This window comes from Narcine bancroftii, chromosome 2 (assembly GCF_036971445.1).
Source record: "Narcine bancroftii isolate sNarBan1 chromosome 2, sNarBan1.hap1, whole genome shotgun sequence".
Lineage (NCBI taxonomy): Eukaryota > Metazoa > Chordata > Chondrichthyes > Torpediniformes > Narcinidae > Narcine > Narcine bancroftii.
In genome coordinates this window covers 241579546-241651634 of record NC_091470.1, presented here as the reverse complement: position 1 = coordinate 241651634, position 72089 = coordinate 241579546, and the positions used below count along the sequence as shown (strand labels likewise).

The 72089-nt window shown below is 42.4% G+C and overlaps 1 protein-coding gene across 2 annotated transcripts; it reads left to right on the top strand.

The window, feature by feature from the left end:
* The first annotated feature begins 12739 nt into the window (after positions 1-12739).
* Positions 12740-69830, top strand: dscc1 (DNA replication and sister chromatid cohesion 1). Of its 2 annotated transcripts, XM_069920595.1 has the most exons (10): positions 12740-13038; positions 21825-21993; positions 22693-22791; positions 35947-36072; positions 37645-37735; positions 42299-42437; positions 47993-48045; positions 50182-50336; positions 64378-64526; positions 69362-69830. In XM_069920595.1, the coding sequence occupies exons 1-10, from the start codon at positions 12869-12871 to the stop codon at positions 69465-69467; spliced, it is 1257 nt and encodes a 418-aa protein (XP_069776696.1). In that variant the 5' UTR covers positions 12740-12868; the 3' UTR covers positions 69468-69830. The 2 variants fall into 2 exon arrangements, with proteins under 2 accessions (XP_069776696.1, XP_069776697.1); XM_069920596.1 differs by lacking the exon at positions 22693-22791 and having other exon boundaries at positions 12743-13038.
* Positions 69831-72089: the final 2259 nt, after the last annotated feature.

The following is a 72089-nucleotide window of genomic DNA, read 5'->3' as shown; positions in this document are numbered from 1 at the left end:
TGACTTCTTACAGGGCTCCAAACCCAGTCTTTGAAAGATCTTATCAGCCTGGACTCTGTTCCTTCCAAAGCAGTTCCATTGTCTCTGCAAAATCAACTGGAGCCTTAACGTTTTGCTTCAGCAAAGCTCTCGCATTTTAAATGAGATGTCTTTTTGAAGTGTTACTCTGCTTGTGAAGTGACCTACACTAAACCCCCACAATCTATCTCTTTTAAAGACATATTTATCCTTCACCATTCCAACTTCTCCTGTAACAGATGTTTGTCACTGATACTGGCTACATCATAAACAGGATACTGTTTATCAGTCTCACAGACTGTGGGAAGAAGCGATTCCCCAGCCTAGGTGTTTCTGTACCATCTTTTTGATGGTAATGGAAAGGGTCTTCTGTGATTCCTTGAGCCCTCTTTAGACAGTACTCCAGTAAACATCATCTTAGAAGAAAGCATTCTTGTCAGTTCAGCGCAATTGCTCTGCAAAAGGAGCTGGAAGGAACTCCTTCTATCCAATAGCCTTCAGGTCACCCTTGGGCAAGATTTAGTATCTGTTTCGCCTCCCAATCAGGGTCACGTGAAGTCATGGATTGCAGATGGTGGATGGTTTTTACAAGCAGATTCCACAAATTGGAATTTATGGTTGCAAAACTAAAAACACTGGGCAGATGAATCTGCTGATCAATGGCCAGGGTTACCCATCCAGTATGGAGATTGCAAATGAAGAAGGCAACGGGAAACCACTTCAGAACTTTTCCCTTGTTTTATCATGAACTCAACAATAACTATAATCTCAGCTCAAAGATTCATAGAGCCTTCACTGAAGGAGAATGGGGGAGGCAACAATTACAATTTGGAAGGTCAGAGATCGTGATGGATGGAGAGACATGATCCACCCTGACTAAATGGCAGAGGAAAGGGAGACCCCGGTGATCCTGTCGGCTGTTTATAAGATCCTCTGTATAGACTTCCAGTCTGATGCTTTGTAGTTATCATACCACACAATGATGTAGCCAGGCAAGACATTCTCAACTGTGCTCCTGTTAAAGATTGTCAAAATGAGGGTCGATAGCCTTGCCCTCCTCACCATCCTTAGGAAGTGTTGGGACTGCTGCGCCTTCCTGACTAATGAGGAGGTGATGCGAGTGATTGGTTGTCCCTTAAATACAAGGAACTTTGTGCTCTCCAGTCTTTCCATAATGGAATAGTTGATGTGTAGTGGAGAATAGTCGACCTTCTTCCTCCTGAAGTCAACAATTATTTCCTTTGTCCTCTCCACACCATTTTACGATACTGTCATCACCATTTTATGAGCCTTTCAACCTCTTCTCTGTAATGTGATTCATCATTATTGCTGACAAAGACAACCTCGATTGTATCATCCACAAATTTGATGATTCATTTGGAGCTGAACCGAGCAGTGCAGAAGTGAGTGGGCAGCATGTATAGTAGTGGGCTGAGAACATAGCCCCGAAGTGTGCCAGTGCTCAGCTTGATAGGGCTTGAGGTTTTTCTGCCAACCTGGACAAACTGTGGACTTTCTGTCAGGAAGCCCAGAATCTATTTGTAGAGGGATGTGTTGAGTCCCAGTGTGGACAGTTTATCCACCAACCTCTAAGGTATTGTCATTTTAAACACTGAGCTGAAGTCAATATAAAACACCTGGTGTACGAGACATAATTCTCTCGGTGGATAAGGACGGTGTGGAGGGTCAAGTCTATTGCATCTTCCGTGGTCCAGATTGGATAATAGGTAAACTGGAATGGATCCAATGTTACTGGAAGGTGCTCTTTGATGCATTCCATCACCAGCTGCTCAAAGTACTTTATGATCATAGACGCCAGTGCCTCTGGGCGGCAGTCATTTCGTCTGGTTACCATCACTTTCTTGGGTACCAGGTGGCTGCTTTGAAACATGGGGAGACAGCGAATTGCTGCAACATGATGTTGAAAATGTCCATTTGGAGCTTGGTCAGCTGGGCTGAACCGACCTTCAGCACCCGGTCATTTGAACCTGTGTGGGTTCACCCATGAGAGATTCTTCCTCACCTCAGCCGCTGCTATACAGAGTGCCTGTTCTTCGAGGTACAATGAGGCTTTCTTCCATGCCACCCTGCTTTCCTCATCAAACCATGCGAAGAAGGTTTACTAACTTATTGAAACACAAAACACACAACACCATTCATCATTTTACGCCCACGCCCTTTCTGATGCCCTACAAGTTAGTAAGGCACAGTTGATAAAGCTGTAAAACAAACAGAACAAAATGAAACCATCTTAGTTGCATGTTCCAACACATTACACAGAAAGCCTCAGGCACACCAGTGGAAAGTGTGCATTCTGCTTACCAGACCACTTTGTCTCCGACAAGGCCATGGAAGAGACACAGGTGGGAGTGGCAGCAGATGTCATCTGGTTGACATTTCAGTTCACTGTTTCTTGCTAACTAATCCAGATCTACTCTTTGTACCAGCCAACCATGTATTTAACAGTAACAATGAATCTATCAACTCAAACATTGGTCCAAAACATCCTGCCAGCCACGAGCCACCCACACCCAACAATGACCTTGGCAGTACGAACAAGCTTATCTTTTGTAGGTTGGTGAGGTTATGGTGCTTGGAGGTCAATCATCTCAGTCACAGGACATCAGCTGCTTCAATGACCTTCCTTCAACTGTAAGGTCAGAAGCAAGGATGTTCACTGATGATTGAAAAATGTTCATCCAGATACGTGACTTCTCAGATGATGGAGTCCACAACCAAATACAGCAAGACCCAAGCAGTATCCAGGGCTCAACTATTACAAGGTAAATAGCATTCATGCTGCACAAGTGCCAGAAAATAATGATAGTTGTTAAGAGAAAATCCAAAATTCACCCCCTTATATAAAACAGCATTGCCATAACGAAATCCCCCTGTGTGGGTAACCATTAAACAGAAACTGAAGTGGAGTGGCCACATTTCAAGAGCAAGTCTGGAGGCCAGGAATATGTGAAAAGTAACTTATTTTCAAAAGCCTGTCCACCATCACTAATGCTCAAGTTAGGATAGTGAAGGAATACTTTCCACTTGCCTCGGTCAAGAAGCTTGACACCTTGCAGGATACAACAACCCACTTGATAAGTACCCTATGCAGAACCATTCACTCACTCCACCATTGGCACACAACAGCAACTGGCCCTTTGGCCCTCTATGCTGTGCTGACCCATATATTCCTTAAAAAAAAACAAAACCCTCCCTACCCCATAACCCTCTAGTTTTCTTTCAACCACGTGCCTAAGAGTCTCTCAAATACCCCTCATGTTTCATCCTCCACTGTGACCCCTGCCAAGACATTCCAGACACTCACAACTCCCTGTGTTAAAAAAACTTATCCGATATCTCCCCTAAACTTCCCTTCTTTCACATTGTATACCTGCCCTCTGCTGTTTACTCTTCTGGCCCTGGGGAAAAAGGCATTGGTTGCCCACCCTACCTATGCCTCTCATAATCTTGTAGAGCTCTATCAAGTCTTCTCTCATCCTTCTACACTCCAAAGAAAAAAGTCACAGCCCAACTAACCTGGCCTCATAAGATGTATTTTCCAATCCAGGCAACACATTGGTAAATCTCCTCTGCAGCTTCTCCATCGCTTCCACATCCTTTCTATAAAGAGATGACCAGAAATGAACACAATACTGTAAGTGCGGTCTCACTAGAGATTTGTCGAGATGCAACATTACCTCTCGACTCCTGAACTCAATCCCCCTATTAAAGAAGCCCAGCATCCCATCGGCCTTTTAAAAAAAAAAATTATTTTCAAGACTCATGTAAATACAAACAATCAATATAGTACATTTTTCTTCTGTGCAATGTACAGTCCAGCATTTTCCCCTCTCCTTTCCCTTATTCACTCACCTCTCTTTTCCTTGAACTTATAGATATACAATTACCTAATAAAAATAAACAATAAAGGCTAGGGGATAAACAATAAAAATAAAAATTAAAAATTAAAACACGTTGTCTACACCCCCCCCCTCCATTCACTCTCTCCTTTATTTATCTGATGGAACGACTTATTTCTTTTTCTTATTATTCAAGGCTCAAGGGGGTGGGGAGGGAGGCGTGGACATAAATCATATCTGTGCACCTATGTGCTTTAGATATGCTGCCACACTTCAAAGAATGTGTCATAATTCTTCCTTAAGTTATACATGATCTTCTCCAGGGAATGCAACCTTGCAATTCCACATGCCATCCTGCAATACGAAGCTGAGAGTTGGACTTCCATGCAACGCTAAACACTTCCTGGCTATTGACGAGGCCACCTTCACAAACTTAATTTGGTGCTTGGACAGTCTAAACTGCATTTCCCGAAAATCTCCAAGAAGGTACAATCCTGTGGAAAATCAACTTATGTAATTTTTTTCAGAATGTCCCCCAGATCCCCCAGAAGGATCTCACCTTCAGACAGAGTCATGAAGAGTGGACAAAGGTTCCAACCTCTACACCACATCTAAAGAACATTTCCAAAATTACTGGCTTTGAGTTATGTAATTTTGGTGGTGTGAGATACAACTGTTACAGGAAATTATACTGCACCCACACGTATCTGGCATTGACAATTCGCGTGATGCTATTCAGACACAGGTCTTCCCACCACCGTTCATCAATTGTTGTGCCCAAATTTGACTCCCATCTCTCCCTTGATTGGTGTAACCTCAGCTTCGGGCCTTCACTTTGGAATAAGAAGTACATCTAAGAAATAAACTTACACATTCCCCTGTCAAATTAGAACCGCCATGGCACCACATTCCAGTAGAATCATTATTGGTCCTAATATTTCGAATGACATCAACTGTTCCTGATCATAACAATCCTTGATACACCTGATCCCTTTCTGGCACCAGGTGTCTAGGATTTTATTGCCCAGAGTTATGGATATTAAATTGTTCTGGGTCAAGGGCATATGGAGACCACCCCACCTTCAATTCAATACATGAATGTATTTTTTGACATGTTTGGCATACATGTTTTAGTATGGGGTTGTCTGTCTTTTTGGATATTAATGTAGTGTCCCATTTGAATATAAATTCTCCTGCTATCTTTTCCCCTATTGCGTGTAGTCCAATTTGTGCCCAGGAAGGCAGACCCCTCCCTCAAAAACTGAGGTGATAAACCTTGCTAGGGACGCCCAATAATATTTCTTAAAATCTGGATGTTTTAGGCCCCCTAGTTTGTATTCCAATGTCAACTTTTCCATGGAGACCCTAGCCATCTTGCTATTCCACAAAAAGTTTCTGAGAACACTCATTGAGGATCTTAAAGAAGCACTTGGGAAATGGGATGGACAATGTTTGAAAAGATATTGTAATCTTGGCGTCATCTTTATTCTTCTACGGTTAACTCTGCCCATTATGGGCAGTGTTCTCCAATTAACCAAGTCCTCCTCAATCTTCCGGAGCTAGGGGAGATATTTTATATGCATTGCATCTTTATCCCCAAGTATTTAATGCCTTCCAGTGGCCACTTAATCCCTGTTGGAGGGCCAATAATCCCCTTTCATCAGAAGCATGATCTCGCTTTTGTCCAAATTTACTTTATACCTCAAGACTTACTCATAATCCTCCAATGTGGTCCTCAGTCTGTCCAACGACTCCCCAGGGCCCATCAAACACACTATGACATCATCAGCAAATAAATTAATTTTGTGTTCTGCTTGGTCCACCTTGAACCCCTTTATGTCTGGATCTCACCTGATAGCTTCCACTAGTTGCTCAATGGCCAGTATGGACAGTGCTGGGGACAATGGGTAACCCTGTTTACTGGGTCTACTCAACAGGAACACTGGAGACATTTGTGAAAATTTTGCCCTGGGATTTATGACACAGTATCCTCACCCAATTTATAAATGTTTGTCCAGTACTTTGAACAGGAAGTCCCACTCCAATCTGTTGAAGGCCTTTTCCGCATCCAGAGATATGACCACTCCTGGGTCCACCCGTGATTGCACCAGATGTTTTATATTAAGTAATCTAGCTACGTTGTCTGCAGATTGCCTTTTTTTTAAACGAATCCAGCCTGATCTGGGTATGCTAATTTTGCCAAATGTTTTGCCAATGCTTTTGCTATCATTTTATAATCTGCATTCAGCAGTGATATAGGCCTATAGAGGCAGGCTTCAATGGATCCCTATCTTTTTTCTGGATCACCATAATGATTGCTGTTGAAAAGACTCCAGAAGGGTAGGCATTTCCGCACCCTGATCCACCACCTTCATAAGTAGGGGCATTAAAAGGTCTTTAATTGTCTATAAAATTTGCCAGGAACCATCCTTTCCCGTGGATTTACCTGCCTGTAGAGTGGTCAGTGGGTGTTTAATCTCTTCTCTTGAGAAGCGGGCATCAGTCCCTCTCTCTCTTTCTGATCCAAATTTGGTAGTTCCAATGGAAGCAAGAAATTGACTATTTTAGCAAGGCCCCCTCCCCCAACCCACCCTGATTCTGATTTATATAGTTCTTCATAGAACTTACTAAATGTATAATTTATTTCTTTTGGTTTATACGAAACCTTGCCTTCCCCTGTTTGAATTCCATTAGTTGTCCTCGAGACCTCTTTCGCCCTCAACTGCCACGACAAGATTTCGGTTGCCTCGACCTTAGAGTCAACCTTTCTATTTTATATCTTTGCAACATATTTGTATTTATCTTCAGACCCTGATCTCTGGTCGTCTTTTTCCAGTTGAGCTATGGCTGTCCAAATTGTGAATTTCCCTCATATACCCCTTTTAAAAAAAATCCCTGTAGTATATCCAATTATCTGACCCCTTAAATAAGCTTTCCGTGTGTCCCAAATTGAAAAAAAAATTATTGTCAGTCGAGGGGCAGTTCATCTCACAGAACAGTTCTATCTGAGTTCTAACAAAGCTACTAAATTCTGGTTTTACTAACAGCGGTGAATTTAGGTGCCATCTGTACCCCATACCTTGCATATCTGGCATTATGATAGACAAGGTCAGGGCAAATGATCCTTTTTTGAATATTTTATTTACATTTTCCATGCATGTATTCATGCCAAAATACAAAATATAATGTAATATCAAATCCATTATACATGATGGTTTTGTAAAACTCCCAAGATATAAACTCCCAACCCCCTCCCCCCCAAATAATAACCCCAAAAGGGATAGAAAAGAAAAAAAGGAATAAAGAGAGAAGGAAAAAAATACAAGTGTGAAGAAAGAAAAAAAAAGTAGACCTAATCGTCTTTCACTCAATTCTAACCTTTTTATCAATTCTATTCATTTATTTATTCCAAGGAATTAATGAGTTTCACAAGGTTTAGGGCATCCATCAATCCCTCACCACCCCATCCGCCCTCAAAGCTCCATGCACACCTTCCTCCTTCATAACACTGATCAGAAACAAGTATAACTATCCCCTCCCACACACACACGCACACACACGCCCACAGGTCCCTTCCTGTCAGTGGCCTTCCTCCCCACCATCTTTCTTGGGGAGCATTTTGGGCTGCGGCTAACGCATTGGCGTACCTCACTGCCTCCTTAGGTTCCTGGAAAAGCTTCCTCTCCCTGCCCCCCGGAAGAAACACTCAAAGTTGCCAGATATAATAATGTAGAACCAACACCCCTGTTTTTAAATTGCTTCTTTGCTTTGTCTAATTCCCTTCTCCTTCATACCAGTTCTGCACTTATATCCAGAAAGAACAAGATTTTTCCCCCCTTCTACTTCTAGGGGACCATCCCTTTGTCTCGCGTCCCCCTGTCACCGCGCGCAGGATCCATTCCTGATCCTGATAACGCTTCAGCTCAACAAGGATCGAACGGGGCTTCTGTCACAGCCTTAGTTTAGGGAAGAGGGACTGATAAACGCCTTCTATTTTCAGTTCCTCTCCCCATTTCCAATACCTCAGGGATCCACCCCAATAAACATAATGGGGTCTCTCCCATCCGTGAGCACTACTATTTTTATGTTTTTATAATTCTGTAACATGTGTAACTTATCCCAAATCCATTTCCTATCTTTCACCGCTATGTCCCTATCGCCCTCTAACTGTTCTATAATTTCCTTCACCTGATTAACCCTTTCCTCTACCCTAGGTACCCTTCCAGACTCATCCCCCATGTCCCTCCTCAGTTCCCCTATATCTCCACTGACAGATCCTTGATGACATTTTTTCAAAGTGCTTTCCAGCCTCTTCTCAGAGGCTTCAACCACCACCTCCAACATTGCTCTGATACTGTCCATGGGGGGCTCCCAGTCCCCTCCTTCTCTCCTACCCATGATGATTGGCTCTCTCCCTCTTCTTGTGCATCGCTTCCCGACGCTCTTCTCCTGCTTCTGCCGTCTTCCTCACTGCCGTCATCGCTGACTCCCGCACCGCCATCTTCATTCTCGCTGCCCCTGCCTCCTCGCCACTTCCTGTGAGTTGCAGGCACTGTGCTGCCTGATTTCCTCCACCCCTGGGGTCAAAATCTCTCACCTCCTTCTCAGCCTCCCAACCCCCTCGAGCCTCTGCCTGCTTATCAGCTCCTCAGTGTCCCGAGGGCTATTTGGGTGCCTATAGTGATTACTTCATTCCTATTTCTAACTTCCACCCACACTGTCTCAGTGGGCACTCCCTCAGCAGTGTCCTTCCTGTTTATAGCCATGATACTATCCCTGACCAGTAATGCTACTCCCCATCCTATTCTTTTTAAAACACCCAAACCCCGTACCTGCATCAGCCAATCCTGCCCTTCCTCCAGCCAAGTCTCTGTAATGGCCACAACATCGTAGTTCCACACACTGATCCATGCTCCAAGTTCATCCCCTTTATTCCTAATACTCCTAGCATTGATATAGACACATTTCAACCTCTCTAACTGACTACCTTTTGTTTTGTCCCCTGTCTGTCCTTCCTCACAAACTCAGAGCACATAGCATCATGCTTTCGACCTTCTACCCTGTTCTCTCTCAGCGCTCTCATTCTGGTACCCACTCCTCTGCCAAACTAGATTAAATCCTCTCCCCCCCCAGCTCACCAACAGCTCTAGCAAATCTACCTGCCAGGATATTGGTCCCTCTCCAGTTCAGGTGGAGCCCGTCCTTTTTGTACAGGTCAGACCTTCCCCAGAAGAGATCCCAATGATTCACAAATCTGAACCCCTGCCTCTGGCACCAACTCTTCAGCCATGCATTCATCTGCCACAACTTCCTATTCCTACCCTCTCTGGTGCGTGGCACAGACAGCAATCCTGAGATTACTACCCATGAGATCCTGCTTTTTAATTTCTTTCCTAACTCCCTTAATTCCCTTGTCAGGACCTCATCCCTACTCCTATCTATGTCATTGGTCCCCCTCCAGAATACTGTGAGCTCAATCAGAGACATCCCTGTCCCTGGCAATCTGGGAGTCTCGATTTCATTTGCAGAACATCTGATCTATTTGCCTAACCAACAAGTCCCCAATACCATTGCTCTCCTCTTCTCCCCCTTCCCTTCTGAGCCGAGGGATCAATCTCAGTGCCAGAGACATGACCACAGAGATATGTCCACAGATTCATGTCCCTGGTAGATCATCCCCCACAACAGTATCGAAAACAGTTAAGGAGAACGGCCACAGGTGTACTCTTCTCTGACTGCCTATTCCTCTTCCCTTTCCAAATAGTCACCCATCTACCTGCCTGCTGACTTTTAGGAGTGACTGTCTCCCTGAAGCTCCCCTCTATCAGTGCCTCTACCTCCTGAATAATCCTGAGTTCATCCAGCTCAAGCTCCCTAACTTGGTATCCCAGAAACTGCAGCCAGATGCACCTCTTGCAGGTGTCGTCATCAGGGACAATTGTGCTATCCCAGATTTCCCATATGCTGCAATCGAAGCATTCCACTGCCCTAGTTACTGTCTCCATTATCTATTCTTAGTTTAAATACAAAGTTCTTACCTTGCTGGAATCAAGCTCATCTGAAGCCTCACGAGGCAAAGCCTCCAAGTCCCACTCCTACACTGAGCCACTCATGCACTGGCTGCTCCGCTTGACCTTCCCCTCTTTTGATTTGTCACTGCCCCTTATCTTAGCAGTATTACTCACACCCTCCAATCACTGTTCTGTTTAACCCTTAAATTCCCCTCCGCTCCCTTTTTAAACACATTCGCCAAAGTTGGTTCCCGACACTCACAGCTCTCGCGAGACCGAATATTTTGGATCACCTGAAGGGTGCACAACAACAACTTATCAAGATTACATAGACAGCACGTTCCAAATCCATGACCTTTTCGAGATTGAAGTACAAGACAGCAAAAGCAGGGGTACACCACTCTCCAAAGAACATGCTATTCTAACTTGGAAATATTGTACATTGTAGTGGCCCATGCCTTGGGCCCACGCAGGAAATGGCCATTGAACGCGGCGACTGGCAAAGCATCGTGTGGGCTGAAACGCCCATTTCTATAGGCCGCTGGCAGAGTGGTGAAACTGGGTAATCACCGCTGGTGGATCACAGGGGGCCCGGGCATCCAAGGTAATCCCTCACTAATCACAGGGCACCGTTAGCATAGGGATTACTTAAGGTGGTATGTGAGTGGAAAGGAAAAGGTTGAAAACCATGGCCCAATAGGATTGGAGGCTCAGGGATGAATTATAAAATCATGAGAGGCATGAATAAAGTCAATCCTCACAGTCTCATTTCCAGGGTAGTTGATTCCAGATCTGGAGGGCAAATGTTTAGGATGAAAGGGGAGAGATTTTAAAGGGAACTAAGAGGCAACTTTTTCACTCAGAGGGTAGTCTGTATTTAAAACAAGCTGACGGAAGCTGGAGAAGCAGGCACAATTCTAACATTGAAAAGACATTTGGATAGACTGATGAATAAGAATGGGTTGGAAGAATATGAACTGAATGCAGGCAAACAGAACTCGACCAGAATGCCAATTTCTTCAGCTTGGATGAAGTGGGCTTTACAAGGTTGTGGCTAATATAACTGAAAAGCAATAAAAATATGTAATTAAAACACACACTTCCCCTTCATCAATGCATTTATTTACCTGGCTGTACTTGTTTTCACATCTCCTTCCACTTCCACTCAATTCCTCCAGATCAAAGATGCAGCTTTGGGTACTCACATGGGTGACTTTTTTTTTAATGGGATCCAGGCCTACTACTTTAATTTTATCTCTGGTACATCATGGACAGTATTGGTGTCATCTCCTGAACACAAGCAAAACTCAACAATTTCATTATTTTTGCTGCCAATTTCCACCCTGACCTCATCTTCACACATTATTAGTCTGACTCTGTTTTCTGGATCTCTCTGTTTCCACCACAGGAGATAGACTGGCTACTTACATCTAGTATAAGCCTGCTGACTCCAACAGCTGTTTCAATTCCACCCTCCCTCCTGCAAAGTCTTCTCTGCACTGGAGAAAGCAAAGACAGATTGAATAATCACTTTGCAGAATACCTGCATTCAGTTCACAGGGGTGATCCTGAGTTGCTTGTGGCCTGTCATTCCACTTCGTCTGTGAACAGTATTACAATGATGACCAATAGAATATACAACAACATGCCAACATCAAAATTATTGGGAGATGGCTGGGCAATGGGGCTAAATGAGAAAATGGATCAGCTCATGATTGAATGGCAGGCAGACTCGATGGGCTGAATAACCTATTTCTGCCCTATGTCTTATCTCCTCAGACTTCTGATGAAGTAGAGGTGTTTATGTGGCTTTTTCACAATTGTCTCAAAGGTCTGGCTCCAGATGTCTTGTGATAATATGGACTTGGGAGTCCATCTATCACAAAACCTCTCATGGAGCTAGCCTATCAAGGCAACCATGAATAAGCTAAATCAACACTTCTACTTTGTTAGAAATCTGAGAAGATTTGGTATGTTGTTGAATAATCTCTCAACCCTCTACAGGAGCATTGGTTGCATCACAGCCTGGTTTGGTTATTTGAATGCCCAGGAATGCAGACTGCTGCAGCAGAACCAAGTTCATCACAGGCCCCAACCTCCCATTGAAGACATCTATGTAGCATGTAGCATTACTTTTTTTCTTGCATGAGGGGAACTGTGAATATTTATGAACTATATTTTGTATTCAATATCTCTTTTTAATTTACCCCCATTTCCTTCTGCAAAGCACTTGTTCAGCTGCAGTAAAATATTACATTGTGTCTGACAATAAACTCATCATATGATTATCACGTTGAAAGTACAGCACCTGGGCACTTTACAGTCAACATGGAACGCGATAATTTCAGGAAACTTGATTTCTGTCATGTCTTTCGGCTCAGCTTGTTTGTTTTTATCCCCCTATTTTTTTCTCTGTAAGTGGGCACTTCCAGCCTGATCTGACAGGCACATCTTCCCAAGTTGTATTTCACAGCTCTCACACTTTTGTCCGGGAACTCACTCTCAAATCGCTCCCATTCACTCACTGACCAGATCACCTTGTCTCCAGCTTAAAACGATCTGCTGAAGAAATTCAGTGGCTCGGAAGGGTTCCGGCATGAAACGTCGACCATTCTTTTGTACCATTGATACTGTTCGACCCGCGGAGTCCTCCTGATTGTGCAAGGTAGCTTTTAAAAAAAAAGTTCATTTTAATTTAATTTTCGTTTCCCAAATCCAGCTCCATTGATCAGAATTACGTTATTTCTTACGATTTTAATACATTCAACATGCACAACTTTTTACATCATAATTATGAACAAAACCAACTGCAATTTGGCGCGCTTTGGAAACCTCAGCTGCTCCGCCTCTGCTCTGATTGGATGTAGTCTGTAAGTCCTGCCCATTTTTGGGGCTGACCCTTGTTCTTACTGGCTCTGTTGTATGTCACTCTCCCGCACAGGGTTGATGACGCGTTGGCTTTTGTAACAGTTTGTAGCAATGAGGACTTTGAAGGAAATTGAGGCCACTTTACAAGTGGCGAAATTGGACGCGGCTGATCTCCGGTCGACGGTGCAATGTATATCGTTCAGTGAAAATGTCAGTTCGGGGGATTACTGCCTAATGGAGCTAGATGAAACGCTTTGTAAATCCCTTGAATCTGGGCAAAGGTAGGTTTCCTGCTGTAGAATCTAGTTTGGCTACTTCCTCTTTGGCTGTGATTAAACCATTTTGCTTCGACAAGTGAAAAGCAAACATTGCAGTTACTGGGCATCTGAAACAAAAAAATACCAAGGGGCTGGGAATACTGGTCCATGGAGATTGATGCAGTTAGCACTTCAGCTTTGATGAAGGATCGTTGATCTGATCAGTAAAAAGGTTCTCTTGACACAAATGTGAATTGGGACAAAAGTGAAATTATGCCTTTGCCTTCAGGTGACTATACTCAGTGCAGACAAAACACGAAATTCAAATGGCTGGGTAGTGGGATAAAATATTTTGGAATTTGAATTGATATTAAATCTTTTTAAATTTAATTATGGGCTTTGTTTAAGAAAATTGAAGTTTTTTAAAATGGGTGATTTGCCAATTACATAAATTGATTGAGTAAATTGTATTAAAATGAATATTTTTCCACGATTTTTCAAGGATCTAAATAAAATTTTAAGGACATTTTTATAGAAAGGTAAAATGTTGAGGATTTTTATGGAAAAATTAGCCTGGAGATTTTAATTGGGAGGTTTATACAACTTCCAAATTTTGAATGTTATTACAGAGCTGCCCAGTTAAGATTTCTTTCTTTCTTGAGGAAGGAGAAAAAGTGGCTATAGAAATGAATAACATGGGTGAAAAATAATCTGAGGAATTTTTATATAAATAGAACAAGACATTATTAATGAGAGAAATAGGTACACCAATATTAAGACATTTGGTTAGAGTGTGGCATATGTTGATGGGTTTTAAAGGGTATGGATTAGGGAGGATGCCACTGGGGCAAAATAAATAGATCCCATTTACATTGAATAATATAAATTTTATTAATTGGTCACAAAAAGGAATAAAGTCTATTAAAGATTAGATATTTAATGACACTTGACCAATTGAAAATTAAATATGGAATGCAAAATAATACACTATTTGGATATTATCAACTAAAAGCTTGTTTATGAGAAAGTTTACCTGCCTCTTGTTAGAAGATGATGAAATGGAAACAATAATGTCAAATCCAAATATAAAAAAGTTTATATGTGATGTATTTATGCTTTTGTGGGGGTGGGGTGGGGTTAAAGAAGTAAGATTTGTATAAATCAAAGGTGGGAAAAAGATTTGGGAGAACTGATAGAAATTGGACACAAATATGTTATAGTATGAAAAGTACATTAAATGTCAGAAATAGAATGGTACAATATAATTTTATACATTAGTTATATTTTACACCGGAAAAGCTTAGATGGAATTCAGACATTTCTGATAAGTGTTTCTGATGTAAACAGGATATTGGGTACTTTTTTGCATTCTACTTGGACATGTCCCAAATTGAACCTTTTTTTTTAAGACTAATTTAATGGACTTTCATCAACAGGTAATGGGTGTTAGACTCCCAAGAAATCCTATGCTTTTTCTCTTGGGAGATATTTCCTGGATTAATCCAGATTTAAAGATAGATTGGTTTCAAAAGGAATTTTTTAAAGATTGTGCTGGCAGTTGTCAGTAATGTGTATCTGCTTCATGGAAATTGGACACAGATTTGGTATTACTTTCTCCTGAGTGAGCAGATGAGGCCATGGTTAAAATGCATCTGAACAAATAACAAGTGGGTGAAGAATTGCTCTCTGTATTGAATTGGTGTCTCATCTCCAGAGTGGGGATTTAGACTCCAACCCATTGGCTTCTGGCTTAAAAGTGAAAATGCGACCAAATGAACCATAATTGACACTAAGCAGAATTTTTTTTTCTTATTGTTTTGGACTACGTGGAGATGCGTGATGATTTCATCTGTTGTTCCTGAGAATCCTTTTTGAGATCCATGAATGTTTCCATTAATTGTGGAGTTAACATTTCAGGGGAAGATGTGGGGAAAAATGTTTGTGTATTTATGTAATAAGACTATAAAGTATAGGAGCAGAAGTGGGCCATTTGGTCCATTGAGTCAGCTCCACCATTTCATCATGAGCTGATCCATTCTCCTTCTCAGACCTACTCCCCTGCCTTCTCCCCATAACCTTTGATGCAGTGATTATTCAGGTACCTCTCAATCTAATATTTTAAGCATCTTCAGAAGTGTCTGAAGAGAACAAAGTGAAGTGACCAAGACTGGTGAATAAATACCATAGCCTTGGGGCTTAGAGGGGAAAGCAAAGACACTAGTCGTGGAGTGGTTATATTTGGGTAAGATCATGAGGGTGGAGAGATCACTGAGATGAAGGGTGAGATCTCTAAACAGAAATGAGAACCTTAAAAAATGAGGCAGAGCTTCACTGGTGTCAATGTATGTGATTGAGCACAAGAATGACAATGAATATACTTGATTCAAGTTAGCCCATAGATAGTTCTAGAAACCTTGAATTTTAACAGAGGAAAACAGCGTTGGAGTAACTGAGAAAAGCACAGAAATGTTTCAGCATCACTTAAAGCTGGGCAATGTTTTGGCACTTTTAGTTATGGTACAAAATGTAGTTTTTGGCTAACTTCAGACAGAGTCAAATATCATACAATATGGTTCCAGACAAAGTGGTTCCGTTTTAGACTTTTGGTTTAATACAGAATGGGTTAATAAAATTGTGATAAAATATATCTTCAAAAGGTATAGATTGAGGGGGTTTAGTTTAGGTATTAGTTTGGGTACACTTCACAAACAGACATTGATTGACATTCCACATAAGATATCTCATTTGAAGTGCAAGAGCTCTGCCTCAGGTGGAGCCTTCATGTCTGCCAGTGTCTTTACAATGAGTTTGAAGAGGATCTATGAAGAACTCACAAGTAGATGTTAATTGAATTGATGTTGGGGAATTGAAATGGACCATTGTCTTTAAAGGAACATATGTCCAGGCTCCAGAACTGATTAATCTATTGCCAGTACCAGCGATCCAAGTCTGGTAGAAATTTGCTGTTCTACGAGGGGTCGTGTCATTTACCAAAAAGAGAGCAGAAAAAAACATGCTATTGTGGTGACACACCTGTTTGTAGCAGCGAACCAGCTCTGCTTGTCACATGCAGGTCAGCAGGGCAGCTGTGGCAAAAATGGCACGTGGGAACATCCCTTCTGGTCCAGACTGGAAGGGCGCGCATACGCTTGTGTCATTGTGACACAAGTGCCGGAACGCGGTGGGGGGGGGGCGGGACCAGAGACAGGCTTAAAGGCTGCAGCGCGGAATTCAAAGTAAAGCAGTTGTGTTACTTGAGTTCTCAGCCTGTTGCCTCAATCTTTTCGCTGCGCTCGCTCACAACCAGCTACACTGGTGACCCCGATGAGTCTCCACGTCCTGAAGTCTCAGCATAACTGAAGCTGTGGGTGTCATTGCATTGATGCTGCCAATTTTCTGGATGAACAGGGTCCACACTTTGTTTGGCCAAGTGAAGGCCCAGTTCCAGATCAAACAGATAACCTCCAATTCGATGAGATACTTCTACACCAGGAAGCCACCTCACGGGTCAATTACCTCATCCAGGCGCCGCCAGAGGAAGATACATGCATGGCTCTTATAAAATCTCCTCATTAGTACATACGGCCTCTTGTGATGCGAGAGAGTAACCAGGCTCCATCACTTGGACGGCCTAGGCGATAGGACCCTGTCCACCCTCATGGACGAGATGCTCAGACTGGCAGAAGAGCAGAAGCCCTGCCTCATGTTTGAGCAGGCTTTCCTCAAGCAAATGCCCAAAAACGTCAGACTCCTTTTGGCTGACGCATATTTCAATGACCTGTGCAAGGTTGCAGCACGAGCAGATGTTCTCTACCATTTCAAGTGTGAGACCATAGACTCGGTCAACCGCGTTACACGACCGCCACCAAGGACAACACCCAAGTTTAGTCCACCACATGAACAGGCCATGCTTCGCCAGAGAACAGAAAGGCCCGATTTGAAATGGTGCTTCTAGCATCAGCATTGGGGGGTACCAGCACACAGGTGTCGCCAGCCATGCCCATTCTTGGGAAACGACGGGGCCAGCTGCCGTTAGTGGCTGTGGCAACTGGCTGACTGAATAGCCTTCTCCATGTCTGGGACAGGATCTTGGACTGCAGGTTTGTCATGGACACGGGGGCAGAGATAAGTATCATACCCACTATGGCGCTTGAGACATGCACTAGACTGCATGGTCCCTCCCTGTGTGTTGTCAGCAACACCGCCATTAAAACTTTTGGCAAGAGGTGAATTCCTGTATGTTTCGGCGAGATCACTTTCAATTGGTCATTTACGCTGGCTCCGGTAGACAAGCCTCTGTTAGGTGCAGATTTCCTGTGAGCACACTCCCCACTGGTGGACCTCTAGGGCAGACAATTGGTCCACGCTGAGCCTTTTCAGACAGTGCCCCTTAGCATGTCCAACGAGCTGTCCACCCTGCTCACTTCCATGAAGACGCCACATGGCTAATACAGCTGTCTCCTCACTAACTTCCTCTCCATTCTGTGCCCCCAGTTCATTGCCGCCATGCCAAAGCACGGCGTCCAGCACCACATCATGACCATTGGCCTGCCATTGCATTTGCGAGCCCAGCGCCTGGCTCTGGACAAACGTAGCCTCACCATGGAAAAGTTTAAATGCACAAAAGAACTTGGCATTGTCTGCTGTTCCAACAGCCCGTTGGCCTCATCCCTCTACTTGATGCCAAAGTCCAATGGCAGCTGGAGACCTTGTGGTGATTACAGACGCCTCAATGATGTAACAATGCCCGACTGCTACTCAATTCCCCATATCCAGGATTACACAGTGAATCTCCATGGCACAGAGCTGTTCTCTAAAGTCGACCTGATCTGGGGATGCCATCAGATCCTCATGCACCCGGATGACGTCCATCACCCTATTCGGTCTGTTCAAGTTCCTTTGCATGCCATTCGGCTTGAAAAATGCAGCGTAGACGTTCCAGCGCCTCATGGACGTGGTTGGCAGAGACTTGCCTTTCCTTTTCATCTACCTCAACGACATCCTGGTAGCCATAGCCATCAGCACGTTTGAGGAGTACATTACATACATGCACCAGCTTTTCAACCACCTCGCACAGTTCAGCCTCACCATTAATCCAGAGAAGTGCCAGTTCGACCTTGAGGAAATAGACTTTCTGGACTACAAAATTACCAAAGATGGCACCACCCCTTACCCAAGAAAATGGAAGACATACAACAGCTCTTCAGGCCAACAACACTGAAGGGGCTACAAGAGTTCGTGGGCATAGTGTATAGTGAATTTTTAAAGTAGGTTCATCCCTGCAGCAGCCAAGATGATGTGCCCTCTTTTCATCCTGATGTCAGGTTTGAAGAAGTAGCTCACATGGATGGACAAAGCTTACAAAGCTTTTGAGGAGACCAAAGAGGCCCTGGCCCACATAACAATGTTAGTACACCCACAAATGGACATTCTGATAGCCCTCACAGTTGATGCGTCCAACACGACAAGAAGAATTCGTGACAACTTATAGAGACCTCTTACCTTTTTCAGTTGCCACCTGCGACCGCCCAAACTGAAGTACAGTGTGTTCGACAGAGAGCCGCTAGCCCTCTACCTGGCCATCCGCCATTTCTGATACTTACTGGAGGGGTAGCCGTTCACTGTCTACACGGATCACAAGCCGCACTCTTTAGCCCTCCAAGTCCTCTGACCCATGGTCCGTCCCACAGCAGAGACACTTATCCTACGTCTCTGAATTCACCACAGCCATTTGCCATCTCTCTGGAAAACTCAACGTTGTCACTGATGCAATCTCCAGACCAGCAGTCAACGCATTAGTGCAAGACATTGACCACCACGATCTGGCTCAAGGTCTTCATGGGCTAACCCCAGCCTCTGGTCCCCACCCAATAGAGGAGAACAGTTTTCAGCATAATCCACAGTTTGTTACACCCTTTCCCCCCCCCCCCCATACGCACGACCTAAGCAAACAGATCACGGAGTGGGCAAAACCCTGCACGGACTGCCAATCTGCTAAGGTCCAACAGCACACCAAGCACCAAGTCCAGCAGTTCAACGCTACAACTCACAGGTTTCCAGCATGTCCACATCGACATAGTCGGGCCCTTGCCAGTCTCCTGAGGGTTGCGCTAACTGCTTACAATGGTGGACAGGTTCACTCATTGCCCAGACACCCATTCCAGACACCTCCACTGATGCGTATGTCAGGGCTTTCCTCTCCACCTGGATCTCCTGTTTTGGTGTCCCAGTGGACATAACGACCGACCGAGGAGCGCAGTTCAGCTGTGGCCTGTGGACAGAGCTCTCTAAGCTCCTGGGCACCCAGCTGCATTGCATCATGGCCCACCACCCCCAGGACAACGGGCTGGTTGAGCACTTCCATTGCCTCTTCAAATCAGTGCTGATGGCATAACTCGAGAAGCCCAACTGGGTAGATGAACTGCTCTGGGTTCTCCTGGGGATCCGCACAGTGCTTAAGGATGACCTCTGAGCCTCCTCAACTGAACTAGTCTATGACAAGATCCCTTCAGTCCCCGACCAGTTCCTTCCTCCAACACCCAAACTGGACACCGACTCTGCAGTCTGTGCGAGATAAACTGCTGCAGCCATTGCAACACAGTCAACCGCCCTGCAACTACCCCCCAGACTTGTCCTCATGTGAGTACATATTCAGGCAAAGGGGCACGCACAGGGACTCCCCTTCAGCGCCCCTATAAAGCACCCTACAAGGTGCTGCAAAGAAACACGTTCACTTTTACAATCGACATTGGGGACAAGGAGGAGTTATTCACACTGGACTTGAAACCATCCCAACTGGACTTGGCCCAACCAGTGCAAGTTCCCCCCCCACCAGTACATAGGGGTCAGCCGCCGAGACAGCAGACCTCACCCTCCACGCATCGCAAGACCAATGGTGCTGGTTCTTGGGCGGGGAGGGGGGTCTTGTGTGGCGACACATATGTTTGTAGCGGCGAACTGGCCCTGCTTGTCACGCGGCGTCAGCGGGGCAGTCGCGGCAAAGAATGTGCAACAGGACCATTTCTTTTGGTCTAGACCAGAAAGGTATATGCGTGACATGTGCAGAACATGGGGGCTGGTCCGGAGACAGGATTAAAGGCTGCAGCGTGGAATTCAAAATAAAGCAGCTGTGTTACTCGACCTCTCAGCCTGTTGTCTCCGTCTTTTTGCTGCGTTTGCTCACAACCCATTACACTATTCTCTTTGGTGGGGGGGGAGAGAGTTTCAGTTTACTGCAGCAGGTTCGTGGTGAAGGCTGCAAAATTGGGAGACCTGTTGCAAGACCCCATTTGAAGACTGGTTTTGAATTCTGAGTTCAGCCTATTCTAAACCCTTGTAGTCAATTACAAGAAGATATGGCTGGTTAATTTGCTTTTCCTAAAATAGGGGGGACAAAGAAGAACTTTTTGTGGTAACCTGGAAGAAGAGGTTACCTTTTGAAAAAATCCATGAAGTGGTTGATTGAAGATCAGTTTGTGTGTTCAACGAACAACAAATGAAATCTCTCTCTGAAACCAATAGACCTTCCTTTGTGGTAGCAACTTAAGTTAAAGCACCAGAGCCAGGTGAATAAATGTTAAATTCTGTGCACAGTATAAGAATCGCCTGATACCAGTGAACTTGGAGAAGTGAAAAGTAAATGATTGGACTGTGAAACAAACAACTTTTCTAACACATACACAGGTTCTTGGAATTAGAAGGGGGTTAAGTTGATAGTAATGTTAAATGGAGTGGAGACAATGCTGGTGGAAGCGTTCTAGGAGCCTTAGGTGATGCCAGTAAAGGACCCATGATTCGGAGCCGAATGGGAGTGTGGATATGACAACGGCTCTCTATACGCTAATCTTTGAGGTTTTTCAGTTGGTTGTTTTTCCAGACTCTTTTGTGTAGTCTTCCAAAGGCGCTATTTGCCTTGGCGAGTCTGTTGTCTATCTCGTTGTCGATCCTTGCATCCGATCAGAGGCCGACAGCATTGAATCCACGCTGCTGAAGATCAAACTGCGCTGGGTAGGTCACATCTCCAGAATGGAGAACCATCGCCTTCCCAAGATCGTGTTCTATGGCGAGCTCTCCACTGGCCACCGAGACAGAGGTGCACCAAATAAGAGGTACAAGGACGGCCTAAAGAAAGCTCTTGGTGCTTGCCCCATTGACCACTGCCAGTGGGCTGATCTCGCCTCCAACCGTGCATCTTGGCGCCTCACAGTTCGGCGGGCAGCAACCTCCTTTGAAGAAGACTGCAGAGCCCACCTCACTGACGAAAGACAAAGGAGGAAAAACCCAACACCCAACCCTAACCCACAAATTTTCCCTTGCAACCGCTGCAACCGTGTCTGCCTGTCCCGCATCGGACTTGTCAGCCACAAACGAGCCTGTAGCTGATGTGGATATTACCCCTCCATAAATCTTTGTCCGCGAAGCCAAGCCAAAGAAGAAGAAATAAGTTAAATATTGATCTTGTTATTATGTATGAAGAAAATTAAAAACCTTTTTGTTAAAGTAACCATTGTCTGGTGAATTTCTGTTGCTGCTGGTTCTGGGATTCCTCTGGACCTGTGACAGCTTGGAAGGATTTCTTTAATGAAAATCAACATGGTTGAGAGTTGGCAAAGAAATGTAACCATTGAGTCTGTCACAGATAATTGTAAATATTTAGTTGATCAGTTGCATATTAGGACATTATCGGCCTCTGCTGCCTTGGATGGGTGATGCAGAGATACAATTTTTAAGTTTGGTGTTTGCAAAAGTTGGAAATGTTTGATGGAATATTGTTGAAACACTGTTGTATTGTTTTTGTTTCCTGTTTTTAGTTTAATTATCCGAGGTGATAAGGATGAACATGCAGTATTATGTAGTGAGGATAAAACCTACGACTTGAAGATAGCTGATACATCGAACATGCTACTCATCATACCTGATTGCAAAACCCCCGATCAGCTTCCATCAAACACAAGCTCACAGCATGTGATGCACTCTCAGGTGAAACTTTTATATAAACAATTACTTTATTAAGGAAGGGTCAACTTTGCACCATGTTGTGAAGCAGATCTTTCTTTGAAGTTGACAATCTTTAAATGTAGGCATTGGTGGACATCTCTGATTTTTTTTTAAATTTCCCTAGCTGTCCAGAGGTGGTGGTGGGATGGCTACTCCAAGCAGCTGGATACCACTACGTGGGTTGCTGGGCAATTCTGTAATTTTGGTTTTGCAGAGTTTCTTCAAAAAAAAAGTTTTGCCACCACTATTGAGTGTTTGGCTTCAGTAACCGTTTGCATTCTGTTTTCTGGAGCTACGGAAGCAGTAATGCCTTTGAGTAGCAGCTGACACACACTTGACTGGGCAGCTGTCAGGATCTTTTTAAAGCAACCCTATTTGATCAAGCTTTTTATTCACCATCTTAATCTCCTCTGGTAACATTTCTCTTGGGTTTCTGTTAGGCATGTAAGCATGTTTTTTGGGGGGAGGGGGGAAACTAACATAACATTAGTGCAAGTAAATCACAAAATTCTGTAGATTCTATGGTTGAACTTTTTTAAAAAAAAAACCCCACATTGCTGGAGAAGCTCAGCAGGTCAAACAATGTGCTTTATGTCGCAAAGGTAAAGATGCAGATCCAACGTTTTGGGCTTGAGCCCCTCAGTTGCAAGTTACAATGATGAGATTGCATGTCTTTTGTAGTTAATGAGCGTCAAAGGAACGGTGATGAGTTCTTGCATACTGCCGCAGGACTGTGCCAGCAGTGGAGAGGGAAGCCAACTGTCATCAGCCCTGTGCCAGGCAAGTGGCTTGGCTTCTTTTGGATGTTATTCAGCATCTTTTCAACATGCTAACTTGAAGGAAAGTGCACTGTGTGCTAGCTCACATTTCTGACTTGACTGTGTGAAGAAAAGGTTTTGAGATGTTGAGAGACATATGGAAGAGCAGAGTATTTTGGGTTTCCAGGCACACAAGATATTAAAACTACATCTTGATAGTTAGGCCTTAAAGATTGTGTGGATGGTGAGCAACTCTGAGTCTGGAACAATAGATCCTATTTAATCTCAATACAAGTCTAAATGCCCATAATGTCACTGACTGTTATCAGCTATCTGGTACATTTGTCACTTATTTGCAAATAGTTATCCATTGTATTCCTATTGTTTATCTCCTCAGTGTTTCCTGGTTTGGAATCCTTACATGCCACAAAAAGCCTGTCTTGTACAAATCCCTTTCCCAGCTCTGCCTGAAGCCTTAATTGTCGTGGTATTTGAAATGTTTGTCCTGTTACTAAATACACATTGAGAGGGTGTAATTGTTTCAAATTTCAACCAGTTTGGATGAAAAATTTCTTCCTTAAATTCTCTCTAAATCTCTTAACAATTACCTTGAACCTGTGCCCTCTGAATACCAATTCTTCTCTGCAGAAAGGTTTCTTACCATCTACCAAATCGATGAACCTCAATTATGTAATGTCTCCCTCTCCCTCTCTCCAAAGTTTATTTCATTGAGAAATATTCATTTAAGGTCACAGCTGCAATCTCTGGCTCCATGGATATATTGCCACTTTGGGCCCGAATTCTCTGGTTATGCCCTTGCCCTAAATATCCTGACAATGTGCAAGGGCTTTGTCAGTACCATGTCATGCCTCCTATTTAACTGTCCTTTTCTTTTAAAAAGTACTCCCCCCCCCCCCCCAATTCCATGATGCTTTCTCTATTCTCCTATTTTCAGTTCTCCATACTCGCTATAAACAACATTTTCCCTTATCCATGATATCCTATGATATTCAGAGTTAAATGTAGACATATAGCATGGTAACAGGCCCTTTTGGTCCTTGAGCCTGTGCTGCCCTTACAACCCCTGGTACAATTTGAATGGTGGGAGGAAAGCAGAGCTCCCAGGCAAAACCCACGCAAACGTGGGGAGAATGTACAAACTCATTACAGAGAGTGCGGGACTTGAACCCCAGTCCTGAATGCTGGCGCTGCAGCTGCTAAACTATCAGTGCCATCCCCAGATTCTTTGGAATTTTTGGCTTTACCTTTCACAGCAGCATGCTGTGGCTTAATTAACAGCTTTTAATGGCACCTTTGAACTCAACCTATCTTAAATACTCCCTCACTCTTTATCATCCCATCCTTACCCTCTCTGTACTTACAACTAACATTTTCTCTCTTCCAGGTTCTAAGACAGGGATCTTTAACCTGCATCATTGATTCTATTTCTCTTTTTACAGGACTTGGAAGTGTTTCCAGTTTTTATTTCAGATTTCTAGCACCCACAGTTTTTTAAAACCAAATCCTGCTCTTTGGAACACCCATCTGCCCCTTTCTCTTCATTCAGTCTCAGTGATTTCTTTCTCACTTCTCACCTGCACTTGTGGTGTTGTCCAAAATGGTGAGATCCCTTTGATTGGCAAATGCCTCTGGATGTAAATTCTACCCATTGCAATTAGGATCAAGAATCATGGATATGATTCTCCAGGCAGTGTTCTCACCACTTAATGACGCGTATCAGCATCTGTGTTCTCTTGACCTCTCTGTGCAGTGTCACTGATTCAGTCCATGTCAAATTTTTTGTGGCTTGCATTTTCACGTCCTGTTAAATCTTGGGCTGCCACAGACGGGGTTTTCCTTCCTTTGGGTGCTGGAGTTTGTAAACCTCTGGAACTCTTCAATTCCAATACCTTGCCGGATGTTCCACCCTTTTAATTTCCTTCTCGCCTTTCCTCACTCCCAGTTCCATCCCTGCTATATTTTCACTAATCTTACTGACCTTGAATGATGTGAACAAAACAGGCCTGATCTTGTGTCCCCATGATAATTAACTCAGCCTGACATGTTCTGAGATTTTTTGCTATCTTGGCTTCCTGCCTACTTTGGTTCTACAGTTGAGGCGTAATTCTATTTCTTGAAATTATGATTAATCTAGATGCTTTCTTGCCTCTAATCCTCTCTTAATTTCATTCAATGTAACTGCTGACGGGATAAATGCCTTATATGTCTTGAATTTTCCCTGGAGCTTCAATCCTTCTCTTTCAGTACTCCAAAGCCTGCTTCTGTCTCCTGTCCAAGATTCTCTCAGCAGGATTGTCCAATCAGACCCTTCACTTCAGCCTGCCTTTGCTCCACCAAACTTATTTCATCCTATCTTAACTCTGTTCTTTCTTTCTATTCCAGTTCCTTCCCATTGCATCTGAAGGACATCAAAGGTCACATCCATGACATCTCTGACACTTTTTGCTATGTTGAAAGTTTTAAGTTTCTTTGTCTCAACTGGCTCATCTTTACTAATGATGTACACTGCACCTCCATTACACTCTTGGTTAGTCTGAGAATATTCTGGTTACTTCTTGAACAGTGTCAACCATTTACTCTTCACCAGCATATTCACTTATCTAGCTCTTTTTCACATTGAACAACTTCTCTTTTAACTTCATTCACTTTCCTCAGTTTGAAGTTTGTTATTGAAACTCTGGTTTGAGCTCTGCCTTTTTTTTGTGTGATACAATAAACAGTTTTTAGTATGTGGTTACAAAATAGATTATGATAAAAGTGAAATAATGCTTATAGTAATGGCAGATGTAAAAGGGAAAGTCAGTTTAAATTGCAGAGAGATGCAATTAAATATCTAGGTATTAAAGTCGACAATAATTTACATAACTTATTTAAATTGAATTATACACCATTGCTTAAGAAAATAGAAGATTTACAGAAATGGAAGGAATGGAGCGGCGGCTACACACAGAAAACATCACTGGACTCTGGGGTTTCCAGTAGAACTGTTTATTTGAATTTCGCGTGCGCCCCTTTAAGGCCAATGGGAGTTCTGCCCCACGCAGCGGTGATGTCATCCCATTGACCAGCGTGCGAGCTGTGGCCTAAATCACGAGGCAATGAGCAAGCCCTGACGAGTGCCATCTTCTGCAGCTGGCCCGCCAGCGCAGTGGTACAAACGGGGCCGGTTTGCTTACAGAGATGTGCGCTGCCACAGGAACTACTAATAACATTAATAGGAAGGGTTAGAGAACAGTGTAGCGTTGTGAGTGATCTCAGCGAAGAGACTAGACAACAGGCTGTGAGCTCCAATATCACAACTGCTTTATTTTGAATTCCGTGCTGCAGCCTTTAAGCCCATCCTAGGTCCTGCTCCTAATGTCCTTGCGCTTGAGTGGCTACCTTCCCATCTGGACCGGAAGAGACAGTCCCACAATGCCATCCTTACCATGGCTGCCCTGCCAACTTTGCACGACACACTAGGCCAGTTCACCGCTACAAGCATGTGCGTTGCCACACAACCCCCAACCCAAGAACCAGCACTGATGGTGTCGGGATTCATCGAGGGAGAGGTGTGCTGTTTCGGTGGCTGATCCCGACACACTAGTGGAGGAACTTGTCCAGCGTGAATAACTCCTCCTTGCCCCCAGTGTCAAGGGTGAATGTTGAAGCGTTTTTGTGTAGCATCCTGTATGGACATTCATAAGGTCATTAAAGGGGAGTCCTGTGTGCGCCCCTGCACACAAACACATATTCACAAAAATACAAGTCTGGGAGGTAGTTGCAGGGCGGTTGACTATGTCGCGATGGTGGGGCGATAAAGCCCAGTTTGTCACGCAGCCTGTCAAGGAAGACGGTGGTGACAGCGACGTGCTTTGTTGCTGGAGAGAGGAATTGTCCAGACACTGCGATGGTCTATCCTTAGACTAGTTCAGCCGAGGAGATCCTGAGGTCATCTTTGGGTGCTGTGTGAAGGCTTCGGAGAACCCAGGGCAGTTTGTCCACTCAGTTGGGCTTCTTGAGGCGTGACATCAGCGCCGATTTGAGATGGCGATGGAAACGCTCGACTAGCCCATTGGCTTGAGGGTGGTAAGCTGTGGTGCAACGCAGCTGGGTGCCCAGAGGTCTGGAGAGTTCTGTCCACAGGGCAGAGGTGAATTGTACTCCCTGGACGGACATAACCTCTGCCGGGACACCAAAGTGAGAGACCAAGATGGCAAGAAAGCCCTGGCGCATGACTCACCAGCGGCTATACTTTGTGAGGTGTTTGAGGAGATTCGGTATGTCACCGAAAGCTTTCGTAAACTTCTACAGGTGTACCATGGAGAGCATGCTGGCTCGTTGTATCACTGCCTGGGATGGAGGCGCCATCTCTCAGGACAAGAATAAACTCCAGAGGGTTGTTAACTTGGCCTGTGGTATTGCAGGCACCAGTCTTCATTCCATTGAGGATATTGATGTGAGGCGGTGTCTTTAAAATAAAAAAAGCATCCTCTATCCTCACACCCCACCTCCCAGGCCATGCCCTCTTCACTCTGCTACAGGATTCTAAAGACAAGTACTCAGTGGCAGAAGGACAACTTCTTCCCCGCTGTCATTAGACTTCTGAATAATCAATGAACCAAAGACACTTGCCTTACTTTTCGTGCACTATTTAGTTTTTTTTATAGTAATGTAAGATGGTTATAATATGAATGTTTACACTAAGATGCTGCTGCAAAACAACGAATTTCTGATTCTGATGTGTTTATTCCCTTTTAGTGTGTTTAACCCAGGTGCTTTAAAGTTTGGAAAGGACAGAAGTCAGATCCTGGTGCAAATGCATCTTTATTTTCTGCATCAATCGTACAGTATTTGGGTTTTAACTATCTGTCTGATTTCCCAGTTACCATGTGTCGTGCTTGGTCTGGGTTCTTGAGTCCTGGTTTTTCTGCTCTTCAGGAAGGTTGGTTTCCTGCCTCGAGTGGGATTGGTGTGGTCTTTATTCCCTTGATTGGAATAAGCTGGTACTGTCCTCGTTGACCTCTCTACCATCATACCGAGTTTCACTCATTTTGGCTTGCTGATGGAGGGTCAGTTATATGCCTGTTGAAGCCTTCTTCAAAGTTTTGGCTTCACCATCTAAGGGAAGGTGGGAGGGCCATTACGAATCACAAAAGGATAATGTGAAGGGGGGTTGGGGGGTGGAAAATCTTGAATTCAAGCCTTCAAGTAGGGAACCATGGCTCTACTTTGTTTGGCTTTGTATTGTTAGTAACTGCATGGACTACTACTTGTTTTAAAAATTGAGTAGCTGATTAAAGATGGATAATAATATCTAATCTGAGCCAGCTTGATTTGTGGATTAGAAGGTGGGATGACTTTAGGCAACTATCCCATGATTCTCATTTCTCTGTTCTGCTTGGCTACATTTTCACTGGCCTCAACATGGGATCCCATGTTCCCTTGACATTTGATGAAATTCAAATAATTGTCACATATGCCAAGATGCAGTGATGGAGGTCATATTTATGAGCAGGCCAGAAGTTATCTCATGCATAGTATAACGAGTAAGAGTCAGTACTGAAGTACAGAGATCAGTTGGTATGGAGTGAAGGCAATGTCATTTGGGGTTTGTTTAATAGTGTAATAACGTCAGGAAAAATAACATCTGTCCATGAATCTCGTGTGTGATCTCCCGCTCGTGAATCTTCTTCCTGACTGGAGGGAAATGAGGAGTGTGGCTGGGATGGGATTAGTCTTTTTAATATGTTGGCTACTTTTTCAAGGCAGTGGGGAATATAGATGAAGGGGAGGGGTGGCTATGTGTGATGGTCTGAGTCATGTTCACAATTCTCTGCAATTTATTGTGTGCTTGACCTGAGCAGTCCTCGTACTGTGCAGTGATGCACCGTGAGGGGATGTTTTCAGTGGTGATGAATTTACTGTCGTACACATGCACACCAAAGGAGAAAAAAAACCACACAACTATATTCTAGATCTCTATTCTGTATTCTGACTGCTTATTTCCAGTTATTCGGCCCACTGCGGTTGACTTGTCAGTGAATTTGTAGATTGAGTTGGAGCTGAACTTGACTGCTTCTACCATCTGATTCATGTTCATCTGAACTTGGTGTACAATGCCAAGGAATGGAATAGAGGACTAAGCACACTGCTTTGGGGTCTGTATCCAAGTTGGTGGTCAGAGAGGAGGAGCTGTTGTTGCTGATCCACACTGATTGGGAAATCAAGGATCGAGTTGCAGAGCCCCAAATCCTTTACCTTGGTCACGAGTTTTGTAGGTATGAAGGTTTTGAATGCTGAGCTGTGGTCATGACAGCAGCCTGACACGAGTATTCCTGTAGTCTAAGTGATCTACTGCAGAGTTAAGGGTCAGCAAGGTGGCATCTACCATTGACCTGTTGTGATAACAGGTGAACGGAAGTGGGTCTAGGGATAAGAGTTGATCACTCTAACCAATCTCTCAAAGCTCTTCACCACAGCAGATATTTGTGCCACCAGCCGATAATCATTGATGCATCTAGACAAGTTATTGAGGGGCAAGAATATCTGTGTCATCTGATATTTACTGTCCACCCCAAATTTCAACAAATATACATCTGCTTGAAGACTGGGATTTGTCAAAATTCACTACAACTATCATAGTCCATGTGTATACACCGTTTGTCTTGAGAACCTATTATGTCATTAGTCTATATCCACAGTACGCAGCACAAGGTTTTTTTTTCTCCCTACCCATGATTCCGGGATTAAAGCAAACTTTGTCCGTGAATTAGCAATTCACTTGCACTTCAAATTAAAAATTTACTGCATGCATGGCTCACAATATTACATCCACTACATTCATGATTGGCTTGTGGGTGCCCTTAGCCGAATAATTCACATTTAACTTTTCTCATCACTATTCGTGCCATACTTTTTGTGCACTTGTTTAAATAGTTTTTGTATTTAATTTAATTTATTATTATTATTATTAGATTGTTTACTTTTGTATATTTTTATTTTATAGTAATGTTGTAAGATGTAACATATAACCATATAACAGTTTATGGCATGGAAACCGGCCATTTTGGCCCTTCAAGTCCATGCCGGTTCACTCAAAAAAAACTCCACTAGATCCCCCCACCTATTCTCCGCCCATAACCCTCCAAACCCCTCCTATCCATGTATATATCCAGCCTCTTCTTAAACGAAAGAATTGACTCTGCCTTAACTATTTCCTCCGGAAGATTATTCCATTCAGACACCACTCTCTGAGAGAAGAAGCATTCTCTAATGTTTCTCCTAAAATTTTGCCCACTTACCCTCAACTTGTGTCCTCCCCTCCTCTCAGAGGGAAGAGACTGCTTGCATCTAGTCTGTCTATTCCCTTCATAATTTTAAACACCTCTATCAAATCCCCTCTCAACTGTCTACGTTCCAATGAATAAAGTCCTAACCTCTTCAGTCTTTCTCTGTACTCTAGGTATTTTAAGCCAGGCAACATCCTTGCAAATCTTCTCTGCACCCTCTCCACCTTATCAATATCCCTCCTATAATTTGGAGACCAGAACTGAACACAATACTCCAAACCTGGCCTTAAACAGTTGAAGCAACACTTCCCAGCTCCTATACTCTGCTATGATTTAACCTTCTTAACCACCCTGTCAACATGGGAATCCACCTTGAAGGAACCCTGCACCATAACTCCAAGATCTCTTTGTTCTTGTGCATTCCCCAATGTCCTCCCTTTTACTACATATGTCCTAATTTGATTTTTTTTTTCCCCGAAATGAAGCACCTCACACTTCTCTATGTTAAATTCCATCTGCCATCTTTTAGCCCAATTTTCCAAACAAACCAAATCCCTCTGTAATCCTTGAAAACCTTCCTCGCTATCCACCACTCCCCCTATTTTTGTATCGTCTGCGTATTTACTTACCCAGTTAACCACCCCATCATCCCAATTATTAATATAAATAATGAACAACAGGGGACCTAGCACCAATCCTTGAGGCATGCCACTCGTCACAGGCTTCCATCCTGACAGACAGTTGTCCACCATGAGCCTCTGCTGTCTCTCCTCCAGCAACCTCTGAACCCATCTTACTATTTCTCTATTAATCCCTAGTGACTAAAACTTCCTTACTTACCTTTCATATGGAACCTTATCAAAAGCTTTACTAAAATCCAGATAGACTACATCAACTGTCCTACTTTCATCCACCTTTCTTGTCACTTCTTCAAAAAACTCAACAAGGTTCGTCAAACATGACTTCCCTTTCACAAACTCATGCTGGGTGCTCCTGATCAATCCCTGCCTATCCAGATATTTATACACACCATCTCTAAGAATACCCTCCATAACTTTCCCTATCACCAAAGTCAAGCTTACAGGCTTATAATTACTTGGCCGACACCTCATGCCTTTTAAACAACGGAACTACATTAGTAACCCTCCAATCCCACGGCACCACCCCCTCATCCAGTGATCATTGAAAAATCACTGACAGTGCCTCCGCTATTTGCTCCCTGACCTCCCTTAAAGTCCTGGGGAAAATCCCATCAGGACCAGGAGACTTATCCACTTTTACTGACCCTAGAAGCTCCAAAACCCTCTCTTAACTAATCCCTATCTTTTCCATAACTAAGCCATTTGCCTCACTTATCTCAGATAGTCCAATGTCCTTTTCCTTCGTGAACACAGATGAGAAAAAATGGTTTAATATCTCTCCTATCTGATACGGTTCCTCACACAGTTCACTGGTCTCATTTTCCAGAGGTCCTATTCTATCCTTAACCCTCCTTTTACTATTCACATATCTGTAAAAAACCCTTTGGATTCACTTTTACCTTATCAGCTATTGACCCCTCATACCTTCTTTTTGCCTTTCTAATTTCCTTAAGGTTTTTTTCTGCAAACTATGTAATAATCATACTACACTTTATCCATTTTTTGCTTCTTAAATTTAGGATATGCCCCCCCCTTATCCTGAACCAACTTCTTAATTTTTCCAGAAAACCACGGTTCCCTTGAACTTTTGACCTTGCCTTTCGATCTGACTGGCACGTAAAGATCCTGCACTCTCAATATCTTCTTTAAATGCCCTCCAAATCTCCTCCACACCCTTTCCAGAATATAGATCAGCCCATACAATTTTCTGCAAATCCCTTCTCATTTCTTCAAATCTAGCCTTCCCCACTCTAACATCTTCAACCTTGGACCTGATCTATCCTTTTCCATATTTAAGTTGTAGCTAATGGACCCATGATCACTGGATCCAAAGTTCTCACCAACGCACACTTCCGTCACTTGCGCTATTCCCTAACACTGCCTCCCCTCTAGTAGGCACCTCAACATACTGCTGTAAAAAGCAATCCTGAACACATTGTACAAAGTCTAAGCCATCCTGCCCCCTTACTAATTGTGTTTCTCAATCAATGTTAGGAAAATTGAAATCCCCAACTATCACAACCCTATTTCTACCACACATCTCAGCTATTGCCCTGCACATTTGCTCTTCCAGTTCCCTATCCTCTTTTGGCGGCCTATAATATACCCCTATATTTGTAGCCTCACCTTTCTTATTTTTTAGTTCAACCCACAGAGCCTCGCTTGATGAGTCCTCCAATCTATCTTGCCTCAGCACCGCTGTAATATCTTCCCTGACAAGCAACGCCACACCTCCCCCTCGTACCCCGCCAATTCTGTCACATCTAAAGCAGCGAAATCCCTGAATATTTAACGGCCAGTCACAACCTTCCTTCAACCATGTCTCACTAATTGCTATCACATCATAACACCACGTGTCAATCCACACCATTAGTTCATCCACCTTGTTTACCACACTCCTTGCATTGAAATAAATGCATCACAGAGATCGTCCACATTTAAATTTCTGCCTCTCACCCTCTCTATAATTGTTACTATGGCCACTATTTATTACCTGCTGCTGTTCCACTTCCAGAATGTGCGAAAAAGCCTTTTTTTCTTTGCCTAAAGACTATGTTCTTGCTCTCCTCCATGACATGAACCCTTGTCCCCAACCTTACTAGTTTTAAGCCCCAGCAAATTCCCCTGCCAGGAGACTGGTACCTTTGGGATTTAGATGTAACCCATCCTTACAAATAGGTACCATCTCCCCCAGAAATTGTCCCAGTGGTCCAAGAATTTAAAACCCTGTCTTTTACTCCACCCCTTCAGCCACACATTCAGTCTCCACCTGAATCTATCTTTGCCCTCGCTATGGCGTGGCACAGGAAATAATCTGGAGATTACACTCTTAGTGGTCCTTCTTCTGAGCTCCCTTCCTAACTCCTTATATTCTTTTTATAGGACCACTTCTTCCTTCCTACCAATGTCGTTGGTACCGACGTGAACCATGACCTCAGGCTCTTTCCCTTCCCCCTTTAGGATGTCTGGACTCGTGTAGCCACATCCTGGACCCTGGCACCAGGGAGGCAAACCACCATCCAGTTTTCTTTATCTCTTCCACAAAAACCTCTGTCCGTCCACCTCACCAGCGAGTCCCCTATAACTATCGCCCTATTCTTCCTATTGCTTCCTTTCTGGGCTACAGAGGCTGACCCCACACTTCTGCCTACCTTAGCCTGACTATCCCCTTCCTAAGTACTCCAGGAGGAGTACCTATTTCTGAGGATTTCAGGCTGAGATGCTCTCTCTGGAGCCCGACCTTTCTCTTTCTTCCTCCTAACAGTAACCCACTGCCCCATCTCTTGTAGGCCAGGTGTGACCACTTGACTATAACTCCTATCTATGATGGCCTCGCTCTCCCTAACCAAAGGTCATCGAGCTGCAGCTCAAGGTCCCTAACTCAGTCCCTTAGACACTGCAGCTCAGCACACTTAGTGCACATGTGGACATCCGGGAGGTTAGAAGACTCCATGACTTCCCACATGTGACAAAGGGAGCAGAAAACTGCCCTCACACTCATCCTTCCTCCTTTTCCTTGTACCTTACCAGAGTAAATATAAAAAAATATTAAATGTGAGCGTCTTACCTCAATTCAGATATGCTTGTCCTCAGTCTCTGCTCGCCAAATCCTCATGAGCCAAAGCCTCGAAGCCTCACTCCTTCACTGGGCCACTCACTCACTGGGCCACTCCCTAATACCTACCCTCCTTTTATTGGCCCTTGACCAATTAACCCCTCGACCTCTCCAAGCTCCTCCTCCTCTCAACAGTCACCCGAGCTATGATTCACCACCTCCTCACCCGAAAACAGAAGGCCCAACGCCCGCTAAGCCCTAGATTTTAACTGATGGTTATAATATGAACGCTTACACTCTGATGCTGCTGCAAAATATTGAACTTCATGACCATAAATTCTGATTCTAAATGATGTATTAGGGCTCATTGAATGTATTTTAAAAAAAAAGTGAAATAGTACTGTTTTTAAATTCGTGCACATCTTTGTCAGATGGAATGGATCTGTGTTAATGTTAAGCTATATTTCTTATAAATATGTCTTGGGTTAGTTGTGGGTGGGTTACAGGGTTACAGGGTTACACACAGGTCACCATATATATTACAAAGAACCATTGTACTCAAAAGAGAGTTCATTCTCAGTCACAGATATGAAGTGGGTCTTAATTATTCAAGAACAATGGAGTAGGGGAGGGTGGAGTGTTGTGTGATGGCATAGGTTGGAGACGTGAAAATACACCTCTCCCATCTCCCGGCAGTATTAATTAAAACCCAAATGGAATTTAAAAAAAAAATTTAAATATTGAGATTTGTTTTAAACTTAACTACAAAGAAATCAAAAGCTCAATATTAACCAGGTCAGTATGACTGAAGAAATGGGGCCCACCTTATCGATCGGGCCTGCCGACTTGCTTCCTCTCCCTCAGAGAACGACTCGACAAGCGACGGCAAAAGTTAAAGTTACATAGGTGCCTCTTCTCCAGCCAGCAGGACAGGACTTGTATTCCCCTTTTAACAGGAGATACATATGTGACCAGAAGATGGTCACTTCTGCTTAAAGAATATCTCTCAAAGACATCCTGGAAAGACAGGACTTGCATCTCCTGTGAAAAGGAGAATACTTTTGTAGCTCAGAAGATGGTGACTTCTGCCTGAAAAAAATATCTCAAGGACAACTCATTGAAAGAATTGAGTTTAAAGGGTCTGAAGATTTGATCTTTAAAATTATAATTATTTCTGAACTGAAAATTTAAGTCCTTCAAGCAAGACTAAAATTATGCTGGTTTTAAAAAATTGACTTTTCAGAGTGGGACTTTATTATACATTTGTTAACATTAGTGCATAGTGGGTTAAGTTTAGAGATTAGTAAGAAATGTTATGTTTTTAATAATTTAATAAAAACTATTTTGAATTTACGATTGACTGATGAATTTTCCATTGCTGTTCCTTTGTTAGTGCTACAAAGTCTCTTTAGTGCAGTGGTTCTCAACCTTTTTCTTTCCACTCACATACCACTTTAAGTAATCCCTATGCCATGGGTGCTCTGTGATTAGTAGGGGATTGCTTAAGGTGGTATGTGAAAGGGAAGGTTGAGAATGACTGCTCCAGACCCAATTGTTACTGAAATATTTTGCTTGAGAAAAATTCTCATTGGCCCATTTTCTTTGGAGTTATGAAACCGTGCACATAGCGAGTCAATTAGGTGTGATTAAAACAATGGTTTTCAAACTTTTTCTTTCCACCCACATAACACCTTAAGGAATCCCTCACTAATCACAGAGCACCTATGGCAGAGCGATTCCTTAAAGTGGTATGTGAGTGAAAAGAAAAAGGTTGAGAACCACTGTCATACTAAATAAAATTAAAATCAGCATTTATGACCCATTTAGAGTAATTGTGAAATGCCTCTTGAACATTTTCTCTGCCATTTTACTGGCACTTGAGACACAGACACATTGCTGTGGATTTATGTAGATAAGGGTTTTGGGTTTTCTATAGAAAAGGATGTTTGCAAATTAATTGGATTTTTATGCACTAGTTTTATGGCCAGGGACTTTTAATTTAAATTTCAAATATGTTTAATTAATTGAACTGAGTTTAACTTTCCCAACTGCCACGCTGAGATTTGAACTCAATGGATTAACTGGAATTGCATGTATTTATAATTCAAAACCAGCCATGCTTTTTTTTTCATAAAACAATTCTAAATGCCGTAATTGTGTTTAATTATCTGTGTTATAATTGATTATAGATCTTTGGTTTTGCTAAAAGTTATTGGGAGTTGAAGAGATCGCGGCCCAAATTGAGGAAGTTGAAGAAATGTCTAATGGAAAACCCATATAATGGTGAAAATGAGAGAAGTCCAGATCAACCAAAGGTACCCTGCAGGGTTTTTTAATGAATGCATTGAACAACCTACAAAACATGTGACATCTAAATTTTTGACCATTTATTCATTACATAACTCTGTGTTCCTGAGACCAGTTGCTACATTCTCCAAGTGCTCAGTTATCTATATGGTTCATGTGCTCTGGGTCAATAAAGGTGAGGGGCAAATCAATGATGCAAAGTCTGCACCAGTTGAACTTTCATCTTATAAAAATAATAATTAAATTCTTGTAGATACCAAAGTTGTTTTTTTTTTGAGAGATACAGTTGTATTGAAGGCCTTGAACTTCCTATCAAACTGCTTCAGAGTTGGCGTCAGAATGTATGTTAGGGGGGCATTAGCGAGTTAGAGGGAGGCTCATTCAGCGGGGGTGGGGGGGGAATTGGGTGCTAGCAGGGACCTACCTCTTAACCTGGGGTGGGGTAGGGGGTGCTAGCTGTGACCTGCCTGTCATTAATGCCATCTGTCCCTCTGACATGGGACATGAGGGGTTTTTTTTAAATCGCATCATGTCAGTATAGACGCTACTGACACTTGACGTACACTAGTGACACGGCTGGGGGCGTGCTTGAATTTGCTAGCAAGCCTCAACCTAGACACTAGGGAGTGGGAGCGGTTCTGATGCCAGGGGATGGGTGTGACCGTAGTGGGGAGGGGGCAATGCCCATTGATGTCCACCCCCCCTCCTTGGAGCTGACCCTGAACTGCTCACCATCACTACATTTTGTTTGTTGTTGCTTAGCCATGTGGCAGATGATGAGATCATTCAAATCAAGTTTACTGTCACCTGATTGTACAACCCAATAAAACAGTGTTCTCTGGTCCTCTGTGCAAAACACATAGACTCACAACCAGACATAACACACATACAGACAAACAATACATACACAGGACAAGTATTCATTTATACAAATACAGTACAACTCCGATTATCCAAAATCGGATTCTCTGAAATCCTCAGTTATCCAAAATTTTTCAGAGCCGAACTGACCAGGCACCTCAGGTTCCCGGGCAGGAGTGGGGCCTCAGTGGGGAAGTGTCGGTGATTGGCTGTGGCCAGCATATTTTTTTTGTGAGAATTAAACATAATTTTAATGCTTCAAAAGCATTAAACATTGATACAAGTGATTTGCTGTTGCTATTGGGCTGGTTTTTAAAAAAAAAGTAAAGTAGTTCCTTTGGTCGTTCAGCATTCTCACTGCCTGTGGGAAGAAGCTGTTCCTCAGCTTGGTGGTGCTGGTTCTGATACTCCTGTCTCTCTTTCCCGATGAGAGCAGCTGAAAGATGCTGTGTGCAGGGTGGAAGGGGTCCTCAATGATTTTGGACTTCCTCTTCAGACAACGATCACTGTAGATCGCTGACGAGAGTGTGAAAGAAGCCTCCAGGTTGATTATTCCTTTGATTTCTTTTTGGGTTGTATGAGTGCCACTTTCGATAACACTTCAATTCTCAGAAAACGAAGTCTGTCTCGTATTGGCATGGGAGCAATGATACCTTGTAAATCTGAAAGATTAAGTGTCAGCTTTTTGATTTGGTTTTTACCATTTCTTTCTCTTGCAGTATACAATGGAAGATTTAATGGAGAGCATTCAAGCAAGCGAGCAGGAGATATTGCAGCAGTTACGGCTGTTACGTGCCTGCAAGATTGAAGGTAAATTGGAGAAGCAGAGGCTGACTCATTGTCATGGATTATTACCAAGTTGGGTATTCTTCCTGCTGTAATTTTAGCTTAAAACCACTAAACATGTTTGCAAAACTTCTGTGACTCTTCACTCTGGTTTCAAGGTTACAACAAATGTCTTCCTGAAGACAACCTCTGTGTCCCCAAAGCACCAGTTGAAAAATGAAACTTCCAAGTCTGCAAACCTGGAAGGTAAATGCAATGTAGTCTTCAGCTCAGTAAAGTTAAAGGCTGCAGATTCCCACTGTTAGCTTTCATTGTGCAATCAATCCATTTTCAACCAGTGCATTCAACTGTTTTTGAGTCTCTGATTGTAGGCTAGCCACATGTGTAAATCCCACGCTCTCATTTATAATTCAATGCATTTGTAAGTTTCAAATATACTGCAAATCAAAAAATTGTTTTGTTGCAGCCCGCGTGCGGAGACACAGATCAGCCTACAAAATGGCCATTGAACCTGGGGGGGCAACACTGGCTGTCATCCCAGGTGGCCTCCGCATGGCAGGAAGATGGGAAGCTCTGGCAGGAATGCTGGTGCTTTGATGATGCGGGGCCCTGACATCAGTGCCTGGGGCCCATATAAGCATGATGACCAGTGCAATAAACCAGTCTCTTTTTCCAAGACTTTGGTGTGCGTGTTGTTCTTCTTCTCCATGCTTGCTGTTGGACCAGAAGATGATGGATCAAGCGGAACCTGTGACCATCCACACGGTCTCTCTCAGGTTCCCAGTGTTTTGGGTGTTGCAGCTACTCGTGGGGTTTGATCAAGCCAAGGGTCCGTTCCAGCTTAAACGTTTTGCTGCTGATGACACCCACTACTTCTACGTCATGATTGCACTCGGTCAGGACACAGCGGCGTGAGTCGTAGATTTCCTACAGCAGCCTTTGGAGTAAGGCAAATATGTGGCCCTCAAGAGCAACCTACCCGCACTTTTGGGGTCTCCCGGCATGAGCGTGCTGCTCGATTGCTGCATATGGATGGATTGGGGGACAGGGCCTTGTATGCCCTAATGAGCGAGATGCTCGCTCTACAGACAGCCACAAGCCTTGCCTGCTCTTTGAGCAGATCTTTGTGGAGCAGCTGCCTGAGGATATCCAACTGTTGCTCATGGATGAAGGCTTAAGCGAGGAAGGAGCTGGGAAGAACACCAGTGCCATCGTAGACCACATCAGCAAGCCCCACAAACAGCACCCTGCGAGATCAAGACCAGCGGAGAGGCAAGTTGATTCCCTGAGATAGCTATGCTGCTATCATCAGTGATGGGGTGCTGAGGCCCGTCAATGCTGCCCACCCTACGGGTTTCCAGAAAACATCCTGGCCAACTGTCATTAATGGCTGTGGTAGTTGGCCTATGTGATAGCCTCTATGTTTTGGGCTCCATGTTAGGCAAGCGTTTCCTGGACGACACTAGTGCCAAGATAAGCATCCTACCCCCCCCCCCCCCCCCCGCAGGTCTCAACACCCACAACCTCAAGCAGGCCCCAGCTCTGAGGGCAGCTAACAGCTCCTCCATTTGGACTTTTTGGACCCACACCATTCCCCTTTGGTTTGGCAACAACCATTGTACATGGACCTTCACCCTCCCAGCAGTGGTACAATTGCTCCTGGGGGCCGACTTCCTTCGGGTCCACTGTCTGCTTGTCGACTTCAAGGGATGGCACTTGGTGAAGGCCAGAACTTTTCAGACTCTTCTTCTGGCGGAAGCCAAACCACCCCTCCACCTGGATTAAGTGGGGTTCCTGTAAATTATCTCATGTAGGCGATGGTAGGAATCTCAGTGTGAGGAAGTTGATTGGAATGTGGGCAGAATATAAATTAGCTTGAGGGCAAATGAGCGCTTATGGATCAGCATGCATAAGTTGGACCAGAGGGTCTGTTCCATTCGTTATGATTAACAATGGATTTATGAGGGCAAAAAATTGCCAAGGGACCCTCTATTGTTTCATTCCCAGTGATTTCTACTGAACTTGGATGTGATGAAAGTTTGATGAAAACAAGAATCTACCAGACAATGTCTTCCTCAATGGTCAGGGTCATGTCTTGCATCTGGAAAATAGTCACATGGGTGAAAGGCTGCAGAATTTGTTTTGGAGCTGTATCCATGAACTAGTTACAGGATTTCAGATTTATTGTCAGTACATACATCCTTTTTTATGTGGGTGTGGCAGAATTACCACAAAATAAACTGCAGCGTAAATATAGAAACAAATAAAAGAATTGCAAACAGATAACAAACTGCAATACAGAGAGAACAAAAAGAAAATCAATAAAGTGCACAAGTAAGAGTCCTTAAATGAGTCCCTGATTGAGTTTGTTGTTGAGGAGGCTGATGGTGGAGGGGTAGCAGCTGTTCCTGAGCCTGGTGGTGTGAGTCTTGTGGCATCTATATCTCTTTCCTGATGGCAGTAGCAAGAATGGAGTGTGTTCTGGGTGGTGTGGGACTTTGATGATTGCTGTTGCCCTCCGACAGCAACTTTCCCTATAGATGTACTCAATAGTGGGTATGGGTTTGCATATGATGTCTTGGGCTGTGTCAAGTACCTTTTGGATGATTTTATGCTCCGGGATATTGATGTCCCCATACCAGACTGCAATGTAGCCAGTCTGCACACTTTCCACCACACCTCTATAAATTTGCCAGGGTTTCTAGTGTCATACCAAACCTCCTCAAACTCCTGAGGAATTGGAGGCGCTGATACGTTTTCTTCACAAAGCCATTGGTGTATTATGCCAGGAAAGATCCTCTTAGGGAGCGACTCCCAAGAACTTAAATTTTCTCACACGCTCCTCCTCTGATATCCCCAGTGATCACTGGATTGTACATCTATGGATGTCCTTTCCTGAATGTGAACAAACAGCTCCTTAGTTTTGGTGACAGTGAGTGCAAAGTCATTGTTGGTGCACCTTTCAGCCAAGTTTTCAATCTCCATCCTGTTTGTTGGCTCAACCCACCACCATGGTATCGTCGGCAAATTTGTAGATGCTATTATTGTCGTACTGAGCCACACAGTCGTAGGTGTAAAGTGAGATTTTCAATTATGCTGATCAGGGTATCAAAGCCAGTTATTAACAAACCTCAAAAGAAAACATCTGTGAGATGATTTGGTTAAACCAAGCTTACCAATCATGTTATTGGACTTGCTCAGTAATATTGTATATTCATTGATGAATGGTATAGGCTGTAATCTTGTCAAACAGAAGCATTAATCTTCAGTTGTGTAGTCAGTGTGTGATATTTAATTAACAAGAATTATTTCCAGTAAATTAAATCCCAGTGTTCTTTCATTCAAATTGTGGATAATTATCTGATGACCATCTTGAGCAATGCAATTGCTTGACCGCTCATGATCAGCTGTTGGCTTATTGACCATAATAACAACAAAATGTTGACTGATTGCTTATTGATGCTATGTCTATTACATAAGATAAATAAAACTGCAATATTTAACCAGAACAGAAAGCAATCTGCTAATCAGTGATTAACTGATTGATATTTGTTATTTTACAACATCGCCACTGTAAGGTTGATGTGAATTTTTTTACTAATATGTGCATGTGCCGATATTCATTGTTTGTGCAGTATTTTGTACAGGTACATAATCTTTTATCCAAAACCCTTGGGACCAGACACTTTTCGGAATTTGGAATTTTTTGGAAAATCAAATCGTAGTAATGGCAGTATGTTAAATAATTGCACTGATTTCAGATTCACACAAAAGAAAGGCACTCCAACTAGAAGGGTCCCTGGACGGGAGGGTAGTGGGGTTCTGCCGGCGCTGGACGGGGGTGGGGGTTTGTGGTGGTGTGGGGTGGGGAGTTGTGGCAGTGCTCGATAGGGGGTGGGGAGGGGTTTCTGGCAGCGCTGGATGGGGGTGGGGGTTTAGTGGCGGCGTTGGACGGGTGGGGGGGTTGTGGCAGCACTGGACAGGGGTGGGGAGGGTTGAGGTGCTAAATAAAGTGAGATAAAAGAAAGACTATTCATTTTATTTTGAAATAAAACCAAACATAAACTGGCGCAAACTAAACTAAACACCTGAAAATATGGTGATCATCGTCTTCAGGTTGGAGTCTTTTTAAAGACTTCTTGTCATCGGGCTCCCGGGCAGGAGCGAGGACCTCAGCTTTTGGCAGGTATTATTGGTAGAAGCACTGAGACATTGCACTGGATGGGGGTGAGTCGTGTCGGGTCCTATTTAGTGCCTAACACGAGTTTTGGTATACAGACAGCATCCATGGGGAGGGAAACTGTTCGGTTTTCAGAGCTTTTGTTTTTCATAATTTTGGATAAAAGATTACAGACCCTACATGTTTAATTACTTTTACCCTTTTTTAAAAAAAAGTCCTCAGTTGTGCCTCATTTCTTTTTGGGTGGGGGGGGGGGGTGGGGGGAACAACAGTTTGCATTTGGAAAGGTTATTTTGTGCTTCTTTTGGAAGACAGCATATTAATCACAAATTATAACCAAAGTAGCAAAATGTAGACTTTGTTTTCAACGGGTGTTTTCTATATCCTGTTCTTCTTTCCCCAAATAGGGTACTGGAGAGTTCTGGAACTTGATTATGAAATGAAACTTCTGAATCATGTAACTCAGTTGGTCGACTCTGAATCCTGGTCCTTCACTAAGATTCCTCTTGGTATTTGCCTTCAAGAACTGGAGCTACTTGAACCAAGGTGATTTGACATAATATGTACTAACAAACCATTGGGGATGAGGACTGGAACAAATTGTTCTCATACTGGGGAATGATTTATCCTTTGTTCACACGTGTTTATAAATTTAAAGGCTCCCATTCAGTTAATTTTGCATTTTTATTTTTATTTTTTGTTTATGAAGCATTATGAAAAATGTATCAATTGATTATTCATTTTATTTTGGGCCCTGATGATATTTAATTGTTGGGCTATATGTATAGTATACCTATGCAGGAAAGATTTTTTTAAAAACTGACATGGAACTCCTGATGGTCAAAATGTTTTTTTTCAGGTTCATAGGTTTCTGGGGTTTGAATCCCGCATTGTCTGTAAGGTTTGTACATTTTCCCGGTGCGTGGGTTTTTCCGAGGGCTTCCCTTTCCTCCCACTGTTCAAAACGTAGCATGGGGTGTTAATTGGGCACCACGGACTCCTGGGCCGAAATGGCCTGTTACTGTGTTGTATGTTTAAATTTAATTTAAAGTTTCCTCTGTTATTGATTTAAAAAATATATATTTTTGATCAAATGTGCTTGGTTCCTTAAATTGCGGAACTGGTATGTGCTTCACTGCTGTCGTTAATGATAATTGGTAAGCTGTCATTAATCTTGTGACTTTCAAATTGTGAATTGAGCCTCAAATTTAAGTTGGCCTGTCGAGATAAAACTTTCTGATCTACAAAACTGATTTAATACAAATCCTCCAAATTTGCATGATCTTTACGAGGTTTACAGTGTTTATGAAATTTGTGATCTCTCTCTCTCTCTCCACAAAAAGTTAATTGCTCTTGCATAAAACTTGATTTACCAGTGAAGTTATGTGGGGGAAATTGTGCTCTGTATTACCTCATTTCCTTGTAAATAAGCATTTTGCGCTGCCTGAAGTTTTTGATGCCTTCACAAAGAGAGCATATTAATCATAAATTTATTTTGAAAGCTTAGCTTTCTTGTCTTCATGGTGGTTTTTGTACAGCTTCGTCCTCCCATTCTCAAATTAGGGTGCCTGAGAATTCTGGAATTTTTAAATTTTATTTTTTAAATTCTAAATTTGGATTTGCAGCATGGTAATGGGCCCTTCTGGCCGGTGCTGCCCAAATGCACAAATTAACCTGCAAACTCTATACATTTTTTTCACCAGGAGAAAACCTATGGAGACATGGGGAGGATGCACAAACTCCTTCCGGACAGCACTGGATTTGCTCTTAGGTTGTTGGTTAGCTCTGTGCTAACCACTACGTGAACTGTGGCTCCTTTTCTGTTCTGAAGGACATGCAAAATAGTTGTTTTAAGGGAAGCATTTTAAAATTAGAACAAAATGCAAGGTAGTTGCTGAATTAGGGCTACAGCGGATCAAAAAGAGGCCTGATTCCTACTGTTTGCAGAGGTGGGTTTGGTGTATTGGCAGGTGGGTGGGTGTTGTTTGGAAGGACTTCAGTGCTATTAACCATGCATGCATGAATGACCGAAATTGCATAAAAACCATCCCATGGTGGGATCGCACATTGTTTGATGCCATGATGCACATCATGGTTCTTTTTTTTCCTTAATGTAACAGTCTCACCTCAGTTCGTGACTTACAAGCCATGTGGCAAATCCCTGATGTCCAGTTGCTTAATTTTTCATAAAAATGGCATTGTATGGTGTGGCCCTACACAATTCGTATTGTAGCAGATCATTTTTCAAAAACAAGGATATTATCACAGACTCTGTTATATCTTGTTGTTGTATCATTGTACTGCAAGAAGAGTCCTTCCAAATGCTACTGTATATTCATAATTTATTGATCATTGACTAGTTATAACATTAAGTCCCATTCACCATTACCTCTGGTGCTTGCGGGCCTATCACGGCACTGCCTTGGTTTTAAATCTCTGTAATCTCCTGCATTCACATACCTTCAGATATTTATCACTTCATGCGGTCCCTTCAGTGACTTTGGTTTTAAATTCGGAGATCTTCTCCATTCATCTTTTTTGCCTCTCTTTGGGCTGATTCTTGAAAGTAATCCCCTTGATAAACATTTGGTCATCTGCAGTAAAGTGTTTTTGTTTAACTCCACTTCTGTCAATGGCCTTGCACATTCTGTGGCTTAAAAGCATAATTGATGGTTTTTCTTGTTAATGAAGGAATATATCTGGTGCTAAATAAATGGATGGTCTGACAAGCTTGCCAGTGCACAGTTCCATATGTGAAAGAAATCCGTTGAGAAACTTGTTTACGAAATGTGAATCTGAAGAGAAAGCTGTTTTGCTGTCCCCTTGGCAATGTGAATGGCTTTGTACGGGTTTGCTTTCTGTGTCAATTCTGACAGGAGAAAAATCAGAAAGAGGCTCTTTTGGGATGACACATCATATTTATATAATTAATTGCCCAATGCTTTAACTTTGTTCCAATTCTTACTGACCCTTACCGATCATTATGTTCAAATCTTCTTTGAATGTGGCATTGAGAAGAAGCTCTTGATTTTGTGCAGTACTTTGTTAACACTGCAGATTAATATTGTACAATCGTTTTAACAAATCATCCTTTCATCATTTCTTCATAGCTTGGACTTCATGGAGAAGTGTTCCAGACAACTAAGCAATGTGTTTGTAAAAATATTGGAATCACTTGAAATCCTGAATTACTGATCACTGCACTATAATTAAGGTTTCTGCGTGTTTGTCAATGGCGTGGAATTTCTACAGTCGAATGTGAGATTTTCGAAACAGACTCGTGAGCTGAAATAGCCTGTTACTGTGCTGTATATCTTAAAAAGAAATTTTAAAAATTAAAATTAAAAATTTTATTTCCATTTTACAAAAGACTGGTATGTTACTGAAGGGTAAGCAATGACACTTAAAGGGCCTGATTGCTGTATGTATAAGAGTTCAATAAAACCTTGCATAATTGTTTTAGTGCTATTTTGTGATATATCTTTTCCAAAGTACAAGGTGCTTTCCTCCTCCCCATTCCCTCATTAACTAATGCTTTCCACATTATCTTAAAGTGCCTTTTTCCACATTTGTTTTATTTTGTTTCAATTATGTATAAAATTGGGTCATTCATAACGTGAGAAGCCCCTCTCAACATCAATATTTTGATTGAGAAGTAAAAATACAGTGAGGATAATATACAAACTTTTGATTAAGCCTTGTTGCATTTTGGAAGGACAAACCAAAGTAGGACATACACAGTAAATGGTAGGGCACTGAGAAGTGCGGAGCAACAAAGGTATCTGGGAATACAGATACACAATTCCCTGAAAGTGGCAGGTAGACAGGATTGTAAAGAAAGCATTTGGCATCTTGGCCTTCATAAATCAAGGTATTGAGTATTGGAGTTGGGATGTTATGGTGAGGTTGTATAAGACATTGATGAGGCCAAATCTAAAGTATTGTGTGCATTTCTGGCTGTCAAACTACAGAAAGGATATCTGTAAGATTGAAAGAGTGCAGAGAAGATTTACTTGGATGTTGCTGGGTCTTCAGGTGTTGAGTTATAGGGAAAGTTTAGAAAGATTAGGACTTTATTCCTTGGAGCGTAGAAGAATGAAGAGAGATTTGATAGAGGTTTACAAGATTGAGGGGTATAGACAAAGTAAATATGAGTAGCTCTTTCCACTTAGATTAGGAGAGGTAAATATGAGAGGGCATGACTTTAGGGTAAAAGAGGAAAGGTTTAAGGGGAACTTCACTCAGAGAGTGGTGGGAGTGTGGAACAAGTTGCCATCTAATGTGGGCTCACTCTTAAATTTTAAAAATACATTGGATAGATACATGGATGGGAGCAGTCGGGAGAGTTATTGTCTGGGTGCAAGTCAATAGGACTAGCAGAATGATATGGCACATACTAGAAGGGCCAAAGGACCTGTTTTCTGTTTTGTCATGTTCTATCTTTATTTGGCAATCAAAAGCCAAGGATCATGTGCACCAGTCTCCTCCCAAATATACTGATGTAGTCGTGCAGGTTGCTATTAAATTTGCATCCAGTTTCTCATCATGGTTTTGTGTTTTTGTTGAAGAATGGCTTCATCTCAAAACTGCTTTGGTTACCACTCATATCTTTCTCTAGTTTCAATGCATCTCATGCCCCTCACTCCTCTATCTTCAGGGCTTCTGATTGTGTGTGTCCAGCCACCACCTCATTCTATCCATCTTAAGGTACATCCCTAATTGAGTCCATATCAACATGTTAATACATTCTGGATCCAGTGCATTTTTCTTATGTTTTCATAGTTTTCTCAAATCCTTAATGATTGGGTAATGTAACCATGCTTTTTAAAAAGCCATAATCTCGATTATTTAATCATCCTGTAATTAAATCCCATTAACTGAAGTTTTCTGGGTTTTTTGAAGAGAATAACAATAATTTCTCAATTTGAGTCTTCAAGCATTTCACGTTTGAAAGAAGCTGTAAAATTGCAGTTTAAATATTTGCTTTTTCTTGGCCCTGGTGGTGTACGTCCAGTTTCACAAACTATGCTTTTTCTTTATGAATAAAATTCTCTGACTTTATTTTGGCTCTGCAATTGCATGGAAACACCAGTGTGTTTCCTTGGCTTCTCATCATTAGTTGGCATTTTGATCCCTGCCCCAACTTGTCCATTCTTCTATTAACAGTGTGCCCAGGAAAATCCATTCATTATTTATTTTCTTCAGGAAAGGCCTTTATCAACCTTCCCAATTTTTTTTTAAGCATATTGTGTTTGGCTTCATCTGCTGTCGACACTGTTTCTGCTTTTTTTGGCCACTTCCTTGATTTCTTTAAATATAATTTTTAAAAAAATGTAGACATACAGGACAATTACAGGGTATTTTGGCCCATGAGACCGTGGTGCCCATTTTACGCCCAATTAATCTACACCCCCAGTACTTTTTGAACAGTGGGAGGAAACAGGAGTCCACAGGGAAAACCCACACAGATACAGGCAGAACATACAAACTCCTTACAGACAGCGCGGTCCCAATTACTGGTACTGCTGCACTAATCACTTTGCCAACCTCACTGCCCTTGTTTTTATTGTTTTATTTTTCTCATGATTTCTCTTGTAATTACTGAATCCTGTTCCTAATTTGATTTTTGTCCCCCTGCCCTCCCCCCACCATTTGTTTAGCCATGGAATTTATGCCTTCAAACTATATATACAGTATTTATTTAAATATCTAATGCCAACATGAAGCACCTTCATGTTGGCATTAGATATTTTCATGTTAGAGATGCCTGATAAATGAAATAAAAACAGAAGTGCTGGAAATACTCAGCAGGTCAAGGATCGGTAACTTGAAATATTGCGGATGAAATGTCATTGACCTGAAACATCAACTGTTTTTCTCTTCTCAGACACTCTAACGACTTTTTTTAAAATGGAGTTTTTATTTTGCTTTCTGAATTAACTGAAAGTTGTTTTAATTTATAAACTCCATTCCTTTATAAATATTTTCAGTGCACTGAATGACCATTGGAAGTTTTTTTTCTGATTAATCTGAACCAAGTCCATTTTATCTATTCAAATATAGTTACAATAATGAACTAATTAATGCATTTCCTCTGACAGGGAGATGATAGAACATTGCCTGAATTGCTATGGCAAACGATACATAAGTGAAGGTAAGGCTCTTCTAGTCCCAACTTGTAAAATTCATTACAGTAGTTATGATTCTACTATTGAAATTTATTGTTGTATATCGCTGGCCCAATCAACTCATTATACTTTCATTTGGCCTTCTGATCTGTGGACTTAAAAAGTAGAACTATTTTATGTTTAACTTCACACATTAAGTTTTCTGTTGGCAATTTTGATGATTAACCAATCACCTTTGCATGTTAATCAGCTGAAACAAACAGTGCCAAAAACCTTAAATTATGTAAGTTTAATTGAGACAAACCAGACTTTTTTTCCAGTTATTCCAATACTTTCCAGATGTTAAATAGGGACAAAACTGGACAGCAATATCAGTAAAGCTAATCCAATACGTTACCGATTATGCAAAATGCTTGGGACTGGACCTATCTTGGTTAAGCAAATTTCTTGGATATTCAGGAATTTTCTCGAAGCAGACCACACCCCTTTTCCAGCCTCATTTTAAGGGTTTTTTTTGTCTATCGGGCATCTGTCTACCCCGAAAAATAGAGATGATTAATCTGCTGGGTGTTGGCTCCAGCAAAATGATGAAAGTATGAGGCGAGTTTTAAAGTAAAAGTGATAGAAATAGCCAAGGAAACCAACAACTGCGCCGCTTCAAGAAAATTTGATGGATATGAGAAATTGGTAGGAGAATGGAGTAAGAGAGACGAAGAAAAATACCAACAAAGCAATGTTCGATGAAAAGAGGAGTCACTGGCTGGCCTGAGTTAGAAAATCATGTGGCAGAATAGGCATATGAACAGAGGCAAGATTGCTACATAGTTACCTGAAATAAAATTAAAAAAAAACATTTGCACTGAAGCGGGCGAAGTCGCACCCAGACCTCAGGAGGCCTGGTGCAGCTGTTTCAGGAATAGGGAAAATCTGGTATTATACCAAAAAAACAAGAATTGCTCAGAAACTACGAAAAGATCTTGATCATAAAATTGTAAGTTTTCTCCAGTTTATTATATGAAACCAGCAGAAATACTAGTTTGCATTGGCAAATATTGGAAACATGGACAAAACCCCCATGAATTTTGACATGACAGGCAATAAATAGAACAGTGGAATCTTCTTTCTTTGGCTTGGCTTCGCGGACGAAGATTTATGGAGAGGTAATGTCCACGTCAGCTGCAGACTCGTTTGTAGAATGTAGAAGTGTGAAAACTGCAAACCAGGACAGGCCACGAAAGGACCAGGTTTATGATGGTAATATCGTGCATGGCTGATGGAATGAAGTTAAGACCCACGGTAATCTTCAAAATTAAACCCAAAACTAAAGTTCCCAGCAGGTATTTTTGTACATTTTCATGAAAAAGGATGCATGGATGGATGAAAATGGTGTAAAACTATGAATTGACAATGTGTGGAACAGGCGGCCAGGAGGTTTACTCAAAGAACAGGCGAGTGGGGCTCGGGCGAGCGTGGCTATTTATGGTCCATTTATTCTGAAAATAATCACCTTCACTATTTTGCATGTAAATAATATCCACAAAGGTAATATTAGGTCCCTTAGAACCAATTAATCAGAAGCTGAGGCTGGGTGTCTGCAGAAGCTAAAGAAGGAACTACCATATAATGAGTGGATAGTTTTTACCTTAGCTGAGAATAATTTGATGATTGAAAGGGAATCGGCAGGCTGGTCCTAAAATTTTTTTTCAACTTTATATTACAAATTTTGATGCCATGTCACCAGAAAAAAAGACTTTTGGATATTTGGAATTCTGGTTGATTAGCTTTCAGTTAATCGGAAGTGTACTGTACTGTTATGTGAATTTTTGTTCTTGCTCAGATTTCACACACAATGTAAACATAAAGAATTTTGAATGAGAGCTCATGCATTTTGATGAATAAATTGATAAGTTTTGAAATTTCTGTAGAATATGTCATACTTGACTCACTTTTCAGTCAACCTGGGATAAAGTTCATTCTTCAAAAAGGGGAGTGTTTTTTATGCCTGATATCCATTTGACATGAAGTAAATGCTGCAGGTCCATGGAAACAGCAAACTGTTCTGTACTTGCATATGAAAGAACTATTATCTCTCTTCTGCATGTGAACACTTTGCAAACCTATGTTCTTAACTTAACAAAGTGCTCTACTTGATTTTTGTGCAGGAGAAATCTATTATTCGTTGAGTGAGGATGAAGTCTGCAGATCTATTGCGCTGTTGTTATTACAAAATGCTGTGAAGTTTAATCTGTCAGAGTTTGAGGATGTATGGCAGCAGAGTGTACCTGAGGGTATGTCAACAAGACTGGATCAACTCAAGGTAAAAATTCTTTGAATAATTGCCATTCTCTTTAACACTCGACATGCTGAGAATTATCTGTGTGGCCCTTTGTCAGTGTTTGTCATACCCAATTCATTATCCTTTCAAGATATCTGCTCAGATATCACTTTGATATACCCAAACCAGTTCAAGGATGAAGAAGCTCTTGTGATATTGCTTGTGGGACTGAGTGACAGGACGAGAAGAATTGCTGAATTTTTCATCATTTGGCTGCTTTGGGTGCAGTAAAATCTTAAAAAAAAATTAAAATTTGCAGACACTAACAATCCAAAACAAAACTGAAAATGCCAGCGATATTTTTTTTTCTTCCTGCAAAGTCTAAATCTTGCACTGTTTGTCTCAGATAACCAGGCCTCGATGAACATGAGATTATTGCTGTATTTTAGTGTTCTTAAAGAATTTTAAATTGTTCAGTTGGTTTTTCACTTCATAAATCTCAGTAGCTAATTCTGATATGAAATCATCAACTTGACATCATCTTCATCTCTCCTGCACACCCCCCCCCCCCACCTCCCCACTTCCTTCATTTCCCTCTCAGTTCTTTGATAAGATCGCTATCTCCTACTGAACAGGGTGCTTGTAAGAACTGTTAAAACTGTTTTCTGTCACTAAAGTAATTAATTTTAACAATAGACCTGTTTTCATGCCTTGTGTGCTAGTGGATTTCTATTTGAAAGAATAGCTGGCAGTACATGAATTAGGCTTTGATCATTGAGATTACCATGGCAATGGTGATACCTTCATGTTAACCTGCAGGCGTGTCTCCCACAGTTTCTTTGGTTTAATTCCTCTGAATAGATGTAATCAGAATTTGAAACTGATCACAAAAGGTCCTTTAATAGTGTAACCGCATATTAAAGCTAGCCCAATGGAAAAAATAAAGGTGAATTTACCTTTTATGGATAAGGCCAAAAAGGCTGATCCAGTGATGCCTTCATATGAAGCAGTGTTTGGGAGCTGTTTTCCGGGAGTTGAGTGAGGCAGGGCAGGTGTTGCAGTAGTGCCGCCCTTTGCTTGACGCCAAACATGCGTGCCAAGAAGGAAAGCGGCCTCTACCCAAAATGGCGACCGAAGAGCAGGTTAGAGCGCTTTATCCTAGCTCGCTGATGTGAGCATTCCCGGATGCATGGTGGGGCTCACTGCCGAGTGCGCATGCTCCTGGCTCGTGGGCTGACTATGTTGTAGTGACATCATTAGCCTGCCCCTTTGCAGCTGCTTTCAGTGGCATTGCCTTTATGGTGGAGTGGGAGGTGGAGTGAGGTCACTCCACCTCAATGTACCCTCTAGACCAGTAGTTCCCAACCTTGTACTTTCCACTCACATACCATTTTAAGTATTCCCTATGCCATAAGCCATGTGTTCTGTGATTAGTAAGGGATTGCTTAAGGTGGTATGTGAGTAGGAAGGGAAGGTTGAGAATTACTGCTCTCGACCCAATTATTACTGAAATATTTTGCTTGAGAAAAATTGTCATTGGCCCATTTCCTTTGGAGTTATGAAACTGTGCACATAACGAATCAATTTGGAATGATTAAAACAGTGGTTTTCAAACTTTTTCTTTCCACCCTCATACCACCTTAAGCAATCCCTCATTAATCACTTTGAAACAGCTGCACCAGGCCTCCTGTGGCTTAGGGAATACTTGGTGGTATGTGAGTGGAAAATAAAAGGTCGGGAACCACTGCAGACGGATCAGAGTTCGCCAAGTAAATCTGACCTTGGAGCTTTTATAGAGGTAAGTGAAGCAATGTTAAAAGGGAGAACATCTGCTTTTGCATTCACTTTTTTTTCCACTATATAAAAAAAAAGCCTAATGTGTTCTCTAAGGGAATCATGAAAGGGTGAAGACACTGTGATTGTAGTAAAAACACACACAAATACTGGAGGAATTTAGCCAGTCTCGTAGCATCCATAGGAGGTGAAGATATATTACTGACATTTTGGGCCTGAGCCCTTCGAGGAATAAGCAAAGTACAGCTATGCATCAGAATAAAGACTAGACTGGCAGGGCGAGGAGTCCAGGCCAACAAAGGTGTTCATTGGATATGATAAAAGGATAGGTGAGAATTGATTTTGGCTTTGAGACAGGGAAGGGCAAAGCCCTTTTCATGCTGACACCCCACATTATAGCCGGCTCAAGTTTTTTTTTAAAAAAAAAAGGCAAATTTGTGGCGGTACGCCATTAGGCAGGCGAACCGGCCCCACTTGTCATGCATGTGGTGGGGCAGCCGGCCAAAGTGGCGCCATCGGGGGTTTACTTCCGACCTCGGCTTCGGGCTCAGAAGCCCATGCTTGGCAATGAATCAGTTTTGCTCACAGAATTCAACCCGTCTGGTTGTGCGATCCTTCAGTTAGCAGTGTAGCCGCCGCTACAAATTTACTTTTTATGGTGATGACCTATAATGTGGATCCCATGGTGCCTTTATGTAGAGCTGAGTCGGGAGCTGGCTTCCAAAGCCAAGGGAGGCGGGGCAAGTAGTGTAGTCGTGCTGCCCTCCACCATGACCTCAAATGTGCATGCCAAGGGAAAGCGGCCTATACTCAAAAATGGCTACTGAAGAGCACTATTGGAGATCTGTGCAAGCAGTCTTAGTGGGCTGATGGCATCATTGCGACGTTATCACCCCTCCCCTTTGGAACTGCATTCAGTTGCATTCCTTTTTTGGAGAAGAAGAGCTCGAGCACGAAACGGTGGTGATGTATCTTCACCTTTGCTACATAAAGGCACTGTTTGACCTGCTGAGTTTCTCCAGCATTTGTGTGTTTTTTCACTCCACCTCTGAGTCTGGCCCCTAGGAAGATGGAGCAAGTTTGTCCAGTCAATCTGGCTTCAGACCTCTTATGGAGGTAAGGGAAGCGATTTAAAGACACAGAATATCTGTCTTTGCAATTTTTTTTCTCCCCCCACTATAAAAGGGCCTAGAGATAGAGAGCTGGGGGAAAGGTGAGGGGTAGGGGGAAGAAGGGGGTGGCGGGTGTTTTAATGGAAGCTGGAGAAGTCTATGAAAATACTGTCCTGTTGAAGGGTGCCCAGATGAGGTGTGGTTCCTCCAGTTTATGGGGAGTCTCCGTCTGACAGTGCATGAAACCGTGGATGGAGATGTCAGCAAAGGAATGGGATGGGGAATTGAAATGAGTGGCCACTGGGAGATCTATGCTAATGCAACGGACAGAGCTGAGGTACTCAACAAATAGATCTCCCAGTTTGCACCCAGTCTCTCCGATGTCGAGGAGAGCACAATGGGAGCACCGTTTGTGGATCTCAGGTCAATGATAGAATCAGGCAGTGTTGAACTGGGAAACAGTTCAGTACTAGAGAGTTGATCAGAAGTGATGATTTCAGAGATGGTGTGTGATACAGTGTTTTTGTGGGGTAAGAAAAGGTGTCTGAGGATGGTCTTCTGGCTTTGGCCAGATAGAGGTCAGTCAGTGGGCCAGACCTCAACAGCACCATCCTTGTCTGCAGGTTTCATGGTGAGATTAGGATTAGTGCGGAGAGAGTGGAGGGCCAGGCGTTATAAGGGCTGAGATTGGAGTGAGTGAGGGGAGTAGTGAAGTTGATACGGTTGATGTCTCAAGCGGCAGTTGGAACTATAAAGGTCCAGAGTAGGCATAAAGCCAGAACAAAGTGTCCAGGAGGAGGAAGAAGGTTTAAAGTGGGAGAAGGGGTCTCTTGTATGTGTTGGGGAATCCTGGTTGTGGTAGAGGACATGAAGATGGAGCCAACAGAAGAAGAAGTTCATCATCAATGTCTGCTCTGTGTTGCTGGTATTTTCTATGAATTGCAAATGATAAATAGTTGGAAAAACGGTCCATGTGGCTTATTGTTATGTCAAGTAAAAATAATAATGGCAGAACATCAGGGAAGCAGTACAGGCAAATAAGACATTTGAGTCTGCTCTGCAATTCAGTACATTATAGATCCTCCAAAGTTGGCCATGATACCTGCTCTGTTTCCAGGCTTTCCTGACTCTATTCAAGTTATAATTGTCAGAAATAAAACTTCTCACACATGAGTCTCTTTAAAACTGATGACACGACAAGCTTTATTTACAAGTCTGCAGAGTTGGACTCAACTGGCTTCTCACCAGTTAAGCCCCGATACATACAGTGCATTGATTTTTATACCCTTATTGTTTGCCCTTCCCCTTCTTATTAATACGGTTTTAATTGGTTAGTATTGCAAAAGCATTCTAAGTATAACTGCATTTTTAATTATCGCGTTTGTTACGTACGCTGCGAACTCTACATACACTAAATTCTGTTTCTCACCCTTCTTATCAATCATGGTCATGTCCACTATGACCATGAAAAGATAGGTTTAAAAAAACATATCCAGCTGAACCTTTTGTCCTTGGCTGCTAGTAAGCTCCCTGTCCGTTCTGGCTTCCCTTTTTATGATTAATCATCACATTTTAACTTAAGCCATTTTAACCTAAATTCTCTATATATAACAATCCACCCCTTTCTCTCTTTAAAATGTGTGTATGCAAAACCAGAGTCCATCAGGGCATGGTGGGCTTGAGTCACCCTTCCAACCGTTAAGAGGGATAGGAGTGGTATTAGGAATCTGTATATAATGACCCATATTATTTCCTTCTTTTTCCACACAAGGGGTATATGGATGTTGGGTGGTATTTTCTGCCCAGCATTTCTCAGGAACTGAGGTATGGGAAATAAAATTACCCTCCTTTCTTCCCCAAATGTGGTCCTGAAACAGGACCACTGTGTCTCTGCATTTCTTACATTTCACACCTGATAAAGACATAGGCAAACTAAGAAAAATCAAAGAACATAACAATAACATTGTGAATCAAGTCTTTCTGCGAAATCGCAAGGTAAGAGGTTTTTCTCCAGGAACACAAGTCCAATCTGAGTTCGTATCAGGGTCCTGAGGCGCCTCTACAGGTCCCTTAAATCTGGATGCATGCGTCCACCCCTTCTCTCTTGTTCGTGCTGCAGCCTCTGTAGTTAAGAGAACTTGGTATGGACCTTCCCACTGGGGCTGGAGTTTTTCAGTTTTCCAGGTCTTGATGAGAATCCAATCTCCTGGTACCACTTTGTGTAAAGAAAAGTCTAGAGGCGGTGTTTGTGCCAATAGTCCTCTCTTTCGTAAATCTGCAAGAGAGCGTGACAGTGCCTGTAAATAGTTCTCCAGAAGGGAAGCCCAAACATCATTTCATAAGGGGACAACCCTACATCTTTTCGTGGGGCAGTACGAATTCTCAATAAAGCCAGGGGCAGACACTTTATCCAAGGCATTTTAGTTTCCACCATTAATTTTGTCAATTGCATTTTTAGGGTTCCATTCATACGTTCAACCCTCCCTGAGCTTTGTGGATGCCAAGGGGTATGCAATTTCCAAGAGACCTGTAATGCATTACAAATCAATTGCTGGATTTTTGAAGAAAAATGTGGACCCCTGTCTGAGTCTATAGAATCCATTATACCATATCTGGGGATTATCTGCTCTAGGAGGAGGCGAGCTACTGTAGAGGCTGTAGCATTTACTGTTGGGAAGGCTTCCACCCATCGGGTAAAGTGATCTATTACCACCAACAGATACTTCCATCTTTGGACTTGAGGTAACTCTGTGAAGTCGATCTGGATACTTTGAAAAGGGCGTATGGCTAATGGTTGACCTCCCATGGTCCCTGTCCTCATCACCTTTTTATTAATTTTTGTGCATAGGTGACAGTTCTGCACCTCCTGTTGGGCCAAGGTGTAGATTTCCTTACACACATATTCTCGAAGCACTGTGTCACATAAGGCTTGGGTGCCCCAGTGGCTCTGATGATGCAGGTGTTTTAAAATATTGCGAGTTATTTCTTTATTTAGAACCATTCTTCCATCCGGTGTCTTCCATCTTCCATCAGGCAGCTGGCTTGCGCCCAGCTGAGCCATGTCCTTTTCTTCCTTAGCAGTGAAAATGGGAGCCTTCTTTATGCCTTGTCTTATTGGGATTAAGGTCAGCAAACGGACTTCTTGTTGCATGGTTGCCCTTTTGGCTTCTTCATCAGCCAGTCTGTTTCCAATTGCTGTATCTCCCCTCTGATGGCTTGGTATGTAGACCACTGCTATTTCCTGGGGTAATGTCAAGGCTTCTAAAGTCAGAGTAATCATCTGTTCGTGTGCCAATTCCTTTCCTCTTGATGTAATTAGACCACGCTCCTTCCAGATCTTACCAAAGGTATGCACTACCCCGTATGCGTATTTGGAATCAGTGTAAATCGTTCCAATTTTCTTTGCCAGTATTCTGAGGGCTCTCTGCAAGGCATATAGTTCACAGGACTGTGCTGACCAGCTTCCGGGTAGTCTCGTGGATTCTACTACTTTCCAAGTATTTCCTTCTATTATAGCATACCCACTTCTTCTCATTCCGTCAACACATCTGGCGGAGCCGTCAATGTAGAATTCATATCCTTCTCCCAGCGGAGTATCGCAAAGGTCTTCTCGGGTCTTGGTCTGAAGATCTGTCAACTCGACACAGTCGTGCTCCACCTCTCTCTCTGTTTCACTGCCGTATAAAAACTGAGCTGGGTTGCAGCTATTAATCTTTGCAAACTGTAGATCTTCTCCGACCATTAAAATGGTTTCATACTTTAATATGCGAGAATCAGTCAGCCATCGATGGGCAGTTTGTGTTAATAAAACACTCACAGAATGGGAGGTGTACACAGTCATCTTTCCTCCAAAAGTAAGTTTACGTGCTTCCTCTACCAACAGAGCAGCAGCCGCTACTCCCTGGATACACGTCGGCCATCCGCGAGACACTGGGTCCATCATTTTGGAAAGGAAAGCCACTGGGTGTCGCTGACCGCCTTTTTCCTGTGTTAAAACCCCCACTGCTGTTCCTTGGTTATGAGTGACAAATAGCTGGAAGGGCTGTTTTAAAGAGGGCAGAGTGAGTACTGGGGCTCGTGTCAGGCGATGCTTCAAGTCCTCAAACCATCCCTCCTCCTCCTGGGTCCATTTCAATGGATATTCAGTTTCATTTGTCAGCTTTTCATACATAAACTTCACCAACGCTGAGTAGTCCTCTATCCATAACCTACAGTAACCTAAGAGTCCCAGGAATTGTCTTATTTCCTTCTTATTACGGGGTAACGGCATTCTAGTGATTCCCGCAATCCGTTCAGGGGTAATCCGTTTCTGTCCTTTACTTATCTGGTGTCCCAGATATACCACAGTTCTCTCAACGAACTGTAACTTGTTCCTGGACACCCGTAGACCCTTTTTCCCCAGATAATTCAAGAGTCTAATTGTATCTCCCCTCATTTCTTGTTCCTTGGGTCCTGATAATAGTAAATCGTCCACATACTGCATTAGTTGGGAATCATCAGATTGTGGATAGTCCGCCAGGATTTGTTCTAGCATTTGTCCAAACAGGTTCGGAGATTCAGTGAACCCTTGGGGCAATACAGTCCACCGAAGCTGTCTCCGTCTACCTGTCCATGGATTTTCCCATTCAAACGCGAACATATCTCTACTTTCCTCTTCTAATGGACACGTCCAGAAGGCATCCTTCAAGTCGATAACACTAAACCACTCATGGTCTGGGGGAATCCGACTCATAATAGTATAGGGATTAGGCACCACTGGGTGGCGGGTCTGAACAATAGCATTCAAACTTCTTAGATCCTGAACTAGGCGATAGGATCCATCTGACTTTTTCACTGGGAGTATAGGGGTGTTATAAGGTGACATGCATTCTTCTAATAGTCCGTCTCGTATTAGAGTCTCAATTACCGGCTGTAGCCCTTTTCTCCCTTCCAAAGAAATAGGATACTGACGTTTCCTTACCGGCTGATGACCTGGTATTAATGTGACATGTAAAGGTGGGATGTCCAGACCTCCTCGATTTCCCTCCTTATACCAGACTCTCTCGTCAATCTGCCGTTCATCCTCTTCCTTTAGAGCACAGAGGTGGACTCGCACTTCTCCGTCCACAGGGAGAGCACCCAAACCTAGGAGAGCCTGTAAGTCCCTTCCTAGGAGGTTAAATCCAGCCGACGGTAACAACAAGAGGTCTTGTACCCCTTCTCTTTCTTCCAGTTTCACTGTTACTTGGGGAATTATTGATACCATTCTGGGAGCCCCTTCTATCCCAGAAATTTTCAAATTACTTTTTACAGGTTCAGTCCCGATTGGCACAGTTATTACACTACTTCGTTCCGCTCCTGTGTCCACCATAAACACCACCTCTTCTCCCTTGGGACCAATTTTTAGTTTTACCAGGGGTTCTCTCTTATACTTGGTCCCTAACATTTGGAACCCCTGACCCCCCTAATCTTCTTCCATAAGTTCGAGGGCACGCAATTCCCTCTTGTATCGGGGGCATTCCCTCTTAAAGTGTCCTTCCTCATTGCAGTAATAGCACTTAACGAACCTCCGGGGTCTTCCCTCTCTTGGATATCTTGGATTGTTTAGAGGAAGGTTTTGTTTTCTTTCCCCTCTGGATTCGGCATTCATCTGTCGGATAGTCTGTACCATAACCTTTGTCGCCCTCTTTTGATCTTCTTCTTCTCTCTGCAAATATATTTTTTGCGCCTTTTTTAACAGGTCGCTTAGGGGTTTTTCGCTCCAGTCCTCCTCCTTTTCTAGTTTCTTTCTAATGTCCTGCCATGATTTGGAAACAAATTCAATTCGAATAAGCTGTTCACCCATTGGTGTACTAGGGTCCACGCCCGCATACTGTTGGACATTCTTTCTCACCCTCTCCAAAAAATCAGTAGGGGACTCATCTTTCCCCTGGTGGTTCCCAAATGCCTTGGTGAAATTGTGACCCTTTGGCACAGCCTCCCGTATCCCTTTAATTGTCCACTCTCTATATTGTCTCATACTTGCCAATCCCTCGGGTGTTCGTTTGTCCCACCTGGGTTCATTTAAGGGATATTTTTGTTCATGGGGTCTGGGGTCCCCAGGTTGTTCATATTCCCACATGAGGAGGGCAGCCCGTCGAATCATCTGCCTCTCCTGGGGTGAGAATAATGTTCCCATTATTGCCTGCATCTCTTCCCACGTATATGTGTTTGGTCCCAGGAATTGGTCGAGCTGTTCAGCCAGTCCTATAGGATCTTCCAATAACTTTTTCATTTCTTTCTTAAATCCCCGCACCTCTGTACTAGTTAGGGGAACATTCACATATCCCGTTCCCCCTCCCGGTCCTCCCATAGGAACTTCCCTCAGGGGATTTAGGCTTATTGAAAACTTTGATGGTCCTGGACCAGTCTGGGATCTTGTCCAGGGTCGGTTTACCGGTGGAAGTTTAGGGTCCGACTCCCTTAATTCATTCTTTTTTTCCCGGCCCCTTTCGGGGCAATCAGATTCATCACCTTTCCCCTCCGGTAATGAGCTTTCCTCGGGCGCAGTAGGCACCGGGGGAATATAAGGAGGGGGAAGGTTGTCCAGAGGTTCCCATTTCTTTTCTCCCGCTACCCTCAATTTAAAACATTTTGTTAAGGATCCTGGCCAGGGAACCCAACAAAATGCATATGCTAACTCTTCTTGATTCACCTTTGGTCTCGAATTTACATATATGTTTAATGCTTGTCTAACCCAATCCTCATCAGATCCAAATTTCGGCCACCAGACCGAGGAACCTTTAATAGGTTGTTTCGACCAAAGGAGACAATATTGAACCATCTTTTTCTTGTTTTTGTCTCGATATCTTTTACTATCCCAATTTTCAAACATTCTCCCCAAAGGGCTGTCAAGGGGAACTCCCAGGAATTGTCCTGAATTTTCAGACGAGCCCTTAGATTTTGATCCTCCCATTTTCCCACCTAGATCTGTTTATCGTTGCTGAGGACCCTCTCGTTCTGGACCCTACTCCCTTCTTCTCAGACGCCTCGTCGGAGGTACTGTCCCTCCTTCGGTTACCGCTGAGGTTTCCCTGGGGTCGACCCCTCTCTTCTCGGCACTTCGTCGGAGGTGCTGTCCTTCCTTCGGTTACCGCCGAGGTTTCCCTGGGGTCTATCTTAGAGTCCCACGACAGGGTCCTCACGCCACAACAAAAGCTCTATACCTGATCTATTACGTTAGGTTTTTTTATCCTAACAGATGTATCCCGTTACACCTGTTACCCAATCCCCACACCACAATCGTAAGTCGTCACTTACCGGTGTCTTCTCGGGGATTGAACCGTCACCCTTCTCCTCTCCATCTTGTCGTGTCACCTTGTCCGGATACCACTCGCTCAAGCCGCCCGAAGCGACGAGCAAGGGACTAGGAGCCGCTGAACTCAGCGGGGTACACCACCTCCGATGTCCCTCTTCTCGCCTCCCCTCACGGCCGGAGTGTAGATCCCGGACGAGTCCCCATTTGTCAGAAATAAAACTTCTCACACATGAGTCTCTTTAAAACTGATGACACGACAAGCTTTATTTACAAGTCTGCAGAGTTGGACTCAACTGGCTTCTCACCAGTTAAGCCCCGATACATACAGTGCATTGATTTTTATACCCTTATTGTTTGCCCTTCCCCTTCTTATTAATATGGTTTTAATTGGTTAGTATTGCAAAAGCATTCTAAGTATAACTGCATTTTTAATTATCACGTTTGTTACGTACGCTGCGAACTCTACATACACTAAATTCTGTTTCTCACCCTTCTTATCAATCATGGTCATGTCCACTATGACCATGAAAAGATAGGTTTAAAAAAACATATCCAGCTGAACCTTTTGTCCTTGGCTGCTAGTAAGCTCCCTGTCCATTCTGGCTTCCCTTTTTATGATTAATCATCACATTTTAACTTAAGCCATTTTAACCTAAATTCTCTATATATAACAATAATGTCTCTCAATCTTTGCCTTGAACATATTCAACAATGCTATCTGCATAGAACACTGCAGGACCGGGCAGTGTTTTGCGCAATCTCGCTGACTTGTACCCACACCATAGACCTCCATACTCTTGCCATCCATGTACCTACTCAAATTTCTCATAAATATTGAAACCTAAGTTCATTGGAAGGGGATCCTAGCGTTGAAGATGGTGGTGCAGCAATGGCAGGAGTTTGTGGGAATAATTCAAAATGTGCAGAGTCAAAGAGGAAGTATTCTAAAGGGAGGGAGGGAAGGTGAGGCAAAGCCAAAGAAAGGTGTATGGCAGTGGTTCTCAACCCTTTTCTTTCCACTCACATACCACTTTAAGTAATCCCTACACCATAAGTGCTCTGTAATGAGTAAGGGATTGCTTAAGGTGGTATGTGAGTGGGGAGGGAAGATTGAGAATCACTGCTCCAGACCCAATTGTTACTGAAATATTTTGCTTGAGAAAAATTGTCATTGGGCCCATTTCCTTTGGAGTTATGAAACCATACACATCACGAGTCAATTAGGTACCATTAAAAGAGTGGTTTTCAAGCTTCCTTCCCACCCACATCCCACCTTAAGCAATTCCTTACTAATCACAGAGCCCCAAAAGCATAGGGAATATTTCAAGTGGTATGTGAGTGGAAAGAGGTTGAAAACCACTGGTGTACGGTATTGAACAAATTAGTGGGAAGCTGGAGAATTGAGTTGCTTTCTAATAAAAATAAAAGACAAAAAAAAAAGCAATAAGGGGAGAGAGGATGAAGCCAATAACTCAAAAGAAGACGTAAAAAGTTTTTCAGATGTATTTAGAGAGATAAAAGTGGAAGCCGAACTGCTGAAAGTTGACTGCTGAGAAGTAGTAACGGGGAACAAAGAAAATGGCAGATAAACTGAACAGATATTTGACATTGGGCCTTCACTGGAAGACACCAGTTACATGCCAGAAAGTCAGGGGACAGAAGTAAGATTTTCCTATTACTCTGGCGAATATGCTTGGGAGCTGAAGGTGGATAAATCATCTGATGGGATGGAATACAGCCCAGGGTTCTGGAGAAGTGGCTTAAAAATTGTGATAGCATTGGTCATGATCTTGCAGGAATTATTAGAGTATGGAATGGTTCGTGAGAACTGGAAAATTGCAACTGTCACTCCATTTTTAAAGAGGGGAGGGAGGGAGGCAAAAGATAAGAAATTGTTGGCTGGTTAGCCTATTTTAAATGGCTGGCAAGATTCTGGAGTTTGGAGCCCATTTTAAAGACCGAGTACTTGAAAGCATAAAATAAAATAGCTCAAAGTTGGTATCGTTTCCTTTGGGGAGATCTTGCTTGACAAATCTGTTGGACTTCTTTTGAGGAAGTAACGAGCAGGGTGGACAAAGGAGACAGGATGCTGCATGTAAGGCTGCCAAACAAGATACAACCCCACTGTATTGTGGGAAAGGTACTAGTGTGAACAAAACTTTGGCCAACTGGTAGAGGGCAAAGAGTAGGAAGGAAGGAGATGACACAATTTGCACAATCCTATTACAGCTCCACTGATCGGGATCTATGTTCGAACCCCACCCTATCTGGAATGAATTTGTGCATTCTCCCCATGGCTACATGGGTTTTCCCTGGGGTCGCTGGTTTCCTCCCACCATTCACAACATCCCAGGGATTGTAGGCTAATTGGGTGTAATTGGGCAACACGGGCTCATGGGCCGAAATGGCCAGTTACCGTGCTCTATGTCTTAAAAAAAATACTTCAGGTTGGCTGCCAGAGACTAGAGTTCCACCGGGGTCAGTGCTGGGACTGCTACTTCTCACACTCTGTGTAAATGATTTGGATGACTAAATTAATGGGCTTGTGGCCCAATTTGTGGATTATGCAAAGATCGGTGGAGGAGTGGGTAATGTTGAGAAAACTGGGTTTGCAGAGGGTCTTGGACAGGTTGGGAGAATAGGCAAAGAAGTGGCAGATGGAGAGCGGAGGCCCAAAGGGACTTGGGAGTCCGAGTGCAGGATTCCCTCATAGTTGAAGGTTAACTCGGTAGTAAGTAAGGTGAATGGAACTTTAGCATGCATTTCAAGAGGACTAGAATAGAAAGGCAAAGGTGTAATCCTGATGCTTTATGAGGCATGGATCAGACCACAGTTAGAGTATTGTGAGCAGTTTTACATCCCATGCCTAAGGAAGGATGTGTTGCCATTGGAGATGATTCAGAAGAGCTTTGTGAAAATTATAACTGTCTACTGACAGACTCTTTTATCATGCTGTGTGGTGCTATGGTGAATACAACTGAACAAGAGTCACTAAAGATGCAGATTACTGTGTGGGGGTGGGGGGGGGGGGAGGGGTTTACTTTCATTTAGCTACTTTCTGAATTTTGAGGCAGTAAAAGATTGCTGCTTCCCAGAAAGACTAATTCCATAAAATACTTGACTGTTTGGCCTCAATTTAATCTTCATCTATTTACTTTTAACCACATTTTTTGCCTGTGTTCTGATGTTGTCAGAAATCTTGGCCGACAAATGGATTTGTTCAGTGTGTAAATTTAATCCGATATGAAAATAATCACCAAAGTGATTCCTCGATTTATCAAAGGGATGACTTCATAGAAAATACTTTATTAATTTTTTTATTGCAAATTGAATATTGGCAAACTGCATTGTGGGTATTTGTTTCATAAACTGGACATATCTGTGCCATTATGGTTAAAAGTGATAAATCAGGGAATTACTGTATAAGCATTCTGTAGTAGAAATTTAGTCCCAGTTTCTGAAATTCTGATTTCAGATACTGCTGTAAGATGCTGCTGTATCTTGACAAAAGTACTGGAAGTTGATTGAGTAGCTAGCGTTTTTGAGGCTCCTTCACATTTTCAGTGGCCATCCAAGAATGACAACTGTAGTCACTTCCTTCCCTGACCTTCCAGTTTAGCTGAAATGAGATCACAGACCCCATCAGATCCTTTGTTTTGTGGCAGTTCAAAAATGAAGAACATTTTCTTAACAGAATTCCAGGAATTTTTTTGGACTGATGAAAGCCTTTTCTATAGCTGTCGAAATTAAAGCATGGTGCCTGGGTTTAGAATCCCTTGTAATGCTGTCACCATGTTTTGAGAACTTAGTCTGAAATTTAAAAAAAAAATGATGGATATTCAGCATCCAATTGCAAATTAAGCTAATTTTAAAATGAACTCCTTCTGTTTTTATTATGTAGGGTGCTGCTCTTGTGGATAGAAATTCAAGGCCACAAGTAATTTTTCAGTTAAATGTGGAGGATCTGTCAGAGAACATACAGGATCGTTTCAACAGTCTTTTTAGCATCAGGAAGAAGTGGACAGAGGAAGATATTGCACCTTATATCCAGTGAGTATTTATGATATTTGTCTTGTGTTGTTTTTATTGCTAATTGCTGCAATCTAAACTTATTGGAGACGCTGCAGTGAGGAGATTTTGACTCAGCAACATTTTTATGGGTTAGATTCATGATTCCCAAAGTGGGCGATGAAAAGGTCCAAGGGGGCGGTGAGGAAACAGGGGATGTTCTGAACTTTCAGTCTTATTATTCAGTTTGCTGCGAAGTTTAATGAAGTAGCCAGTGCAGTAATTTTATGGTCAGACTTGGGGTGGCAGTTATGAGCAAAATAAATGGCGACAAGGCATTCTCACGAGAACTAGTCTTGGTGGTCACCATATTGTACTGGCATCGCTGCCCCCTCCTCCCACCACCCCCCCCCCCCCGGCTTGGTGCTGACACTACCCCCTCTCTGCCTGCATACCATCACCACTAAATCCCCCCAACCCTCTCTGAGCTGCCACTATCCCCCTGCTCAGGCATCTTGGCATTTATTGCAAGTGCTTTAGAAATAGAAAAGTGTTGTCACAATTCTACAGGGTATTCATGTGGTATTACCTGGAATATTGTGTACAGTTTTAGTTCCCTTATTTAAGGAAAGATACATTGTGAGGAGTCCAGAAGTCATGCAGATGGATAATTACTGGGACAAGAATGTTGTCCTTTTCAGACAGTTTAGAAGAATTAGGGGTAATGTTATTAAAGTATATACTTGATGTGATAGAATTTGACTGTCTCAAATTTATTGTATATTTTAGCATATAAGATGAGCCTTGAAGCACCCAAAAACAGGGTTGTCTTATTAACCAGTTATAAAAACAATGACCTTAAAATTCTACTCAAAACCACTTAATTGGTTCCAGAATCCACTCAGACCCCACCCTATAACAATGTTTTAAGCCCTGCAACAAACGTTTTAAGCCCTGCAACAAACGTTTTAAGCCCTGCAACAAACGTTTTAAGCCCCTGCAACAAACGTTTTAAGCCCCTGCAACAAACGTTTTAAGCCCCTGCAACAAACGTTTTAAGCCCCTGCAACAAACGTTTTAAGCCCCTGCAACAAACGTTTTAAGCCCCTGCAACAAACGTTTTAAGCCCCTGCAACAAACGTTTTAAGCCCCTGCAACAAACGTTTTAAGCCCCTGCAACAAACGTTTTAAGCCCCTGCAACAAACGTTTTAAGCCCCTGCAACAAACGTTTTAAGCCCCTGCAACAAACGTTTTAAGCCCCTGCAACAAACGTTTTAAGCCCCTGCAACAAACGTTTTAAGCCCCTGCAACAAACGTTTTAAGCCCCTGCAACAAACGTTTTAAGCCCCTGCAACAAACGTTTTAAGCCCCTGCAACAAACGTTTTAAGCCCCTGCAACAAACGTTTTAAGCCCCTGCAACAAACGTTTTAAGCCCCTGCAACAAACGTTTTAAGCCCCTGCAACAAACGTTTTAAGCCCCTGCAACAAACGTTTTAAGCCCCTGCAACAAACGTTTTAAGCCCCTGCAACAAACGTTTTAAGCCCCTGCAACAAACGTTTTAAGCCCCTGCAACAAACGTTTTAAGCCCCTGCAACAAACGTTTTAAGCCCCTGCAACAAACGTTTTAAGCCCCTGCAACAAACGTTTTAAGCCCCTGCAACAAACGTTTTAAGCCCCTGCAACAAACGTTTTAAGCCCCTGCAACAAACGTTTTAAGCCCCTGCAACAAACGTTTTAAGCCCCTGCAACAAACGTTTTAAGCCCCTGCAACAAACGTTTTAAGCCCCTGCAACAAACGTTTTAAGCCCCTGCAACAAACGTTTTAAGCCCCTGCAACAAACGTTTTAAGCCCCTGCAACAAACGTTTTAAGCCCCTGCAACAAACGTTTTAAGCCCCTGCAACAAACGTTTTAAGCCCCTGCAACAAACGTTTTAAGCCCCTGCAACAAACGTTTTAAGCCCCTGCAACAAACGTTTTAAGCCCCTGCAACAAACGTTTTAAGCCCCTGCAACAAACGTTTTAAGCCCCTGCAACAAACGTTTTAAGCCCCTGCAACAAACGTTTTAAGCCCCTGCAACAAACGTTTTAAGCCCCTGCAACAAACGTTTTAAGCCCCTGCAACAAACGTTTTAAGCCCCTGCAACAAACGTTTTAAGCCCCTGCAACAAACGTTTTAAGCCCCTGCAACAAACGTTTTAAGCCCCTGCAACAAACGTTTTAAGCCCCTGCAACAAACGTTTTAAGCCCCTGCAACAAACGTTTTAAGCCCCTGCAACAAACGTTTTAAGCCCCTGCAACAAACGTTTTAAGCCCCTGCAACAAACGTTTTAAGCCCCTGCAACAAACGTTTTAAGCCCCTGCAACAAACGTTTTAAGCCCCTGCAACAAACGTTTTAAGCCCCTGCAACAAACGTTTTAAGCCCCTGCAACAAACGTTTTAAGCCCCTGCAACAAACGTTTTAAGCCCCTGCAACAAACGTTTTAAGCCCCTGCAACAAACGTTTTAAGCCCCTGCAACAAACGTTTTAAGCCCCTGCAACAAACGTTTTAAGCCCCTGCAACAAACGTTTTAAGCCCCTGCAACAAACGTTTTAAGCCCCTGCAACAAACGTTTTAAGCCCCTGCAACAAACGTTTTAAGCCCCTGCAACAAACGTTTTAAGCCCCTGCAACAAACGTTTTAAGCCCCTGCAACAAACGTTTTAAGCCCCTGCAACAAACGTTTTAAGCCCCTGCAACAAACGTTTTAAGCCCCTGCAACAAACGTTTTAAGCCCCTGCAACAAACGTTTTAAGCCCCTGCAACAAACGTTTTAAGCCCCTGCAACAAACGTTTAAGCTACCAGTATATTAGAAAGAAAATTTTATTTAAAAAAAAATCTAAAATCCTTCAAAATCACTATCATCAACTGAGGCAAAGAAATCAGCAAGCACGTCCGGAGTCTTACAGTTTACACTGTCATCATATGGATCCCACTCTGAATCTGATGAGTTGGCTTCCGTTTCATCGTCAGTGTCCCACAATAAATCTTTCTTTTTTTCATTCTTTTTAGTGATTCTTACATACAATAAAGAATGGGTGGAGAGAATAAGGATACAAGATTATAATATACAACAATCAATGCATAATAATAGTATTTTCATCTCCTCATACTCAATCATGCTGTTAATGTCTTTCACATTGAATAATGATCCAAAATATTCATTCAATTCCTCTGATAGCTCCTTCCCCATTACAATTTCTCCAGCATCATTTTCTATCGTCCTATGTCTACTTTGGTCACTCTTTTACTCTTTATCTATTTAAAAAAAGCTTTTAGTATCCTCTTTGATATTATTTTCTAACTTCCTTTCATAATTCATCTTTTCCTTACTAATCATCTTCTTAGTTTCCCGGTCCTCTATTTTCCCACTAATTTTTGTTTCCTTGTCTGCTCTCTCTTTTGCTTTTACTTTAGCTTTAATTTCCCTCGTCAGCCACAATTGTCTCATTTTTCCATTCATAACTTTCATTCCTTTTGGTATGTGCCTGTCCTGCATTTTCCTCACTTCTTGCAGAAACTCCAGCCATTGATGATCTGCTGTCTTCCCCATTAGTGTGCTTTTCCAATCAACTTTGGCCAGTTCCTCTCTCATGCAACTGTAATTTCCTTTACTCCACTGAAATATGGACACATTGAACTTTAGCCTCTCCTTTTCAAATTTCACGATAAACTCAATCATACTATGATCACTGCCTCCTAAAGGTTCTTTAAGCTCGCTAATGCCCTCTGGTTCATGAGACACCACCCAATCTAGAACAGCTGATCCCCTGATGGCCTCATCAACAAGCAGCTCCAAAAAGTCATCCTGTAGGCATCCCACAAACTTCCTCTCTTGAGATCCCATACTGACCTGAGTTTTCTAATCTACTTTCATGTTTTATTATTACTGCTACCAGCATTATCTAAGTGTGCCTGGAAAATATGCAAAACAAAACTTTTTATTGTATCTTGGTACATGTGACCGTTCAATTCAAGTACCGTACAGGATGCTTTTGCTGTATGACAGACCAGACTCCTTTTTTTAACTGTTTTGCTGCCCACAAGAAGCAGGTTAAACCAACTGAGGCCAGTAATTACTCCATCAGCTTCGTGGTGGACAAAGATGCTATCAACAATGAGAAGTTTCATCATCCATTTCATAAATAAGTGAAATGGATTAAGAATGGTTGAAACTGTTTCAGGCTGAGAAGGAAAACGATGGAAACAATTATTTGTTGAGAGATAAAATACAGTAAAATCCCTGTAATGCAGAATTCCAGCAACTGGCAAAAAAAATAGGTAAAAAATACAAAAGTTTAACATTGGTGCCCCCCAGTGGTTAGTTTGCCTAACACAATCTCAAGCAACCGGCAAATGGACTTATCTGGCATCTACTAATCCTCAAAGGTGCTGGATACTGGGAGTTTTATAATGAATATTTACTCAATTGTATTAAGATTTGCAATGTATGAAATTAAATAGTGAAGAATGCTGATTCTCTTGAACCTTCCAGTGGGTTATACAGAGTGAGAAATCCACAGAAATTCTCCTGTGGCCTAAATGAAGATGGAGATACTGAAGTTGCTGATTCTACAGAAAATGTGCTGAAAAATGAGCAGTAATTTTAAGTGGACATAATATTTTCCAGATGATAAATGTGGGCTGAATCTCACCACAATGTACACTTCATCATTTAAGCTTGTTCCATCAATGTTTCCCTCCCTCAAACCAAATCAAAGCCTTTAAATTTGTAAGGAAATTTTCACCTTGTACCATTTGAAATCTTTGGAGACAATTTTATTTAATTTTTTACAAAAAAAATGTGCTTTGTTTTTTTTTCTCACTTAATTAGGGGCTTGTGTGGAAATAAACAGACCATTGGGTCACTGCTGACCAGATATGCTCGTTCATCTCTGCAAAATGGTGTGAAAGTGTTCAGCTCCAGAAAGCTAGTTTGAAGATGACAGCAAAACAAAACCATTCCAAAAGTTGTACAGTACATAATGTATTTCAAGTACTTGTGCCCTTTCTCTCCATTTTCCAAGAGGTGGCATTTTACTATTCATTCTTCCTTGAAACTGTTTAATATTTTCTGGAAATGTGACGAGTTCAATATGTTCTTGATTTTTTTTTAAACAAATTGAAATGGCACTATCAACTGTGTCAAGGAAACAAACTACATTTTTTCCTGATTGTTGAAAAAACTTGAAAAAGTTACAGGAATTTCATTATTGTTTTCTTATTGCAGAGCTCCTGGCTGCACAATTCTGCCATATTGTATATTTGTCAGAGATGGTCAATTAATAAATTATTGGATATTATATGTTTGCATTACAGTGAATTGCAATACAAAATGTTCAAAAGTCCATTTATATCTGAACTTTTGTTTAGGAATGGAAAATATACTTTGTGGGCAAGGACACTGACTAATGATTGCACTTCTCATATTTTACAAGTTTTTTTTAAAAATGTGCCGTGAATTACTGAGTCATTTAGCACAGAATAAAGGCCTTTTGACCCAACTTATCCATGCTGACCTCGCTTATTCCATTTGTCTGCATTAAGCTGGTATTGCTCAATGCCATTTCTGTCTAAGCACCTACCCAAATGCTTTGTAATGATGCTTTTACCACCTCCTGTCACAGCTTGTTCCAGATAACTACCACTTTCAGGAAAAACCTTTCCCCTCAGATTGCCTTTAAATTTTTCTTTTCTCACTTTAAACCTGTGCATGCTTGGTCCAGACCGATTGCCCTGAGAAAAAGACTCTGATTCTTCCCTATTGTATTCGATGCTCCTCCTCTTATTCCTCTCCCTCCTATGATCCAGTTAAAATAAACCAAAACTATTTCATTTCATTCCAGACAGCATCAAAGTAAATCTCTTCTGCACTCTATCTTTTCCAGCCATGTTCTTCCTGAATTACAGCAAGTAGAATTATAAACAAGTACTCCAAAGTACAGCAAAACCAATGTTTTGTTCAACTACAACATGATGTCCCAACTCTTGTACTCAATGCACCACCTAAAAAGCAAGCAACCCAAATGCTTTCTTTACTACCCCATCCACCTCTGTCACTACTTATAGTGAGGAATGGATTTTCACCACAAGGTCTCTCCGACATTAACATTCCCAAGTTCCTTGCCATTCCATTTTTCCTACTAGAATTTGACTTTCTGAAGAGCATAACATCATACCCATCTGGCTTTATTTCTGTTTGCCACTGCACTCCCCAACTTTTTAGGTGATCAGTGTCCTGCTGAATCCACAGTCAACTGTTCACTATCTGTTGCATCAATTTTCATGCAATCTGGAAATGCACTATCCTATATTCTCATTGAAGTCACTTACAAGCGACCATCTACAATTGTGGGTAGGTTTCTTTCCAGGAAAACTGCCTGTATCACAATTTGCTATATTTTGTGTTGAATCCCAAACAGATGTATTCCTATGGGTTGTTTTTCTCCCAACAGTAACTGTGAGTACTGCAGCTGCTGGTTCATGCCTGGGGGCACTTCAGAGATGTGCTTTGGAAGCTGTCAAGACAATGTCTTAAGTGGTCAGCAGTTCTGTTGGAGACTGAAGTAATTTCAGATGATTATTACCTTGTGGGAAATATCATTTAATTATCTAACTTGCTACAAATAACAATGGTCAATTAGGTTTACAACTTGCACTTAAATTTTACTAGTCCTGTTTCAAACCACTTGAGGGTGAATAATGGCTCTCTCCCACCTTTTTGATATATTTCATAAAAATTGTCCCCACCTCTACCTATCCCCAAACTCCCTGATTAAATTTTGAAACTTATTCCCTGACTATTTCTATAATCATTGATTATAATCTAGATTGAAAAGCACATTATGTTATTCAATGTATAAAATTGTTCTGTCTCCATCAAAATCTCTCAATTTGATCCAGCCTGGATATTGTCCATATTTCAACAGAACTCCTCAATAGATTCCTTTATTTTGGGTTTGATTGTGTGTCTCATTGCCTGTATATCATGACAAGAAGCCCTTTTCTGGACAAGAAAACAAGAAATAGGAGTAGGTGATCTGGCCTGCTCTGCTATTTAATAAGACCTTGGGTGATCTGACTGTGGATCAGTTCCACCTATTTGCCTATACTCCATCACCCTCAATTACCCTATTGTACAAAAATCTAACTGTCTTAAATATTGAGGCATCCTCTGCTGATTCCCTGGGCAGAGAATTCCACAGATTTATCAATCCCTAAAAAGAGCAGTTCCTTCCATCACTGTCCTAAATCTACCCTCTTGAATCTTGAGCCATTATCCCCTAGTTCTGGTCTCACCTACCAGTGGAAACAACTTTCCTGATTTTAATCAATGACTTTCATAATTTTATGTTTATATGAAATTTGAAGATGGGATGACATTTGGGTGCAGAGGAAGAGTTGTATAGGATGGAGTACACATTTGGTCCTTGTGCATTTTGCAGTTAATTCATTGCCTCCTCCACATAAGTCAGTGAATTCTATTCTATATCTCAGATTTTTCAGGTTGGGGATTTTGAATTTTCTAAAGGTAAATTTCCATAACCCAAATGGCCTTAATG

Coding starts and splice junctions, on each gene's coding strand:
- dscc1 (XM_069920595.1), top strand. CDS start 12,869: ATGAGGACTTTGAAGGAAATTGAGGCCACTTTACAAGTGGCGAAATTG. Junction 42,438..47,992: donor CTGGAGCTACTTGAACCAAG/GTGATTTGACAT, acceptor TTCCTCTGACAG/GGAGATGATAGAACATTGCC. Junction 48,046..50,181: donor CAAACGATACATAAGTGAAG/GTAAGGCTCTTC, acceptor ATTTTTGTGCAG/GAGAAATCTATTATTCGTTG.